This window comes from Pleuronectes platessa, chromosome 13 (assembly GCF_947347685.1).
Source record: "Pleuronectes platessa chromosome 13, fPlePla1.1, whole genome shotgun sequence".
Classification (NCBI taxonomy): domain Eukaryota; kingdom Metazoa; phylum Chordata; class Actinopteri; order Pleuronectiformes; family Pleuronectidae; genus Pleuronectes; species Pleuronectes platessa.
In genome coordinates, this window is record NC_070638.1 from 1,734,564 (window position 1) to 1,805,829 (window position 71,266).

A 71,266-nucleotide genomic window follows, 5' to 3' on the forward strand; every position below is an offset into this window, starting at 1 on the left:
GCCAGGGGACTAGCTCCATGTAGCTAGCGACTAGCAGGCTAGCTAACATCCAAAGCGTAACCAGACGAAGGGGGGGGGGTGTCCGTCCCTGTGTCACTTACACCTGACAGTCGGCGACGTGTATGTATATTTAATTAAAACATAAAACCAAAAACACGTACTAGGCGTTAATGAGCGACTGGCACGCAGGCTGTCGCGGTGCGCTCATTCGTGAGCGATGCTAGCGGGACTGCTACGTCGCTAACCTCCGCTGGCGGACCGGAGAACTTCGCCAACTTGACAACAAACACAAACAAGAACCACAACCGCGACGACGACTCGTTAGTACCGGGGGCACGCGCGGGGCTCTGCCCGCCGCCACGAGGGACCGACAGCCCCTCGGCTAACTGGCTACCTGCTCGTTTGTTTTGGAGGGCGCCATGTTCACGGTCCTCCATCACGGGATAAGCTAGGGCTATGCTAGGCTAACGGTGCTAGCTGCCGTAGTTGCTGGGCTAGCTAGCCCCGCCGGAGCTCGTGAGCAGTACAATAGAAAAACGGAGAGAAGTCGAACCCACCTCGGCCACGGGGTCACCGACACGCGGCTCTGCAGGGAACCCGCGAAGGACGAGAGGCGAGGCCGCTTACATCGGTGTTCCTCGGGCTCGTTGAGGCTGCGGAAGGCGGAGTGTGTGTCTGTGTGTGTCGTGTGGCAGCCGGCCACAGGGCAGCAGCGGCTGGGAGGTAAACACACCCGACTGGGCCGAGCCACAGGGAGAGCTCCAGCGGGGGAGTCCGACACGCAGCAGCCGACAGCCCGGCACGCAGCAACCGTGGCCACGCCGCCGATCCTACACGTCACAGGCCGACTCGCTGGTTGTGTGGGAAGTGGCACTGTGCATGGGCGGATGAACCACCAAGGAGGGCCCCGGGGCAGGACCTCCACCGAACATCCTTCTGACAATATTGCTGCTTTCGGACATTCACTGAGCTCCGGGGACTCTCCGCAGGTTCTCCGGAGGGAGACGTGTGGATGTGGGGTTCGGAGCCTCCAGTTTCTCCGCCCGGCCCCCCCTTGTAGAAATGCCACGTTCCGTTACACCGCGGTGCTTTCCGACCCCCGAGCAGCAGGTTGCAGCTGGAGCGCCCCCTAGTGTTGACATTTCAATTCAGGAGGTCAGGGAAACCTCGCCACCCCTGATTTGGAAATCCAGGAGGACCACTGTGCAGAGATGGGCACAAATACATACAAATGTATTTTGATACAAAATACCCCTCAAATAAATGAATTAAAATAAAATACTGTTGCCACAAAATGTAACAAAATACAATACATGTGTTTTCTATTTAAAATATAGGAAATGCTTTTTCTTGATTTTCCGTTTTCTCACAATTTGGTAAAGCAGAGCTTTCGGGTTTGGGCTAAATAATGTACACAAAGCTCTGGTGAACCCCACAAAAAGGAAGAACAGTCACAGAATGTCAGTGTAACTAAGCAAAGGTAATAAAAGACAACAACTTTATTGATTATGTATATATATATATATATTTTTTTTTTATTAATGGGACTTAACAGCCCATGAAATGGTTTAATCCAACGTGGCAAAACTCAGCAGAAAGTCCAGAGAGGTCGATAGAAGAACCCAGCGGGGGGGGGGGGGGGGGATTCACAGCGAGCAACTGGGCGGGTGAATGACGCTCAACAGGCAACAGATGCAACAATGAAAACAAATATCTCCGGATATCGTTCGTCTGTTTTGTAGTGTCGATTAGTTTTGTATTGATAAGTCAGTTTTTTGTACACAGAATATTTGTATTGTGAACGGTCGTGTCCCAAATATAATGTTTCATAAGTTTTGCTGCCAATAATTTTTTTTATTTAATTAATTTATTTGATCAAAAGATGAAGACATTTTTTCCCATTGTTCTTGTTTTCAACAATTTGTCAATATTGATTATTGAGTGTAAGCATTTTAAATTGATTAATCAATTCAGATATTTCTTTGGACTATTTGTATTTGTTGAAGAGTCAAGCGTCAGATGCATTAACGTTTAGGAGCAGTCGAAATCCATGTGGAATTTGAGTTTATTACCACTGATGCACACAGTTAACAAGTGAATACAATCAGAATTTACATGATACAAATAAAATATATATTTAACATCATTTCACATCAGAAAATCAGAACATGAAGTTACAAAAGAGTAAATGTAAAACGTCCTCTGATACCACCATCTCAAAAGTGAGGGGCCTTCTTCTGTTTCCCAAAAACTGTAAACTAAACAGTCCTGAGCATTATGGAACCCTGTCTTGTTCTGTGGAGATGAGTGATTAATTGATTGATTGATTGATTGATGATTGAACTGATGAAATCAATCACTGAATAAGTTGCAGCCCTAAAAACAAAGTCCCCCAACTATACACTTACTGCTTTTTCAACACAGAAACCAAATAAGCACATTAAGAAACCTTCAACTGAAAACACAAATAAAGACTGAAAGCCAATTTGAAGAAGCAAACAATGAAAACAGATCCACATGTCGGGGATTTTCTTTTTTAAAAGTGCAGTTAGATATTTCACCTTTTGGGTTTTTTACATCGTTCTGAAAAACCCAAGAAGAGCTGAAGTTTTGAATTTCATGCCACATGTTGAAAAGGATTCATTTGGATAACCTCTGCAGCGCGGCTGAAGGTAAAGAGACATGTTAGAATGTTTTATAGAGCCAGGCTGTGACAGAGTCCAACCGACACATGAAAGTTGTGTGCACAACACAAACCACAGGGTGTGGTCCACAAAACAAAGGCGCCCTCTTGTGGTGGTGCATCAGTTTTCAGATTGCACTTGTTCTGCAAAGAGAAATGTGAAAGCTTCACCCAAGCTTCTGCAAACAAATTCATGTCAGTTTAATTATAGATTTCTGTTTTTACAAAGTGAGAACTAAATATGTGTGATAAAGGAAGGTCAGTGTTTGATTGACAGCTGATCTCTGTGCGGAGCAGAAACGTCACAACGATGAACTTTGATCAACAAACATGGAGACAAAAGAAGTTAAAGATTTACACACAGAATCTAAATCACTGCTTTTAATGACTCGAGTCTATTTGAGTTTACAGAACTCAGCTGTGGATCCAGTATAAACATAAACTCCAGCATAGAGAGGCTGAGTGAATGTGGTCTGGACTCTGTGGAGGAGAGTCATGGTGTCAGAGACGCTGTAGAAGGACAGAACACCTGCACTGTGATCCAGGTACACTCCTACTCTGGAGGACAGAGGACCTGACACTCGAGTCTCGATGCTGTTGTAATAAAAGATATAACTGTCATCATCACAATATAATGACCAAGATTTATCATTGAATCCAAATTCACATTCACGTGAGCCTCCTGTTCTGCTGATATTCTTGTATGCGACTGCTACTTCAACTGTTGCTCCCACCTCCACCTCCACCTCCCAGTAACAACGTCCAGTCAGACTCTCTCTACTCAGGACCTGATAATAATAAGTGAATCTGTCTGGGTGATCAGAATAAGACTGATCTTTTCTCACACAAGTTACTTTTCTGTTTCCCTCAGATAATAACAGATTTTTGTTTGCTGTGTTTGGATCTAGTGTGATTTCCTGTGAATATCTTAAGAAGTCAGCTCTGGTCTCTGTCTCTGGTTGAGGCAGTAAAACATCCACTTGAGACACAATCTGTAAAATCTCTGTCTCTGTCTCACTCAGAATGTCCTGTAGTCGACCTCTGACCTGGGACACAGCTGCTGTCACGTCCTCAAAGTTCCTCAGAGGACGGATCCTGATGCTGGATGAGTGTGTAGATCCACTGAGTGGTGACAATGAGGGGTAGTTGTGTAGAAACTGGTTGTGATCCTCTGTGTCTGAGAGCTGCTTCAGTTCATGGTCTTTCCTCTTCAGCTCAGTGATCTCCTGCTCCAGTCTCTCCTGAAGCTCTCTGACTCGACTCACTTCAGTTTCCTGCTGGGATCTGATCTGCTGCTCCACATCAGAGCTTCTTTTCTCCAGCAGACGGATCATCTCAGTGAAGATCTCCTCACTGTCCTCCACTGCTTTATCAGCAGAGCCATTGACGGCCTCCTCCTCCTGTTGAAGCAGTTTCACGTCTTTCTCTGTGTCCTGGACTCTCTGCTGGATTGTTTGTCTCCTCAGCCCGAGCTCTCTCTGCCTCTCAGTCCTTTCTGCTGCAGCTGACACTGTGTCGTGGTCTTTATGTTCCTCCACAGAGCAGAGATAACAGATACACTGCTGATCAGTGCGGCAGAACATCTTCATCACCTCGTCGTGACGAGAGCAGATGTTCTCCTGGAGCTTCTCCGAGGGCTCCACCAGCTTGTGCTTCTTCAATGGAGCTGACTGAAGATGAGGCTGGAGGTGTTTTTCACAATAAGAGACCAAACAAACCAAACAGGACTTGAGAGCTTTCAGTTTTCTCCCAGTGCAGACATCACAGGCCACATCTTCAGGTCCAGCATAGCAGTGATCAGCAGGAGCAGCTTGGAGTCCAGTCTTCTTCAGCTCCTCCACTAAAGCAGCTAACATGGTGTTTTTCTCCAGGACAGGCCTCGGTGTGAAGGTCTGTCTACACTGAGGACAGCTGTAGCTTCCTCTCTCCTCCCCATTGTCCCAGTGGTTGTTAATACAGCTCTTACAGTAGCTGTGTCCACAGCCAGTAGCCACCGGATCCTTCAGTAGTTCCAGACAGATCGAACAGCAGAACGTTTCCTGCTCCAGCTGAAATTCTCTCTGAGCCATCTCACCGTCCTGGATCTCAGTTTCCCTTTAACTGACAAAAGTTGTATCAAGATCCGAACTCTGTTGTTCTCGTTGCCTCTCAGCTCCTGAACTTCATCTCACTTCACTCTCACTTCACTTATAACAGCAGCTCGGTGAAGGGGGCAGAGCAAGTTAATGTTTAGTCGTAATAAAAGCCAATTACAAGCTTTGCTTCCTCCCAGGATGTTCAGGGTGTGTTTTATTAACACTGATAACATGACAAAGTCCGGGTCATTCGACAGTTCTCCCAGATAAGACAGAACTTAATGACTTTCACAGGTCAAAGTTCTCCAAATGTAATTCCACGTGAAGCCACAGATCTCTGCTCCTTCTGCTCTCGTTCACTTCCTGCAGTGACGTATCTTCCACAGTGTTTCTTGTCTTTGACATCAATCATCATGACGGTGATGATCATAGTTTTACATTTTATTTGTGCAGCGCTCAAAAGTGCTCAAATTTGGAATACCACAAGCTCCAACACAAAACTTTGTTGAAATGTGTTCAAGCATATGTTTAATGAAGAAAGAACATTTGAACATTATCTGAGAATAAGAAGTGGAGGGAACTCCCAGCAATATTTATTTTTTAAGGAAACTGAAACTTATAATAAACTAGTCATCAAATAAACAAAATAGCTCCCTGAAGTTTCATACATTAAATAAAACCAGTACAACTTTGTCCTGAAACTTGAGTTTGACCAGTACTCCCAGTTCAGCAGCACCATATTGTGCAGAAAGCAGAGTTGCACAGCCAGTTTATTGAGGACAAACATTTTTGCAACACTTCCTGTTACCTACCTGTTTCAAAATAAAAACACTCCGGTGTTTCTGGTGAATGAAAATTCCAAGACACAGGAGACACAGGTTGCTTTTAAATATAGTTTGTATTTTTACTCAACACAAAACAGTATTTCAACTAGTCAACAAAAATAAATACTCAGTTATTGTATATTTTCCACTTCAGTTATATAATTTCATTCATTAACATGATTTCAGTTCATGCAGTAAAAATACAAACTATATTTAAAAGCAACCTGTGTCTTGGAATTTACACATTGGGCTCCAACCGTACCTATATTTTGGGCACTGGTTACAATTTGGCAATCTAGCCAGGAGCCTGAAGGTGTGAATGCCGACATTAGGATTCATAAATTAATTAATATTATATCACAATGGATTTTGTTAAACAGTCAGGGGTTGATATTTCCTGTACTGTTATTGGTGTCACTCATACTGAAACAGATGAGGAAATTCTTGATTGTTTAGAGATATGGGTTTATTAAGAACGTTGTTACTGTTGATGATTCCACTAGTAAGTATTATAAAAACCTGATCGTTGAATTTTCACACTGCTCAGCGTTAGACGGGTGAGAACCACTGCTGCCATACAATTATCCCTCACCCACTGTGCCAGATGTCACCTACCATGTGAAAGCTACAGAGCCTCAACAGAATACCTAACTGCAATGAAGAAAATAGCCAATCACAGTGGAAAACCTTTTGCAGAAATCTTGAAAGAAATGATGAGTCAAATAAGTGAAGAAGTGGAGGAGCAAGGAAGTGATGATGGAGACATTAAGCCAGTACTTGACTTGGCAGCTCCCTTGCCTGACTAGCAGGAGCCGCTGTCTCCCTCAAACCCTGTATTTACCCGAAGGCCAGTTTCCCTTTCCCGACATGATTTAAATCCACCAGAAATATAGAGAGTGGTGGTGGAACACATTGTGAGAAAGGATGATATCAGCTCCTACTCTCTGGTTCCTTTCAGACTGCGTGCGTTCTCAGGGAAGTGTCCTAAGCCCAGTAGTGAAGCAGATTTTGAAACATGGTGATCGCACATTGAATTTCTCCTGGCGGATCCGAGTCTTTCTGCCTTAAACGTGACCAGGCGAATCCTTGAAAGTTTGCTGTCCCCTGCAGCCGATGTGGTTAAAGGGTTTGGTCCTGAAGCCTTACCTGCCAGGTACTTGCAGGTTCTGGACTCGGCCTTTGCTACTGTGCAGGATGGGGAGGAGCTCTTTGCTCAGTTCCTAAACACTCTTCAGGACTCTGGGGAAAGACCCTCTTCATACCTCCATCGACTGCAGCTCAACTTGACTTCTGTAGTAAAAAGGGGAGGCATCCTTTCCAGTGAAATAGAAAAGCACTTACTAAAAGAATTCAGTCGGGATAATTCGGTGATAACTAATTTACAACTGGAGCAGAAGAAAGACAATCCCCCGTCTTTCTCTGAACTCTTGTTCTTGTTGCGTACAGAGGAGGACCGAATGAAGAAGCAAATCAGCTCATCCAAGCAGCGAGTGCAAGTGCAGTCACAAACCGCTTGCACTAGTGGTGCAAATCAGAGAATGACTTAAGTGGAATCGATGATCTTAGAAAGCAAATGAATAAGCTACAGAGGCAACTAACATCTTTGCTTTCTCAGAAAACCCAGCTCAGCCCGAAGCATTATCCACGACAAGTTGAGGCCGCAAAGTCTCAACCTGTGAGTACAACCTGGATCCCACAATCAACGGACCGAGACCATGGTACTGTTTCAAGTGTGGTGAGGATGGCCTATTTGTTACATCATGCAGTAATGCAGCCAACCCGACTCTAGTGATGGAGAAACGGAAGCAGTTACAACAAAAGCAACAGATGTGGGACTCAAAGGACCTTGCAAGTAAGCAATCAACCAATATCAGTCTCTGCAATGGGACAACCGGGGGCTGCAGTAGATCAGTGTCCCACAAAATGGCCTCACCCTTTGCCAGCACCACAGCCAAGTTCCTGCTGGTTACCAAAAGGACTCATCGGTACCAAAAGCACAGCCTATGTGACTATAAAAGGAACAAGATTAAATTTCCTACTGGATACAGGTTCCCAGGTAACTACAGTTCCCCATTCATTCTACTGCAGTTTCCTATCTAACCAAGAAATTAAACCCATAACTGACATTCTTGAAGTGGAGGGAGCTAATGGTCAAGCTGTACCATACATGGGCTATATTGAGCTTGATGTACAATTTCCCTCTGAATTCCCTGGTAAAGAAATTAACATAAATACTCATGCTTTCCTGATGTCAAAACGTCTTTATCACTTTTGCTTATTGGCACCAACACACTTGACCTACTGTAATATAAATACCTAGAAGATAAGCTGCCAATTAATTATCCACTTCCTTCTAGATACAGAGCAGTACTCAAGATCCTTGAACTCAGACATAAACAGGCTAGCAATGGCCATGACGGCATTGTCCGAATGCATGAAGTAAACCCACAAACGATTCCAGCAGGAAAAACTGTGGTCTTGGAAGGAATTGCCATTAAATCACTCTTTACAGTCAGAGAAATCGGTCATCATCGAGCAACCCTCCACTTTTCCATTACCCGGCGGATTAACTGTTAAAGCATGTCTCATTAACCCAATATACAGCCATGCTAGTTACCTGTTATTATAAATAATAAATCAACGCATAAATATTGTCGTTCCCGCTAAATCTGCTGTTGCAGAGTTGAATTTAATTCAAAATATCATCTCAAAGGAACAAAGTGTTACTCCTTTAGTTCCAGCCTATGCATCAGACTTTGAAACCACAAAGACTAAGTTTAATTTTGGTGACTCACCACTCTCATCTGAATGGAAAGATCGCTTTATAACAAACCAACCAGTATTTCAGAAGTCTTCGCAAAAGATGATCTTGATTTCGGCAGACAAAGTAACGCACCAGATCAAACTTTCTGATGAATCTCCATTCAAGCCCAGACCCATCCACCCACAAGTCATCGATGCTGTTCGTAATCATCTGCAGGAACTCCTTCATTCCGGAGTAATCCGTGAATCGGAGTCCCCTTTTTCCTCACCTATAGTGCTGGCAAGGAAAGTGCTGATGCGGATGGGCTATCTCGCAGGCCTCACGGTGGTCTCTGGGATGATTTAAAGTCTCAGGAGAGGGAGAGAATATGGAAATGTACCCAACATCATTTGTCTCATCCTCATTTGGTCTCCATTGATCAACACACCACAAAAGCCATCTGTCAAAGACATCACTTCTACAGTTCCACCCATCCAGACTCCCAGAGCCATACTCTTGCCCTTGTTCAGTCACTTTCCATGTCTAGCGACGCAGTGCCAGATCATTTTGTGAACGAAAGTCTAGCTGGAAACTCAATCATCCCTTGGCTTACAGAAGTTGAGGTGGCTGAGAAACAACGAGCAGGCCAAACCCTAAGACATGTCATAACTCAACTAGAGGATGGAGAGACACCATCACCTACCTTGAGGGATGAACTTCCAGAATTGCCCCTTCTTATCCGAGAGTTGAATAGACTAGAGCTTTGTGTATTACGCCAAGAATTTCGACACACAATCCTTACCAGTTTACATGATGACATGGGTCAAATAGGACTCGAGAGAACACTTGATCTGGTTCGATCCAGATTTTATTGGCCAAGGATGTCTGCAGATGTGTAAAAAAGAAAGTGTTGCCTGAAAAAGCTGCACACTTGGTGAATATAAAAACAACACAACCTCTAGAACTTGTCTGCATGGATTTCTTGTCTTTAGAACCGGCCAGAAGCAGCGTCAAGGACATCCTTGTAATCACAGACCGTTTCACGAAATATGCTTTGGCTATTCCCACAAAGGAAAACATACAAACCTTTGGCTAAGGCTAATAATTCATTTAATAAAATTATTTAATTACAAAGAACAAAACATTCAAATTGAAGTACAAAAAATATATCTAGGGCTATTTAAAGGACAAGCCTTACAGATAAGTGAAAGTAAACCCCAAAAAATGATGTTTGCCGTTAGCATGGTTAGCATGAAGCTAACGGACGCCGACCAAGGCACCACACCCGTTAAACTAGCACCACGCTATGCTAATCATATACAACACAGTGCAACTCACCGCTGATCACCAGTTTACCGGAGTTGGATAGCTGACGCTGCTTCACACGGCTCCAACGGGAAAGCGAAAGGGACCCTACCGACCCGGTTGTTTACAGCGGCGCAACCGGAAGTAGTTTCACTTCCGGTGGGAGAAATAATAATAATGAGTTACATCATGTTTGACAGATGAGACTGAAAGTGAAGTATCTTTCGTTACCATTGTCGTGATTAACAACCTGGTTGATGAGTCCCTGGCGCCACTGCTACAGGACACTGGTCATCTATTTATTAAAAGTTTATTAATAAGATAAGATGATAAAATGAACAGTTCTCAAGACATATGAAACACAGAGAGACTTCTGGAATTAATATGCAACAAGTGCTGGAGGCTCACGTCTGGATCTTGATCTGTTTCACCATCGGACTTTGTGGTTTGTGTGAGTTCAGTTTCTGTGGTAAATACTCCAGCACTCACTGGGCTTATTAGCAGGATATGAAAATGCCACTGCTGATATCCTGGTGATTCATTTGCATGTAATCAAAGCCTCTGTTGTTCACTTTACATTTCCTGGAGATTTTTCTTTTTGTAAACCCCCAACCTAACACCGTGTGTCTGAGAAACTGTCTCCACTTCGGCCTCAAATTAAAATTCCGTCTCAGCCTCCAATATTTCACCATTTACATGAATAAAAAGTGAAGCTGGTTCCTCTGGTGCACGTTCAGGAGGAAGACTCTGGTTCATGTGTTATCTGTGTTATCACATCTCAAAGTGAATGGTTGCACTGGGAACTGTCACATTCAGCTCACAACAGCACTGGTTGAAAGACTCACATTCTGCAAAGTTTCCAGAAAAGTTGATGAATCTTTTCAATGGAATAAAAACCAACTTACAAAGGGCTTCAAAAAATTAAAAACACAAGTAAAAATACATAAAAACACACGTATGAAAGAGTCAAGTAGAAGACAGGTGAAATCAACCAGTTCTCTGAAGCTCAACAATTAGAGAGTTTATTGATTATTCAAATGATACAAATATACTTTTTTCATTATAGATGATACATGTTTTTTAAATGATCTTTTATTTAAGATGTTAAAACAACACAAATCCATAACTCATCTTCTTGAATGTGAAGATTTACAATGTTCTTATTTTCAAACAATTTGTAAATATTGATTATTGATCATGAGCATTTTAAATTGATTAATCAATTCAGATATTTCTTTGGACTATTTGTTAAACTGAACAGTCGAGCGTCACATGCATTAACGTTTAGGAGCAGTCGAAATCCATATTGAACATGAGTTTATTACCACTGATGCACACAGTTAACAAGTGAATACAATCACAATTTACATGATACAAATAGAAATATATATTAAACATAATTTCACATCAATAAATCAGAACATGAAGTTACACAAGAGAAAAATGTCAAACATCCTCTGGTACCACCGTCTCAAAGGTGAGGGGCCTTCTTCTGTTTCACAAAAACTGTAAACTAAACAGTCATGAGCATTATGGAACCCTGTCTTGTACTGTGGAGCTGATTGATTGATTTATTGATTGATTGATTTATTGATTGATTGAACCGATGAAATCATTCACTGAATAAGTTGCAGCCCTAAAAACAAAGTCCCCCGACTATACACTTACTGCTTTTTCAAGAAAGAGACCAATTAAGCACATTAACAATTCTTCAACTGAAAACAGAAACAGAAGAAAAAAAAGATGGAAAACTGAAACAATGCAGTAATTTTAACACACAAGATATATCCTACAACACACACTATAGATGTTTTCACATGGGCAAGTGGACGGGACATGCACCCACACATCATTCTGAAAAACCCAAGAAGAGCTGAAGTTTTGAATTTCATGCCACGTGTTGAAAAGGATTCATTTGGATAACCTCTGCAGCGCGGCTGAAGGTAAAGAGACATGTTAGAATGTTTCATAGAGCCAGGCTGTGACAGAGTCCAGCCTGACACATGAAAGTTGTGTGCACAACATAAACCACAGGGTGTGGTCCACAAAACAAAGGCGCCCTCTTGTGGTGGTGCATCAGTTTTCAGATTGCACTTGTTCTGCAAGGAGAAATGTGAAAGCTTCACCCAAGCTTCTGCAGCTTAAAGCAACGAGCAGTGAGATGCAACATGGGAGCAGCTCAACAAACTGAAACATCAACACAACGACCAATGAGAGGACGTCATAGTGCCGCCTTTCAGGAATGATTGACAGCTGATCTCTGTGCGGAGCAGAAACGTCACCACGACGAACTTTGATCAAAAAAACATGGAGACAAAAGAAGTTAAAGATTTAAACACAGAATCTAAATCACTGCTTTTAATGACTCGAGTCTATTTGAGTTTACAGAACTCAGCTGTGGATTCAGGCCAAACCCTAACTCCAGCACAGAGAGGCTGAGTGAATGTGGTCTGGACTCTGTGGAGGAGAGTCATGGTGCCAGAGACTCTGTAGAAGGACAGAACACCTGCACTGTGATCCAGGTACACTCCTACTCTGGAGGACACAGGACCTGACACTGGAGTCATGATCCTGTTGTGACAAAAGTTATAACTGTTTACATAACAATATAATGACCAAGATGTATCATTGTATCCAAATACACATTCATGTGAGTCTACTGCTCTGCTGATATTCTTGCTTGTGACTGCTACACTAACTTCTCCTCTCACCTCCACCTCCCAGTAACAACGTCCAGTCAGACTCTCTCTACTCAGGACCTGATGATAATTACTAGTGAATCTGTCTGGGTGACTAGAATAAGACCTTTGTCCTTTACTCATCCATGTTACCTTTCTGTTTCCCTCAGATAATAACAGATTTTTGTTTGCTGTGTTTGGATTCAGTGTGATTTCCTGTGAATATTTTAAGAAGTCAGCTCTGGTCTCTGGCTCTGGTTGTGGCAGTAAAACATCCACTTGAGACACAATCTGTAAAATCTCTGCCTCTGTCTCTCTCAGAATGTCCTGTAGTAGACCTCTGACCTGGGACACAGCTGCTGTCACGTCCTCAAAGTCCCTCAGAGGACGGATCCTGAAGCTGGATGAGTGTGTAGATCCACTGAGTGGTGACAGTGAGGGGTAGTTGTGTAGAAACTGGTTGTGATCCTCTGTGTCTGAGAGCAGCTTCAGTTCCTGGTCTTTCCTCTTCAGCTCAGTGATCTCCTGCTCCAGTCTCTCCTGAAGCTCTCTGACTCGACTCACTTCAGTTTCCTGCTGGGATCTGATCTGCTGCTTCACATCAGAGCTTCTTTTCTTCAGCAGACGGATCATCTCAGTGAAGATCTCCTCACTGTCCTTCACTGCTTTATCAGCAGAGCAATGGAGGGCCTTCTCCTCCTGTTGAAGCAGCTTCAGGTCTTTCTCTGTGTCCTGGACTCTCTGCTGGATTGTTTGTCTCCTCAGCCCGAGCTCTCTCTGCCTCTCAGTCCTTTCTGCTGCAGCTGACACTGTGTCGTGGTCTTTATGTTCCTCCACAGAGCAGAGATAACAGATACACTGCTGATCAGTGCGGCAGAACATCTTCATCACCTCGTAGTGACGAGAGCAGATGTTCTCCTGGAGCTTCTCTGAGGGCTCCGCCAGCTTGTGCTTCTTAAATGGAGGTGACTGGAAATGAGGCTGGAGGTGTTTTTCACAATAAGAGGCCAAACAAACCAAACAGGACTTAAGAGCTTTCCGTTTTCTCCCAGTGCAGACATCACAGGCCACATCTTCATGTCCAGCATAGCAGTGATCAGCAGGAGCAGCTTGGAGTCCAGTCTTCTTCAGCTCCTCCACTAAATCAGCTAACATGGTGTTTTTCCCCAGGACAGGCCTCGGTGTGAAGGTCTCTCTACACTGAGGACAGCTGTAGCTTCCTCTCTCCTCCCCATTGTCCCAGTGGGAGTTAATACAGCTCTTACAGTAGCTGTGTCCACAGACAGTAGTCACCGGATCCTTCAGTAGATCCAGACAGATTGAACAGCAGAATCTTTCTCTGTCCAGTTGATTTTCTTGCTGCGCCATTTCAGCTGCTTCCAGAGACTGAAGAACAGATTCACTTCCTCTGAACAGAAACAGATCTCTGCTCCTCCCCCTCTCGTTCACTCCCTGCAGTGACTCAGCTCCCACAGTTCACAGCTTGTTGTTCACTGGTTCTTACACTGACACACTGTGAAGGGAGGAGACACAGACATATCCTGACTGGGAGGAGCTGGTTGTGAGTTTTTATCTTTGTATCACATCTCAAAGTGAATAGTTTCACTGGGAACTGTCACATTCAGCTCACAGCAGCACAGGTTGTAAGATTCACATTCTGCAAAGTTTCCAGAAAATTTAACGAATCTTTTCAAATGAATAAAAACCAACTTACAAAGTGCTTCACAAATGAAAAACACAAGTAAAAATACATCACAGAACTGACCAAAGTTGTATCAAGATCCGAACCCTGTTGTTCTCGTTGCCTCTCAGCTCCTGAACTTCACTCTCACTTCACTTATAACAGCAGCTCTGTGAAGGGGGCGGAGCAAGTTAATGTTTAGTCGAAGTAAAACTCGTTGTCTTTGCAATGAGGAGCCAATTACAAGCTTTGCTTCCTCCCAGGATGTTCAGGGTGTGTTTTATTAACAATGATAACTTGACAAAGTCCAGGTCATTCCACAGTTCACTCAGATAAGACAGAACTTAATGACTTTCACAGGTCAAAGTTCTCCAAATGTAATTCCACGTGACACCACAGATCTCTGCTCCTTCTGCTCTCGTTCACTTCCTGCAGTGACGTATCTTCCACAGTGTTTCTTGTCTTTGACATCAATCATCATGACGGTGATTATCATAGTTTTACATTTTATTTGTGCAGCGCTCAAAAGTGCTAAAATTTGGAATATCACAATCTCCAACACAAAACTTAGTTGAAATGTCTTCAAGCATATGTTTAATGAATAAGGAACGTTTGAACATTATCTGAGAATAAGAAGTGGAGGGAACTCCCAGCAGTATTTATTTTTAAGGAAACTGAAACTTATAATAAACTAGTCAGCAAATAAACAAAATAGCTCCCTGAAGTTTAATACATTAAATAAAACCAGTACAACTTTGTCCTGAAACTTGAGTTTGACCAGTACTCCCAGTTCAGCAGCACCACATTGTGCAGAAAGCAGAGCTACACAGCCAGTTTATTGAGGACAAACATTTTTGCGACACTTCCTGTTACCTACCTGTTTCAAAATAAAAACACTCCAGTGATTCTGTTGACTGAATCCATTCATTTGTTTTTAAAAGGTTTTTATTTTGAAATATCTGCAGCACCGGCTTCATACAGTAAAGTGCTGGTATTTATTTGAGTTAAACAATATTGAGGTGTATTGGAAGTGATTTAAACTTGTTTGTCTGCACTGTTATCAACACACATTTACATGACTCGCAGCAAATGAGAGCAGCGAGAATCAGCTTTAGAAGTTGTCACAGGCTGTGCTACCACCAGGGGGCGAAAGAGCTCCACTTCAACATGTCAGTGTGGGGGGGCAGACTACGTGTTGGCTAATGTGACAGGTTATTGTGTTGTATCGTTGTCTGTTCAATGTGTGCAGTCGCTAATGAATCTGAAACATTTAGTTTTTCAGTGACTGAGATGAAACCAGAAAGAAATGAAGAGGAAATCCAGCAGCTGCTGAATCTCAGTGGAAATGGAAACCTGCAGAGTCGAGGCTCGAATATGAGACTGTAAATAAAGATGGACGACATGACAGCTCCACAACAGTGAAGCAGAATCCTCTTGACTTCTAGGTTGTTGTGTTCACACTGATGTGTGTTCAAGTGTGTTGATAAGTTTGGTTTTAATTAGTTATTTGATGATATAGAAACTTTGTGAAAAGTCATGATTGACAGATGAGACTGAAAGTGAAGAATCTGTTGTTACCATTGTCGTGATTGACAACCTTGATGTGAGTCCCTGGCACCACTGCTACAGGACACTGGTCATCTATTTATTTAAAGTTTATTAATAAGATAAGATGATAAGATGAACAGTTCTCAAGACATATGAGACACAGAGAGACTTCTGGAATTAATATGCAACAAGTGCTGGAGGCTCACGTCTGGATCTGGATCTGTTTTACCGTCGGACTTTGTGGTTTGTGTGAGTTCAGTTTCTGTGGTAAATACTCCAGCACTCACTGGGCTTATTAGCAGGATATGAAAATGCCACTGCTGATATCCTGGTGATTCATTTGCATGTAAACAAAGCCTCTGTTGTTCACTTTACATTTCCTGGAGATTTTTCTTTTTGTAAACCCCCAACCTAACACCGTGTGTCTGAGAAACTGTCTCCACTTCGGCCTCAAATTAAAATTCCGTCTCAGCCTCCAATATTTCACCATTTACATGAATAAAAAGTGAAGCTGGTTCCTCTGGTGCACGTTCAGGAGGAAGACTCTGGTTCATGTGTTATCTGTGTTATCACATCTCAAAGTGAATGGTTGCACTGGGAACTGTCACATTCAGCTCACAACAGCACTGGTTGTAAGACTCACATTCTTCAAAGTTTCCAGAAAAGTTGATGAATCTTTTCAATGGAATAAAAACCAACTTACAAAGGGCTTCAAAAAATTAAGTAGTAAAAATACATAAAAACACACGTATGAAAGAGTCAAGTAGAAAAATAAGACAGGTGAAATCAACCAGTTCTCTGAAGCTCAACAATTAGAGAGTTTATTGATTATTCAAATGATACAAATATACTTTTTTTATTATAGATGATACATGTTTTTTATATGATCTTTTATTTAAGATGTTAAAACAACACAAATCCATAACTCATCTTCTTGAATGTGAAGATTTACAATGTTCTTATTTTCAAACAATTTGTAAATATTGATTATTGATCATGAGCATTTTAAATTGATTAATCAATTCAGATATTTCTTTGGACTATTTGTTAAACTGAACAGTCGAGCGTCAGATGCATTAACGTTTAGGAGCAGTCGAAATCCATATTGAACATGAGTTTATTACCACTGATGCACACAGTTAACAAGTGAATACAATCACAATTTACATGATACAAATAGAAATATATATTAAACATAATTTCACATCAATAAATCAGAACATGAAGTTACACAAGAGAAAAATGTCAAACATCCTCTGGTACCACCGTCTCAAAGGTGAGGGGCCTTCTTCTGTTTCACAAAAACTGTAAACTAAACAGTCATGAGCATTATGGAACCCTGTCTTGTACTATGGAGCTGATTGATTGATTTATTGATTGATTGATTTATTGATTGATTGAACCGATGAAATCATTCACTGAATAAGTTGCAGCCCTAAAAACAAAGTCCCCCGACTATACACTTACTGCTTTTTCAAGAAAGAGACCAATTAAGCACATTAACAATTCTTCAACTGAAAACAGAAACAGAAGAAAAAAAAGATGGAAAACTGAAACAATGCAGTAATTTTAACACACAAGATATATCCTACAACACACACTATAGATGTTTTCACATGGGCAAGTGGACGGGACATGCACCCACACATCATTCTGAAAAACCCAAGAAGAGCTGAAGTTTTGAATTTCATGCCACGTGTTGAAAAGGATTCATTTGGATAACCTCTGCAGCGCGGCTGAAGGTAAAGAGACATGTTAGAATGTTTCATAGAGCCAGGCTGTGACAGAGTCCAGCCTGACACATGAAAGTTGTGTGCACAACACAAACCACAGGGTGTGGTCCACAAAACAAAGGCGCCCTCTTGTGGTGGTGCATCAGTTTTCAGATTGCACTTGTTCTGCAAGGAGAAATGTGAAAGCTTCACCCAAGCTTCTGCAGCTTAAAGCAACGAGCAGTGAGATGCAACATGGGTCCAGCTCAACAAACTGAAACATCAACACAACGACCAATGAGAGGACGTCATAGTGCCGCCTGTCAGGAATGATTGACAGCTGATCTCTGTGCGGAGCAGAAACGTCACCACGACGAACTTTGATCAACATGGAGACAAAAGAAGTTAAAGATTTACACACAAAATCTAAATCACTGCTTTATAATAACTCCAGTCTTTTTGAGTTTACAGAACTTAGCTGTGGATTCAGGCCAAACCCTAACTCCAGCATAGAGAGGCTGAGTGAATGTGGTCTGGACTCTGTGGAGGAGAGTCATGGTGTCAGAGACGCTGTAGAAGGACAGAACACCTGCACTGTGATCCAGGTACACTCCTACTCTGGAGGACACAGGACCTGACACTGGAGTCATGATGTTGTTGTAAAAATAGATATTACTGTTTCTACAACAATATAATGACCAAGATTTATCATTGCATTCAAATTCACATTCAAGTGAGTCTCCTGCTCTGCTGATGTTCTTGTATGCGACTGCTACACCAACTGCTGCTCCCACCTCCACCTCCCAGTAACAACGTCCAGTCAGACTCTCTCTACTCAGGACCTGGTAATAATCAGTGAATCTGTCTGGGTGATCAGAATAAGACTGATCTTCGAACATATTTGTTACTTTTCTTTTTCCCTCAGATAATAACAGATATTTGTTTGCTGTGTTTGGATCCAGTGTGATTTCCTGTGAATATCTTAAGAAGTCAGCTCTGGTCTCTGGCTCTGGTTGTGGCAGTAAAACATCCACTTGAGACTCAATCTGTAAAATCTGTGTCTCTGTCTCACTCAGAATGTCCTGTAGTCGACCTCTGACCTGGGACACAGCTGCTGTCACGTCCTCAAAGTTCCTCAGAGGACGGATCCTGATGCTGGATGATTGTGTAGATCCACTGAGTGGTGACAGTGAGAGGTAGTTGTGTAGAAACTGGTTTTGATCCTCTGTGTCTGAGAGCAGCTTCAGTTCCTGGTCTTTCCTCTTCAGCTCAGTGATCTCCTGCTCCAGTCTCTCCTGAAGCTCTCTGACTCGACTCACTTCAGTTTCCTGCTGGGATCTGATCTGCTGCTTCACATCAGAGCTTCTTCTCTCCAGCAGACGGATCATCTCAGTGAAGATCTCCTCACTGTCCTCCACTGCTTTATCAGCAGAGCCATTGAGGGCCTCCTCCTCCTGTTGAAGCAGCTTCACGTCTTTCTCTGTGTCCTGGACTCTCTGCTGGATGGTTTGTCTCCTCAGCCCGAGCTCTCTCTGCCTCTCAGTCCTTTCTGCTGCAGCTGACACTGTGTCGTGGTCTTTATGTTCCTCCACAGAGCAGAGATAACAGATACACTGCTGATCAGTGCGGCAGAACATCTTCATCACCTCGTCGTGACGAGAGCAGATGTTCTCCTGGAGCTTCTCCGAGCTCTTACAGTAGCTGTGTCCACAGCCAGTAGTCACCGGATCCTTCAGTAGATCCAGACAGATCGGACATGAGAACGTTTCCTGCTCCAGCTGAAATTCTCTCTGCGCCATTTCAGCTGCTGCCAGAGACTGAAGAACAGGTTTACTTCCTCTGAACAGAAACAGATCTCTGCTCCTCCCCCTCTCGTTCACTCCCTGCAGTGACTCAGCTCCCACAGTTCACAGCTTGTTTTTCACTGGTTACTCTGACACATCTGTGAAGGGAGGAGACGCAGACATAACCTGACTGGGAGGAGCTGGTTGTGAGTTTTTATCTGTGTTATCACATCCCAAAGTGAATTGTTTCATTTGGAACTGTCACATTCAGCTCACAGGTTGTAAGATTCACATTCTGCAAAGTTTCCAGAAAAGTTAACAAATCTTTTCATTGAATAAAAACCAACTAATCTTAGAAAAAGTGGTAGCCAATCAGCTGTGTGAGTTTCTCCAGGAAAATAATATATATGAAAACTTTAAGTCGAGGTTTAGAGCCAATCATAGTACAGAGACAGCCTTGGCAAGAGTCACTAATGACCTTTTAATAGCCTCAGATCAGGGACTTGTGTCTGTCCTCGTTCTGTTAGATCTCAGTGCAGCATTTGACACAATTGACCATCAAATTTTATTACAAAGACTCAAACAGTTAATTAACATTAATGGAACCGCCCTTAACTGGTTTAAATCGTACTTTTCTGATCGCTCCCAATTCGTGCAAATTAATGATGAGTCATCTGTGCGCACCAAAGTTAACCATGGTGTTCCACAGGGCTCTGTGCTCGGCCCAACTTTATTCTCATTATATATGCTTCCACTTGGAAACATTATCAGGACACACTCGGTAAATTTCCACTGCTATGTGGATGACACCCAGTTATACTTATCAATAAAACCTGAACAAAGAAATCAATTAACTAAACTTCGAGACATAAAAACCTGGATGACCCGCAATTTTCTCTTATTAAACTCGGACAAAACAGAGGTTATAATACTTGGCCCCAAACACCTTAGAGATACATTATCTAATGATATAGCTGCGCTAGACGACATTGCCCTTGCTTCCAATGAAACAGTCAGGAACTTGGGAGTGATCTTTGATCCTGATTTATCCTTTAATTCTCACTTAAAACAACTTTCTAGAACCGCCTTTTTCCACTTGCGTAATATCTCAAAAATCAGACATGTCCTTTCGCAAAAAGATGCAGAAAAACTAGTCCACGCCTTTGTTACATCGAGACTGGACTATTGTAATTCATTATTATCAGGCTCCAGCAGGAAGTCGTTAAAGACTCTACAGCTTGTCCAAAATGCTGCAGCACGTGTCCTGACGAGAACAAAGAGAATAGAGCACATTTCTCCAGTATTAGCATCGCTATACTGGCTTCCAGTTAAATCTAGAATAGAATTTTAAAATTCTCCTCCTCACCTTCAAGGCCCTTAATAATATAGAGCCTTTTTACCTTAAAGAGCTGTTAGTACCTTATAAACCCACTAGAGCACTCCGCTCCCAGAATTCAAGCCTACTTGTCGTCCCTAAAGTCTCTAAAAGTAGAGTAGGAGCCAGAGCTTTTAGCCATCAAGCTCCTCTGCTGTGGAATAAACTACCACTTTCAGTTCGGGAGGCAGACACCATCTGTTCGTTTAAGAGTAGGTTCAAAACCTTCCTTTTTGATAAAGCTTATAGTTAGAGCTAATTAGTGCGGCAGAACGTTACTTGTTCTATTTTATGACACATGACACACACGGAGCTTCTTTTTCCAGCTTCTCCTTCCTCTTCTCCATCCCTATCCCCCTTCCCCGGAAACCCTTTGCTTTATCACCCGCAGATCCAGGGCCTCTGTGGCCGCACCATGGATTGCGGTTTGTTGATGGCGCACCGGGGGTCGTGGTGGTTGACCCAGTGTGGCGGATTCTGTGTCGTGTGGGCTGATCGTGGTGGTGGTGGTGGACCCTGTGTCGCGTTGGCATCGGGCACGGGCATTGGACCAGGACCGCGGCGGCGGCTCGTGGTGGGTGGCGGTGGACGGTGACTGAGGACTGGAGTGGCGTCTGGTCTGGATGGTGGATCGTGGTCCTGCTGGTTGCTGACCATGGACTGTGATTGCAGCGGGACTGCTTGGCATGTCATGTTGGGGTTGTCCTTCAGGATGCTTACCCTCATTAAATGGTGCTAGAGACTTTAATCTTTAATCTTGAAGACTTTAATCTTGATGATGTTTTCCTGCACGTGGCATCTGTTGCACTTCTGTCCGTCCTGGGAGAGGGATCCCTCACATGTGGCTTTCTCTGAGGTTTCTATGTATTTTTTACCCGTTAAAAGGGTTTTTAGTAGTTTTTCCTTACTCTTGCTGAGGGTTAAGGACAGAGGATGTCACACTCTGTTAAAGCCCTATGAGACGAATTGTAATTTGTGAATATGGGCTATACAAATAAAATTTGATCGATTGATTGACTGGGAACTGTCACATGCAGCTCACAGCAGCACAGGTTGTAATATTCACATTCTGCAAAGTTTCCAGAAAAGTTATCAAATCTTTTCATTGAATAAAAACCAATTCACAAAGGGCTTCACAAATGAAAAACAAAAGTAAAAATACATTAAAACACACGTATGAAAGAGTCAAAATATAAAAACACTACAGGTGACAGAAATGTAATCATGTTTTTATGAAACCAAAGGCTCCCCTTTCGGCCTACATTAGTGGTCAAAATCTGAAACCACATTGCCGCATGTTTTGGAGCAAGCCTCCCGAACTCAGTCTCTCAGGGTGCAACATGTTTTCTTTGTTCTTGGGAAAGCCTAGGAACTCAGTCTCCCAGGGGGCAACAGGTTTCATTGTAGTCCCAGGATGCCCAGAGGTGTGACAAAAACCCACCAGGGTCAACTCCAATTGGTCACTCAGGCCCATGACCTGTGAGGTCACCGGGCCAATATAAGGGGACTTCTGCCCCTTCTCGTCCTCTTTCCACAACTCTCCAAGGCAGCAGTCGGCCAGCCCTCTTCTCCTGCATTCGCCGAAGGGGGGTGGGCTGCTCCAGCTCACATCTTCTCTTCCCACCCAACAACCGGAGGTCAGAGGTGCAGCATCAACTCATCTCTTCAAGGAAACCTTCACGCATCTCAAGCTTTTCCAAACTCCTAGCAGCGACTTGATGTCCTGCAGGTAAGAAATTGAACATGGAACGGAGCTCCACCGCTCACAGAACCACTAAGCTAGAGGCCATACGACCAACCGGAGACGTCACCGAATTGTTAACTGGACTGCAACTTCTTTTCCCCTTTCCCTCGGATTGGTAACATAATATGGGCTTAATAATTATACCAGACTAAGCAAGACTGTTTATTCGATTCTGTGTGTTTATAAGTTTGATATATGCTGTGGTATTGTGATTATAAGTTATTTGAAAGTAATTGTTAGTTAGTCTCTGACTTACTATTCACACAGACACACGCATATCTCTACACCTTTTTTTTTTTAAGTTTGTTTGTCCTTGTTTAGACTTGCTTTTCAGAGGCACTATGTAGATAAATTTATAACCTATGGATACAAGTAAGGATCGACTGCAACAGGGAAGTCAGGACTTTGTTTACACGAGGGATCAGCGGCTCGCACTGCGGTCAGGAAATCATGCTGGCGCAGTTCACCCCATACTCAGGGGTAGAACTGGTGAGGCGCTACCGTGGAAAAAGAGCTGGCCCGTTGGTGAAGGCGAGGCGGCTGCAGAAGCGGTGGACTGCTTCTTCACATCCCAGACCCCAGGTATGCCATGCACTCGACCCGCTGCAGTTTGCCTACCAGGAAAAGGTGGGCGTGGAAGATGCCATCATCCACAGGAGGGCGGCACCATGGCCGCTCAAGGGCAGAGAACAAGGGTTCCGGTGGACGGCCCAGAGGCCGGTCAGGAGCCAAGCAGGGGAGCTCCTCAGGAAGGCGGCCAGAAGACCTGTCAGGGGCAGAGGGCGAGAGCTCCGACCTCAGCCCCGGACGTGGGGCAGGAACTGGAGCTGGCACCGGGAGGACCTCCGACGCCGGAACAAATGTGGCGTCTGCTGGGACCTTCCGGCGAGGGACAGGGACTGGAGTGGGGACAGGAGCAGGGACTGGAGCTGGCACCGCGAAGACCTCAGACGCCGGAACAAATGTGGCATCTGCTGTGACCCTCCGGCGCAGGACAGGGACTTGAGCGGGGACTGGAGCAGAATGACTCACCTAAGGGCGATCTTTTAGCCATAATTCAATCACCGAGATCATCTCAAGGGTCTCTGCCAAATAAAAAACTTGATCATGAAAAAAACTGATCTCTGCTGAGTCCATATTTTGGTCTGATCGTTATGTCACGGTTTGAGATAGGAGATGGACCAAGATGCAGAGTTTTAAAACAAAAGGTGATTTTAATTAAACTAGTTCTTTCAACAAAACAAACATGAACACTAAAGGGGAAAAACAAATGCACAACGAAGCTAACACAGCGTTTCAAAAGTGAAGAGGCTCAGGGGATCAGGACAATGCAGCACAGCACAGCACCATGGACGACAGCGGGTAGCAGAACAAACGATCCGACAGAGGACAAAGGGAAACACAGAGGCTTAAATACACAGAGGCAAGGCAGGGGCAATTAAAGACAGGTGAAACAAATGAGGATTGGGGACGACAATCAACGACAGGAAGTAAAGACAGAAACAACACACAAGGAACAGAGACTACAAAATAAAACAGGAAACAGAAAACACAAAGAGACTGAAATCAACAAACTAAAATGACAGCACATGACAAGAACCTGTAAACCCAGTCAATGTGTGGAGAGCTGGAAGAGATGGCGGCGCTCGGCTTGGCTTGATTTTACATTTACTGTTAAACGGTTCATGTTCAACTGAAATAGTGTTTTATAAGATGGTGGGCATGAAAAATGAATGAGGACCAAGTTCCAGCTGATAGTATCAACTTCTCTGTCTGAAGGTGAGTTAACCTGTTCGAGGGCATTACCCCAAGGGAGCCGTCCAGGTGCGCTGTTTTACCGATCAGCGTCAAACATTGTTATTTACAGAACTGCATCGTACAGCTAGGTACTAATGCAACATATCGTTAGAAAGCTAAGATTCTTCTGATTCCAGTGATGTAAACCATTTCAAGATCCGATCACCACAGCCGGTACAATCAACGTCCCAGTCAGACCGGAAGTGGGGGAAAAAAATTCCGTTTGCATGTAAAAAAAGATCTAAAAATGGGGGATAGCCATATCCTATTGGTTCAAGTGAGCTGTCAATCTAAACTTGACCCAATCGGAGCTGACATGGATTGGCATGGTAAGATATGTGTGTGTCTGTGTTGGTGCCAAGTTAGAGAAAGTGTGTAGAGTGAAATGCAAAGAAAGACTGTGAAGAGCAGAACAAACTAACATTAACTTTCCAATAACTTATGACCAAAATATCACAACAACACAAATCAAACTTATAAACATCAAACGGAATCGAATAAACAGTCTTTGCTTAGCCTAGTATAATTACTAAGCCCAGTTGTGTTACCCGTCCATTGAAAGGGAAAGAGGTTGCCGTGCAGTTCTTGTGCTGAGAGAGAGGTGGGTTGCGTTGAGTTGAGGAATCGAAAAGAGGAGTTGGACAAGTCAGACTTCTATCATCGGCGGGATCGTAGAAAGAGAAGATGTGAGCTGGAGAAGCCTGGAAAAAAAGAGAGGGGGAGACCTGGCCTTATATTGGCCCGGTGACCTCACAGGTCATGGGGCCCAGAGGGACCAATAGGAGTTGACACTTTTGTCTCTGGTCGGTTTTCTGTTTGATGCTCAGGCATCCTAGGAGACTGAGTTCTGGAGGCTCTGGTTTTCTCCAGAACAAAGGACATGTGGCTTTAGGCTTTTGACTGCATATGTGGGCCGAACTTTGGTTCTCAAAATACCAGGTCCCAGCAGGGGGGGGGGGGGGGGGGGCTGATGGATCTTTAGAAAACGAGCCCCGCCTTCGAATGACCAGCACTCTGACATACTGTGCAAGTTTCTGGGCCAAGGATGAAGACATAATGAGGAAGACTCTGAGAAGCAGCCCATCCAGGACGCCACAAGAACAAGTTCACACACTGGGATTAAAGGAGGGCGGCTCCCTGCCTCCAGCGACTGCTTGTGAACGTGAACCTGGAAACCTAAACTCATTTTCAAATCTCTGCTGAAACTAAACCTCTAAATCACCACATCGTCTTCCATTAAGAGACGTCCCCCGTCCTCTCCTGTCCCTCGGCTGTCTCACACACACAGTTTAGTTTTAAATTACTTTCAACTCAACATCTGTGTTTTTGACAGATTACTAAGAAATCAACCAGTTCTCTGAAGCTCAACAATTAGAGGGTTTATTGTTTATTCAATTGATACAAATTTACTTTTTTTATTATAAATGATCACAAATTAAAATTTTATCTTTACTTAATAAAAAGATGTAAAAAAATAATAAAAAAAGTAAACTCAGCTTCTTAAATCTGATGATTTCCAATGTTATTATTTTCAAATATTTGTCAATATTGATTATTGATTGTGAGCATTTTAAATTGATTAATCAATTCAGGTATTTCTTTGGACTATTTGTTAAAACTGAACAGTCGAGCGTCAGATGCATTAACGTTTAGGAACAGTCAAAATCCATATTGAATATGAGTTTATTACCACTGATGCACACAGTTAACAAGTGAATACAATCATAATTGACATGATGCAAGTAGATTATATAAAACATAATTTCACATCAGAAAATTAGAACATTAAATTACACAAGAAAATGTCAAACGTCCTCTGGTACCACCGTCTCAAAGGTGAGGGGCCTTCTTTTTCCAAAAATATCTAAACTAAACAGTCATGAGCATTATGAAACCCTGTCTTGTACTATGGAGCTGATTGATTGATTGATTGATTGATTGATTGATGAAATCAATCACTGAATAAGTTGCAGCCCTAAAAACAAAGTCCCCCGACTATACACTTACTGCTTTTTCAACACAGAAACCAAATAAGCACATTAACAAACCTTTAAGTGAAAACACAAATAAAGACTTGAAGCCAATTTAAAGAAGCAAACAATGAAAACAAATGCTCATGTCGGGGATTTTCTTTTTTAAATGTGCAGTTACATATTTCACCTTTTGGGTTTTTCACATCATTCTGAAAAACCCAAGAAGAGCTTCATTTGGATAACCTCTGCAGCGTGGCTGAAGGTAAAGAGACATGTTAGAATGTTTCATAAGGCCAGGCTGTGACAGAGTCCGGCCTGACACATGAAAGTTGTGTGCACAACACAAACCACAGGGTGTGGTCCACAAAACAAAGGCGCCCTCTTGTGGTGGTGCATCAGTTTTCAGATTGCACTTGTTCTGCAAGGAGAAATGTGAAAGCTTCACCCAAGCTTCTGCAGCTAAAAGCAACGAGCAGTGAGATGCAACATGGGTCCAGCTCAACAAACTGAAACATCAACACAACGACCAATGAGAGGACGTCAATAGTGCCGCCTGTCAGGAATGATTGACAGCTGATCTCTGAGCGGAGCAGAAACGTCACCACGACGCACTTTGATCAACAAACATGGAGACAAAAGAAGTTAAAGATTTACACACAGAATCTAAATCACTGCTTTATAATAACTCCAGTCTTTTTGAGTTTACAGAACTCAGCTGTGGATTCAGGCCAAACCCTAACTCCAGCATAGAGAGGCTGAGTGAATGTGGTCTGGACTCTGTGGAGGAGAGTCATGGTGTCAGAGACGCTGTAGAAGGACAGAACACCTGCACTGTGATCCAGGTACACTCCTACTCTGGAGGACACAGGACCTGACACTGGAGTGTAGATGTTGTTGTAAAAATAGATATTACTGTTTCTACAACAATATAATGACCAAGATTTATCATTGCATCCAAATTCACATTCAAGTGAGTCTCCTGCTCTGCTGATGTTCTTGTATGCGACTGCTACACCAACTGCTGCTCCCACCTCCACCTCCCAGTAACAACGTCCAGTCAGACTCTCTCTACTCAGGACCTGATAATAATAATCAGTGAATCTGTCTGGGTGATCAGAATAAGACTGATCTTCAAACATATTTGTTACTTTTCTTTTTCCCTCAGATAATAACAGATTTTTGTTTGCTGTGTTTGGATCCAGTGTGATTTCCTGTGAATATCTTAAGAAGTCAGCTCTGGTCTCTGGCTCTGGTTGTGGCAGTAAAACATCCACTTGAGACACAATCTGTAAAATCTGTGTCTCTGTCTCACTCAGAATGTCCTGTAGTCGACCTCTGACCTGGGACACAGCTGCTGTCACGTCCTCAAAGTCCCTCAGAGGACGGATCCTGATGCTGGATGAGTGTGTAGATCCACTGAGTGGTGACAGTGAGGGGTAGTTGTGTAGAAACTGGTTGTGGTTCTCTGTGTCTGAGAGCTGCTTCAGTTCCTGGTCTTTCCTCTTCAGCTCAGTGATCTCCTGCTCCAGTCTCTCCTGAAGCTCTCTGACTCGACTCACTTCAGTTTCCTGCTGGGATCTGATCTGCTGCTTCACATCAGAGCTTCCTTTCTCCAGCAGACGGATCATCTCAGTGAAGATCTCCTCACTGTCCTCCACTGCTTTATCAGCAGAGCCATTGAGGGCCTCCTCCTCCTGTTGAAGCAGCTTCAGGTCTTTCTCTGTGTCCTGGACTCTCTGCTGGATGGTTTGTCTCCTCAGCCCGAGCTCTCTCTGCCTCTCAGTCCTTTCTGCTGCAGCTGACACTGTGTCGTGGTCTTTATGTTCATCCACAGAGCAGAGATAACAGATACACTGCTGATCAGTGCGGCAGAACATCTTCATCACCTCGTCGTGACGAGAGCAGATGTTCTCCTGGAGCTTCTCCGAGGGCTCCACCAGCTTGTGCTTCTTCAATGGAGCTGCCTGAAGATGAGGCTGGAGGTGTTTTTCACAATAAGAGGCCAAACAATTCAAACAGGACTTGAGAGCTTTCAGTTTCCCCCCAGTGCAGAAATCACAGGCCACATCTTCAGGTCCAGCATAGCAGTGATCAGCAGGAGCAGCTTGGAGTCCAGTCTTCTTCAGCTCCTCCACTAAAGCAGCTAACATGGTGTTTTTCCCCAGGACAGGCCTCGGTGTGAAGGTCTCTCTACACTGAGGACAGCTGTAGCTTCCTCTCTCCTCCCCTTTGTCCCAGTGGTTGTTAATACAGCTCTTACAGTAGCTGTGTCCACAGCCAGTAGTCACCGGATCCTTCAGTAGATCCAGACAGATCGAACATGAGAACGTTTCCTGCTCCAGCTGAAATTCTCTCTGCGCCATTTCAGCTGCTGCCAGAGACTGAAGAACAGATTCACTTCCTCTGAACAGAAACAGATCTCTGCTCCTCCCCCTCTCGTTCACTCCCTGCAGTGACTCAGCTCCCACAGTTCACAGCTTGTTTTTCACTGGTTACTCTGACACATCTGTGAAGGGAGGAGACACAGACATAACCTGACTGGGAGGAGCTGGTTGTGAGTTTTTATCTGTGTTATCACATCCCAAAGTGAATTTTTCATTTGGAACTGTCACATTCAGCTCACAGGTTGTAATATTCACATTCTGCAAAGTTTCCAGAAAAGTTAACAAATCTTTTCATTGAATAAAAACCAACTAATCTTAGAAAAAGTGGTAGCCAATCAGCTGTGTGAGTTTCTCCAGGAAAATAATATATATGAAAACTTTAAGTCGGGGTTTAGAGCCAATCATAGTACAGAGACAGCCTTGGCAAGAGTCACTAATGACCTTTTAATAGCCTCAGATCAGGGACTTGTGTCTGTCCTCGTTCCGTTAGATCTCAGTGCAGCATTTGATACAATTGACCATCAATTTTTATTACAAAGACTCAAACAGTTAATTAACATTAATGGAACCGCCCTTAACTGGTTTAAATCGTACTTTTCTGATCGCTCCCAATTCGTGCAAATTAATGATGAGTCATCTGTGCGCACCAAAGTTAACCATGGTGTTCCACAGGGCTCTGTGCTCGGCCCAACTTTATTCTCATTATATATGCTTCCACTTGGAAACATTATCAGGACACACTCGGTAAATTTCCACTGCTATGCGGATGACACCCAGTTATACTTATCAATAAAACCTGAACAAAGAAATCAATTAACTAAACTTCGAGACATAAAAACCTGGATGACCCGCAATTTTCTCTTATTAAACTCAGACAAAACAGAGGTTATAATACTTGGCCCCAAACACCTTAGAGATACATTATCTAATGATATAGCTGCGCTAGACAACATTGCCCTTGCTTCCAATGAAACAGTCAGGAACTTGGGAGTGATCTTCGATCCTGATTTATCCTTTAATTCTCACTTAAAACAACTTTCTAGAACCGCCTTTTTCCACTTGCGTAATATCTCAAAAATCAGACATGTCCTTTCGCAAAAAGATGCAGAAAAACTAGTCCACGCCTTTGTTACATCGAGACTGGACTATTGTAATTCATTATTATCAGGCTCCAGCAGGAAGTCGTTAAAGACTCTACAGCTTGTCCAAAATGCCGCAGCACGTGTCCTGACGAGAACAAAGAGAAGAGAGCACATTTCTCCAGTATTAGCATCGCTACACTGGCTTCCAGTTAAATCTAGAATAGAATTTAAAATTCTCCTCCTCACCTCAAGGCCCTTAATAATATAGCGCCTTTTTACCTTAAAGAGCTGTTAGTACCTTATAAACCCACTAGAGCACTCTGCTCCCAGAATTTAGGCCTACTTGTCGTCCCTAAATTCTCTAAAAGTAGAGTAGGAGCAAGAGCTTTTAGCCATCAAGCTCCTCTGCTGTGGAATAATCTACCACTTTCAGTTCGGGAGGCAGTCACCATCTGTTCGTTTAAAAGTAGACTCAAACCCTTCCTTTTTGATAAAGCTTATAGTTAGAGCTAATTAGTGCGGCAGAACGTAACTTGTTGTATTTTATGACACATGACACATGGAGCTTCTTTTTCCAGCTTCTCCTTCCTCTTCTCCATCCCTATCCCCCTTCCCCGGAATCCCTTTGCTTTATCACCCGCAGATCCAGGGCCTCTGTGGCCGCACCATGGATTGCGGTTTGTTGATGGCGCACCGGGGGTCGTGGTGGTTGACCCAGTGTGGCGGATTCTGTGTCGTGTGGGCTGATCGTGGTGCTGGTGGCGGACCCTGTGTCGCGTTGGCATCAGGTACGGGCATTGGACCAGGACCGCGGCGGCGGCTAGTGGTGGATGGCGGTGGATGGTGACTGAGGACTGGAGTGGCGTCTGGTCTGGATGGTGGATCGTAGTCCTGCGGGACTGCTTGGCATGTCATGTTCAGGTTGTCCTTCGGGATGCTTACCTCATCAAATGCTGCTAGAGACTTTAATCTTTAATCCTGAAGACTTTAATCTTGATGATGTTTTCCTGCAAGTGGCATCTATTGCACTTCTGTCCGTCCTGGGAGAGGCATCCCTCACATGTGGCTCTCTCTGAGGTTGTATGTATTTTTACCTGTTAAAAGGGTTTTTAGTAGTTTTTCCTTACTCTTGCTGAGGGTTAAGGACAGAGGATGTCACACCCTGTTAAAGCCCTATAAGACGAATTGTAATTTGTGAATATGGGCTATACAAATAAAATTTGATTGATTGATTGACTGGGAACTGTCACATGCAGCTCACAGCAGCACAGGTTGTAATATTCACATTCTCCAAAGTTTCCAGAAAAGTTAACAAATCTTTTCATTGAATAAAAACCAACTTACAAAGGGCTTCACAAATGAAAAACAAAAGTAAAAATACATTAAAACACACGTATGAAAGAGTCAAAATATAAAAACACTACAGGTGACAGAAATGTAATCATGTTTTTATGAAACCAAAGGCTCCCCTTTCGGCCTACATTAGTGGTCAAAATCTGAAACCACATTGCCGCATGTTTTGGAGCAAGCCTCCCGAACTCAGTCTCCCAGGGTGCAACATGTTTTCTTTGTTCTTGGGAAAGCCTAGGAACTCAGTCTCCCAGGGGGCAACAGGTTTCATTGTACTCCCAGGATGCCCAGAGGTGTGACAAAACCCACCAGGGTCAACTCCAATTGGTCACTCTGGCCCATGACCTGTGAGGTCACCGGGCCAATATAAGGGGACTTCTGCCCCTTCTTGTCCTCTTTCCACAACTCTCCAAGGACAGCAGTCGGCCAGCCCTCTTCTCCTGCATTCGCCGAAGGGGGGTGGGCTGCTCCAGCTCACATCTTCTCTTCCCACCCAACAACCGGAGGTCGGAGGTGCAGCATCAACTCATCTCTTCAAGGAAACCTTCACGCATCTCAAGCTTTTCCAAACTCCTAGCAGCGACTTGATGTCCTGCAGGTAAGAAATTGAACATGGAACGGAGCTCCACCGCTCACAGAACCACTAAGCTAGAGGCCATACGACCAACCGGAGACGTCACCGAATTGTTAACTGGACTGCAACTTCTTTTCCCCTTTCCCTCGGATTGGTAACATAATATGGGCTTAATAATTATACCAGACTAAGCAAGACTGTTTATTCGATTCTGTGTGTTTATAAGTTTGATATATGCTGTGGTATTGTGATTATAAGTTATTTGAAAGTAATTGTTAGTTAGTCTCTGACTTACTATTCACACAGACACACGCATATCTCTACAACTTTTTTTTTTTAAAGTTTGTTTGTCCTTGTTTAGACTTGCTTTTCAGAGGCACTATGTAGATATATTTATATCCTATGGATTCAAGTACGGATCGACTGCAACAGGGAAGTCAGGACTTTGTTTACACGAGGGATCAGCTGCTCGCACTGCGGTCAGGAAATCATGCTGGCGCAGTTCACCCCATACTCGGGTAGAACTGGTGAGGCGCTACCGTGGAAAAAAGAGCTGGCCCGTTGGTGAAGGTGAGGCGGCTGCAGAAGCGGTGGACTGCTTCTTCACATCCCAGACCCCAGGTATGCCATGCACTCGACCCGCTGCAGTTTGCCTACCAGGAAAAGGTGGGCATGGAAGATGCCATCATCCACAGGAGGGCGGCACCATGGACGCTCAAGGGCAGAGTTCTGAGGCTCAGGAGGGCGGCCCCGTGGCAGCTCAAGGGCAGAGAACAAGGGTTCCGGTGGACGGCCCAGAGGCCGGTCAGGAGCCAAGCAGGGGAGCTCCTCAGACGGGCGGCCAGAAGACCTGTCAGGGGCAGAGGGCGAGAGCTCCGACCTCAGCCCCGGACGTGGGGCAGGAACTGGAGCTGGCAACGGGAGGACCTCCGACGCCGGAACCAGAGTGGCGTCTGCCGGGACCTTCCGGCGAGGGACAGGGACTGGAGTGGGGACGGGAGCAGGGACTGGAGCTGGCACCGCGAAGACCTCAGACGCCGGAACAAATGTGGCGTCTGCCGGGACCCTCCGGCGCAGGACAGGGACTTGAGCGGGGACTGGAGCAGAATGACTCACCTAAGGGCGATCTTTTAGCCATAATTCAATCACCGAGATCATCTCAAGGGTCTCTGCCAAATAAAAAACTTGATCATGAAAAAAACTGATCTCTGCTGAGTCCATATTTTGGTCGGATCGTTATGTCACGGTTTGAGATAGGAGATGGACCAAGATGCAGAGTTTTCAAACAAAAGGTGATTTTAATTAAACTAGTTCTTTTAACAAAACAAACATGAACACTAAAGGGGAAAAACTAGGGATGCACCGATATGGAAATTCTTGGCCGATACCGATACCGATATTTAAAATAACAATCTGGCCGATAGCCGATACCGATATTTGTTTATTTTCTTTTTGTTGTTATTCATTCACTCGTTTGTGCCAGAAAAATAATTAAATCATTATTTAAAAAGCACTATTTAAAAAATGTTCAGCCCTTCATCACTTATCTTTTAATGACACAAATTGAATCAGATTTGTGAAACAATCTTTGATTTAACTAAACTTTATTTAACAGAGACATATAATGACCATTTTTCCGCAAGTTGAAATGGTTCCTTGGGGTCTTAATGAAATGTCTGTAACATATTTTGGTCAAAATACCACAAGGATTATTTAAAGTAGCACCTTTTTACCCTGTCTAAAACAGCCCTGTTAAAGTATCATTATAGAGAACGCTCTTCTCATTGTTTTACGGTAGCAGTATTGCCCGTTTATTAGAGGTGTTACGACTTCTGTGTGTATGACATATGTTGTCAGTTCACTTGCTCCCTGTGCATGAGACGGATGAATAGAGCCGATACACATGAGAATAAAGTACTTAAACAGACGCTACGCTCATACTTGTTACGCCAAGTTACACTGCGTGAGTCCAGATAACTTAACAAGCCCTCCTCAGTTTTACCTGTTTTTAGTGTCGGGCAGAAATCACATCGCGTCAACACCCACCCTGGCCCTTTGCGATGCTTGTTTTAATTAAATAGTCGGATTCCCCTGGTCCGCACCAGTTCTCAGTCAGCTGCTAGGCGCCAGCCGGAGGGTTCCCCCAGCGGTCGCCGTAGCTGAGGTGATCCGCGAGAAGGGCCCGACACGCGTCCAGAGTGGCCGCCGCTGACCGCGTACCCGGTCCCCTCCAACGGCCCGCCTTCCGCGCCGGCGATGGACACCGCCCCGCGGTACAAGAGACAGAAAGCCCCCCCACCAGCGACGCCTAGGCGCCACCGGATTAGGACCTCCCGGTGCCGCACACTGAGCCTCTGGCAGGAGGGCGACGGAGCGACTGCTCCCCCAGCTGCGGCACGTGCCCAGCGGTTTTACAACAAAAATGAACATCGGCCAATGATATCGGTGAAAGTCAAGTTTATAACCGATAAGCCGATATCAGTAAACGAGGCGAATATCGGCCGCTACCGATGTTCGGCCGATAAATCGGTGCATCCCTAGGAAAAACAAATGCACAACGAAGCTAACACAGGGTTTCAAAAGTGAAGAGGCTCAGGGGATCAGGACAATGCAGGACAGGAAAGAACAGTAACACAGGACAGGACAGCACCATGGACGACAGCAGGTAGAAGAACAAACGATCCGACAGAGGACAAAGGGAAACACAGAGGCTTAAATACACAGAGGGAAGGCAGGGGCAATTAAACACAGGTGAAACAAATGAGGATTGGGGACGACAATCAACGACAGGAAGTAAAGACAGAAACAACACACAAGGAACAGAGACTACAAAATAAAACAGGAAACAGAAAACACAAAGAGACTGATATCAACAAACTAAAATGACAGCACATGACAAGAACCTGTAAACCCAGTCAATGTGTGGAGAGCTGGAAGAGATGGCGGCGCTCGGTTTGGCTTGATTCTACATTTACTGTTAAACGGTTCATGTTCAACTGAATAGTGTTTTATAAGATGGTGGGCATGAAAAATGAATGTGGACCAAGTTCCAGCTGATAGTATCAACTTCTCTGTCTGAAGGTGAGTTAACCTGTTCGAGGGCAGTACCCCGAGGGAGGTGTCCAGGTGCGCTGTTTTACCGATCAGCGTCAAACATTTTTATTTACAGAACTGCGTCGTACAGCTAGGTACTAATGCAACATATCGTTAGAAAGCTAAGATTCTTCTGATTCCACTGATGTAAACCATTTCAAGATCCGATCACCACAGCCGGTACAATCAACGTACCAGTCAGACCGGAAGTGGGGGAAAAAAATCCGTTTGCATGTAAAAAAAGATCTAAAAATGGGGGATAGCCATATCCTATTGGTTCAAGTGAGCTGTCAATCTAAACTTGACCCAATCGGAGCTGACATGGATTGGCATGGTAAGATATGTGTGTGTCTGTGTTGGTGCCAAGTTAGAGAAAGAGTGTAGAGTGAAATGCAAAGAAAGACTGTGAAGAGCAGAACAAACTAACATTAACTTTCCAATAACTTATAACCAAAATATCACAACACAAATCCAACTTATAAACATCAAACGGAATCGAATAAACAGTCTTTGCTTAGCCTAGTATAATTACTAAGCCCAGTTGTGTTACCCGTCCATTGAAAGGGAAAGAGGTTGCCGTGCAGTTCTTGTGCTGAGAGAGAGGTGGGTTGCGTTGAGTTGAGGAATCGAAAAGAGGAGTTGGACAAGTCAGACTTCTATCATCGGCGGGATCGTAGAAAGAGAAGATGTGGGCTGGAGAAGCCTGGAAAAAAAGAGAGGGGGAGACCTGGCCTTATATTGGCCCGGTGACCTCACAGGTCATGGGGCCCAGAGGGACCAATAGGAGTTGACACTTTTTTCTCTGGTCGATTTTCACACCTCTTTGTGATGTTGAGGCATCCTGGGAGACTGAGTTCTGGAGGCTCTGGTTTTCTCCAGAACTAAGGACATGCAGCTTTAGGCTTTTGACTGCACATGTAGGCCGAACTTTGGTTCTCCAAATACCAGGTCCCAGCACAGGTGACCCCTCTTACCTCAACTTGACTGGTGCAAAGTCGGTCCCACAGTCGGATGAAAGAGAGCCTCCAGTCTTTAGAGGAGGTTGGTCCCACTAGAACACAGTCTGGGGTGGGTGGGGGGGAAGAACTGATTGATCTTCAGAAAACGAGCCACGCATTCGAATGACCAGCACTCTGACATACTGTGCAAGTTTCTGGGCCAAGGATGAAGACGTAATGAGGAAGACTCCGAGAAGCAGCCCATCCAGGACACCACAAGAACAAGTTCACACACTGGAATTAAAGGAGGGTGGCTCCCTGCCTTCAGCGACTGCTTGTGAACGTGAACCTGGAAAGCTGGACTCATTTTCAAATCTATGCTGAAACTAAACCTCTAAATAACCACATCGTCTTCCATTAGGAGACGTCCTCCGTCCTCTCCTGTCCCTCGGCTGTCTCACACACACAGTTTGGTTTAAAATTACTGTCAACTCAACATCTTTGTGTTTTTGGCAGTTTCTCAGATTACTAAGATATCAACAAGTTCTCTGAAGCTCAACAATTTGAGGGTTTATTGTTTATTCAATTGATACAAATTTCCTTTTATAATTATAAATGATTAAAAATTATAATTTGATCTTTTATTTTATCAAAACGTGACAAACAAAAAATACTGAACTCAGCTTCTTGAATGTGAAGATTTACAATATTCTTATTTTCAATAATTTAGCAATATTGATTATTGATTCTGAGCATTTTAAATTGATTAATCAATTCAGACATTTCTTTGGACTGAAGAGTCGAGCGTCAGATGCATTAATGTTTAGGAGCAGTCGAAATCCATATTGAATTTGAGTTTATTAACACTGATGCACACAGTTAGCAAGGGAATCACAATTTACGTTATACAAAAATAACTATAAAAACATAATTTCACATCAGAAAATCATAATATGAAGTAACACAAAAGAAAAGGTCAAACATCCTTTGGTACCACCGTCTCAAATGTGAGGGGCCTTCTTCTTTTTCCAAAAAACTGTAAACGAAACAGTCATGAGCATTATGGAACCCTGTCTTGTTCTGTGGAGCTGAGTGATTGATTGATTGATTGATTGATTTATTGATTGCACATTAACAATTCTTCAACTGAAAATACAAATAAAGACTTAAAGCCACTTTAAAGAAGCAAACAAAAGTGCAGTTTCATATTTCACCTGTTCAGCTCAGGAGGTGGAGAAGAAAACAAAGATGGAAAACTAGAACAATGCAGTAATTTTACCACAGCATAAAAAAAATATCACACATAACACACTGTAGATGTTGTCACATGGGCAAGTGGACGGGACATGCATCCACACATCATTCTGAAAAACACAAGAAGAGCTGAAGTTTTGAATTTCATGCCACGTGTTGAAAAGGATTCATTTGGATAACCTCTGCAGCGCGGCTAAAGGTAAAGAGACATGTTAGAATGTTTCATAGAGCCAGGCTGTGACAGAGTCCGGCCTGACACATGAAAGTTGTGTGCACAACACAAACCACAGGGTGTGGTCCACAAAACAAAGGCGCCCTCTTGTGGTGGTGCATCAGTTTTCAGATTGCACTTGTTCTGCAAGGAGAAATGTGAAAGCTTCACCCAAGCTTCTGCAGCTTAAAGCAACGAGCAGTGAGATGCAACATGGGTCCAGCTCAACAAACTGAAACATCAACACAACGACCAATGACAGGACAGCATAGTGCCGCCCGTCAGGAATGATTGACAGCTGATCTCTGTGAGGAGCAGAAACGTCACCACGACGAACTTTGATCAACAAACATGGAGACAAAAGAAGTTCAAGATTTAAACACAGAATCTAAATCACTGCTTGTAATGACTCGAGTCTATTTGAGTTTACAGAACTCAGCTGCGGATCCAAGATACATCACAACTCCAGCATAGAGAGGCTGAGTGAATGTGGTCTGGACTCTGTGGAGGAGAGTCATGGTGTCAGAGACGCTGTAGAAGGACAGAACACCTGCACTGTGATCCAGGTACACTCCTACTCTGGAGGACACAGGACCTGACACTGGAGTTTCGATGCTGTTGTAAGAAAAGCTATAACTGTTTCCATCACAATATAATGACCAAGATTTATCATTGAATCCAAATAAACATTCATATAAGTCTCCTGCTCTGCTGATATTCTTGTATGTGACTGATACATCAACTTGTCCTCTCATCCCCATCTCCACCTCCCAGTAACAACGTCCAGTCAGACTCTCTCTACTCAGGACCTGATGCCATTAAGTGAATCTGTCTGGGTGATCAGAATAAGACTGATCTTCACTCATATATGTTACTTTTCTGTTTCCCTCAGATAATAAAAGATGTTTGTATACTGTGTTTGGATCCAGTGTGATTTCCTGTGAATATCTTAAGAAGTCAGCTCTGGTCTCTGGCTCTGGTTGTGGCAGTAAAACATCCACTTGAGACACAATCGTTAAAATCTCTGTCTCTGTCTCACTCAGAATGTCCTGTAGTAGACCTCTGACCTGTGACACAGCTGCTGTCACGTCCTCAAAGTTCCTCAGAGGACGGATCCTGAAGCTGGATGAGTGTGTAGATCTACTGAGTGGTGACAGTGAGGGGTAGTTGTGTAGAAACTGGTAGCGATCCTCTGTGTCTGAGAGCTGCTTCAGTTCCTGGTCTTTCCTCTTCAACTCAGTGATCTCCTGCTCCAGTCTCTCCTGAAGCTCTCTGACTCGACTCACTTCAGTTTCCTGCTGGGATCTGATCTGCTGCTTCACATCAGAGCTTCTTTTCTCCAGCAGACGGATCATCTCAGTGAAGATCTCCTCACTGTCCTCCACTGCTTTATCAGCAGAGCCATTGAGGGCCTCCTCCTCCTGTTGAAGCAGCTTCACGTCTTTCTCTGTGTCCTGGACTCTCTGCTGGATTGTTTGTCTCCTCAGCCCGAGCTCTCTCTGCCTCTCAGTCCTTTCTGCTGCAGCTGACACTGTGTCGTGGTCTTTATGTTCCTCCACAGAGCAGAGATAACAGATACACTGCTGATCAGTGCGGCAGAACATCTTCATCACCTCGTCGTGACGAGAGCAGATGTTCTCCTGGAGCTTCTCCGAGGGCTCCACCAGCTTGTTTTTCTTAAATGGAGCTGACTGAAAATGAGGCTGGAGGTGTTTTTCACAACAAGAGGCCAAACAATCCAAACAGGACTTGAGAGCTTTCAGTTTTCTCCCAGTGCAGACATCACAGGCCACTTCTTCAGGTCCAGCATAGCAGTGATCAGCAGGAGCAGCTTGGAGTCCAGTCTTCTTCAGCTCCTCCACTAAAAAAGCTAACATGGTGTTTTTCACCAGGACAGGCCTCGGTGTGAAGGTCTGTCTACACTGAGGACAGCTGTAGCTTCCTCTCTCCTCCCCATTGTCCCAGTGGTTGTTAATACAGCTCTTACAGTAGCTGTGTCCACAGCCAGTAGTCTTCAGTGGATCCAGACAGATCGGACAGCAGAATGTTTCTCTGTCCAGTTTATTTTCTTGCTGCGCCATTTCAGCTGCTGCCAGAGACTGAAGAACAGGTTCACTTCCTCTGAACAGAAACAGATCTCTGCTCCTCCCTCTCTCGTTCACTCCCTGCAGTGACTCATCTCCCACAGTTCACAGCTTGTTGTTCACTGGTTCTCTTACTCTGACACACCTGTGAAGGGAGGAGACACAGACATAACCTGACTGGGAGGAGCTGGTTGTGAGTTTTTATCTTTGTATCACATCTCAAAGTGAATAGTTGCACTGGGAACTGTCACATTCAGCTCACAACAGCACAGGTTGTATGATTCACATTCTTCAAAGTTTCCAGAAAAGTTAACAAATCTTTTCAATGGAAGAAAAACTACATTAACACACACGTATGAAAGAGTCAAAGTATAAAAACACTACACTTGTTTCTAAATCTCTGTCCCCCTCAGTGTGAAGCTGAGCTGTTACAACAGCACATGCAGCCAGAGATGATACAGACTCACAGCAAAGTTAATGGAGTTCTGAATATGAACAATGACAAAGGAACCATGTCAACAACTGTTCAGCTTCTATCAAAGACAAAGATAAACTGCTCAAACTGTTTCTATATAATACAAGTGACACCAAAGCTCTTTCTGTTCTGAACCAGTTGGATGAAGTTTGTCTGTGACGGAGCAAAGAGTCGATCCCAGTCGACATGAACCTGATCCTGAATGTTTTTATCGTTTACTGTTTTAACTCTGCAGAAACTATAAAACCTCAAAGTTTGTTTTGTGGTGTCGTACATTCGTTAGAGTAAAACATGTGGATATATGCTTACAAACACAAAGACATTCTCAGAGAGTCCACCAGATGTGTGTCTTATTTACTTTACCCTTTGGGGGACGACCTTTGACCTAGGGAACCATCTCTTACCAGTTAACAGATGGGCTCAGAAGGAATGTTCTTGACCAGTGTGCCTTCATGTTCGGACACAAAGATGTGCCCTTATTCAGTCAGAAATCCCATGTGGGATCCATTATACCTGAAGTCATGGGTGGAACCAAACTCCCTATATATGTGTGCTTTCATCCCCTGCAAGTCAGATTTCACTATTGGCTTGTGTGTCTCTGAGTCTCTAGAGCTCGTCCTGACCTGTGGTTTCTTGTAATAAACTTTGTTACACTGAAACTACTGGGTCCTCGGAATCCTTCCTTCATCATCAACAACTTCTACAACATCATTGACCTCTCGGCTGCATCAAATATACGCTAGAATTTGGCGTCACGTCGGTAACGAGCTGTGTCCTACTGCACTTACAACGGCTTTACGAACGGTGAGGATTTCTCATTTTACTTGAACGCTGGTAGTTCATCGTGGTTGTTGTTTGTGTCTGTGTATGCACACCGTTAAAGAACCTGTTTTTATGGGCATGTTGTGTTGTTTGATGTGATGTGAAGCTCCGTGCTAAATTTTATTTTATTTGCGAAGTGGCCATCGCAATTAAAAAGGGGGGAGTAATATAGAACAGATACAAGTGTGAAAAAAGGCAGAAAAGTACTTAAGGTACAGGACATAGTTTAGAATAGCGTAATTGTAATGATAAGGTGCTTGCACAATGACATTGTGCAAGATTATAAAAGACGGTACCTCAACTTTTTAACGGTAAGACATGTGTGTATTAATCACTGCTTTTCAATTGGCTAAGGCATAGCCAGAAATTGAGTTAAAGAGAAAATTTGGGATAAACCTGGATCCAGGGAATTTGAATTAATAAATAAGTGTAAAGTGATAAGAGAAAGAGTAATAAGAGAAAAATAAGAGTAAGGAAATGATCATAGGAAGAGCCGCAAATTTGAATAGTGGAAGCCCTCAGTGAAGGAGCGTTAGTATGGGCCGTAAAAACCTCACCACAGGTCAGTTTAATAACTGGAGATTGTAAAATAAAAATCCAATTGACTGTTCCCACTCTGACATTTGTTGACGAACAGTGTCTGATGCAGCCTCTCATTGGATGATTTACATCTCATAAAGGTAGCACAAATTTTAAAAGAAGTAGAGAGAAATAGCGGCAAAAAGCATGCTTGGGTGTGAATGAGCTTTTGAGCTGTTGGATGAAAATGAGTGTGCGTGTATGTACAGGGCGTCGTGGGGCTGTGTGTAACAGGAACAGCCCCCCCCCTTCTCAATTAGTGGTTTGTGTGTGTGTGTGTGAGACAAAAATGCAGAAGGGATATGCTGTGTGATTGTTAACTTGTTTTTGAGAGTTTAGGATGAGTGCTGTTTTGTGTTTGTGAGTTGAATTTGCAGTGTTTTTTGGATGTGTGTGCCAGAAGTGAATCAGCACAACTGAATAAACATATGAAAGGACTGCTAAAATATGAGCCTTGTAATATCACAATGAGCCTCTATTTAAGGGGACTTGAAACTATGAGCTGTTCTTATAAAACAGACGTAATGAAATAATGAATCTTCTTAGGAGGACTTAATTAATATAACCACACCTTTGATTCCTTCCAACTGATGCACATTTTTTCCATGTGCTGGTGTGTGTGTGATGACTGTGGACATCGCTGTGTTTCAGCTTTGTAAGAAATGCAGCAGGTGCTGGTTTGTGTGATCTAAAGTTAATAACAAAAAAGGTTTTATGATTGATTAAATATATATATGTTGTGGTTGCGAACGGGAAATTTGATAACTTATAAGGACAGATATTTTGTTCTCTGTATTAGAGAAAGCAAATAGCCCCTTTCAGGGAACTATTGCATTAGTCTGTCTTCCCTTGTATTCACAGCCCCCACCTTTCTGGTGTTTGTGTGTGTGTGTCTGTGTGTCTCTCGTGCATGAACATGACTCTGCGTGTAGAAACGTGAGGGGGATTTTCATTGTAATAACAGCCTTCTGTGAGACACAGGGACAGAGTCAAAATGTGTTTTAAAACCAATTCTTTAATGGGGTTTTAGACAAAGCTAAAAAGGACAATTTGTTTCTTTGTTTGTTTGTGGGAAAGCGAAATTGTGCCAACAATATTAGGAAATAAAGTTGTTTGTTTGATTCACCTAGATTGGATACGTCTGTAGTTCTAAACAAAATATTTCACTGTTTGAACTCTCTTGCTTCATTTGGTTTTCATTAAATTCGACAATACTTAGTTAAGGGTTCACTTTGGGAACAAATTGGGTTTAATTTGACATTTTTGGCTTTAAATGCTGGATAATGATAATTTTGATAGAAGGAGAGATAGTCAGAATTTTATTTTAAGGTGATAACGTGAAAAGATTGTTTGCATTTACTAGAGAGTGCAAATACTCTTTTATCAAGTGTGTCAACATCTACACTATGGGCTGATATAAAATAAGAATAACAAATCTTTTTTTCCTCACTGGGTGTTAGAAATGTGCGATGCACAGAGGGAGAATCATTAATATATATTTGTTTACGAAAGGACTGCTGAGTTTTGAGTACAGCCGTGAATAAATAATTAACTATTGAGAACTTTAAAGATATTATTAGACTGAAATAAACTAAGGTATACATTGATGATGCATTGTAAGAAATTATGATGGGTGTTTAAAGAAGAGAAAAGTCTGTTGACCTAAATGCTGGCAAATAAAGGGTGCAAATGTGTGCAAATCATACTGAATCGCTTGTGTTGTTGTTAAAAGGATGTAAAGATACTAAATCATTGTCTTTTTCTTTCCCTTACGATGGGTGAGAATTGAGGTGGAAAGCCGAAAAGACAGCGGGCCGTTACAGGTCACGGCCTGAGGCTTGCTGACCACTGCGTGTGCTGCTTCTATCTCCACTTTGATCAAGGCGGGTAGAGTCTATACACAAACTCTTTAACAAAAACCTGCATCTTACATATTTGTATTTGTTCTCATTTATAGTTATTATTGCTGATAACCATTTCAACCTGCTTTCATTTATAAGCTATTATAGGAGATTGATAGAGTACATTCATCTGCTTACATGCACATGAAAAGCTACATGCTGTAGTCAGTCAAATATGAGGATTGACAACAGACTGACCAGTTAATGCATTTAATTAATTAATGGAATAGGATTATTGGTTTAAACTCTGCTGAGAGTTGCAAATGTGAGTTTCACTGTTTGTGTTTGGTTTATTCTGATCTGAGCTGTGTTGGTGATACACTATTGTTACTTTTTGATGATCTGAGATAAAATAGGTGGTTGTCTTGTTGCAATTAGGAGCACATTTGGTGACAGTCAGTCACTTGTGGGAGCGCAGGATCTTTTTGTCAAACATTACAAGCAGATTTTGAGTTGTGATATTACATTGATGAGCTTTTTGATTCCTTTGGAGTTGGGAAGTCAACTTCATTTCTATTGGCTGCAGTAAATTAGTGGTTTTACTACATGATTTATGAATTGATTAATTTGTTGAGCTGTTGATTGCTTGATTGATTTGTTGATTAATCAATTCCTAAAAGGGGGGAGGAGTAATCTAAAAAGCTTTAAGTAGCTTTAAATCTTAGCAATTACTTTTTAAATTTACAATAAGGGAGCAAAAGGTAGCTGCTACTATGGGGAAAAAGGACACTAAAAGTCCAAAAGTAATTACTCCTGTTGATGTAGTACAGAAGAATAATCCTTTAGTTAAAGGCATTGCAAAAATATCGGAAAAATGGCATGAACGCTGGGCTAATATTGAACGACCATGGCCGGTAGAGGGAACTATGAACCCAGATGTAATCAGAATAATGCGAGTACTTGTATCCACATACAAGGCAGCGCAAAAGATTGGCAAAAAGGGACGCAGAGAAAAGAAACAAGTGGAGCTTGGCATACTCCAGTTGTTTGAAATTGAGGGACAGAAACTGATCAAAGCTGCAAACGATAAGAGAGATAGGGACGTAGAAAAAGAGGGACAAACAGAAAGACAAATAACGCTGAAGAACCAGGTAGAGGAGTTGCAGACACAGAGGGAAGGGCTGCAGAAAAAACGCTTCCAATTATTGTGCATGGAAGATACTTTGCGCTCAAGAAAACAGTTGACACACAAGAAGATGCTTCCTGTTGTCGTCCGAGGGCAGAATTTGGAGTATAGGCCTTGGCAGACTACAGATATGTCAAACATAATAGAGAAGTTACCGATTCTTCAAGATGGAGCACATTCTTGGATTTCAAAGTTGGAAGAGATTATGGTGGTAGAGCAACTTGCCATGGGAGATATTAAGAGACTCTTGGCTAATCTCCTTGGAGTTCATGCTATGGGAGATATTCTACAGAAAGCAGGACTTAATCAATATGTGGGAACTGCTGTGAATGATTCAGATTTGTTTTGTGCAAATAGAGGTCGAGTGTGTAGAGCACTGAAAGAGACGTTTCCGACAAATGTACATCCTGACAACATTCTTATTGAACCACTGGGACAGGAAGAAAACCCGAGGGCATATGTGTCAAGAGCTCATCAAGTGTGGAGAAATGTCACAGGAAATGACCCTGATTTGAATCAAATGGAACAGTCAATTTTGAGAGCCAAAATACAGAAGGGGCTGCCCCTAACAGTGGAAAGAAAACTGGCAGAGGTGGTTGGTCTGGGAAGCATGGAAAAAGGTGTTTATACAGATCATATAGCCCATCAAGTGGTGCTGTACAGGAAAAAGGAACATGACCAGAAGGAACATGACAAGGATGTTCTTAGAAAACTCAATCAAATACAACTGGTGGATAATAAGAAAATTAATAAGCAAGCTCTGGTTATACAGAATCAGGCTGCACTAGATCAATCACTACTACAATCACAGCTGAACCAGGTTCAGCTCCAATCGTTCCAGCCATCATCAGTGGTTCCAGTCATCTCCTACCAAGAATCAGCATTTGATCAAGCACAGAACTGGAGAGGAAGGTTTAATCCTAATTTCCAACAGCATTCAGAAGAATGTTATGATTGTGGACAGTTTGCATGTGAGTGTAACAGCTGGATAGAATATGGAGAAGGAGAATACTGAAGAAAGTAGGGGGCTACATGACCCAGCCGGAAAACACTGGATGATCTGCAAATGCTTGGTTGCAAGAGAAATTAGGAGCAATAGGAGCAGTTTCTTATTATATTAGTGATGTGTTTCCAGGGGGGAAATGGAAAGGGACTTATAATTTCACATTTACTTATAGAGTGTTAATCTGTATTTGATGTTTTAATTTGTATCTGTTTTGTTGTGCAAAGATACTGGTTTTCTTTTCTTTCATTCTAGAACATATTGGGGGAAGATCACTGAGAGGGTGATTGATGTTCAGGGACTCAGACACTTCAAAGATGGAAAATACGGATTGACTGAAGGACTCTGGACAAAGATAAAAATATCCAGATTCAACATGTCATCGATACTACAACTGAGAGTCAATACTGCTGAGAAACGTGCAGTGTTCTTTATTTTTATGTTTTCTCCGTAGATGTAGAAGTGATATTAAAAATGAATTATATTCTTTGAAATGTTAATTACTTGGAAAATGACATTTTCTGTTATTAGGTAAATATACTGGGATCTCAGATGTTTTCCTTTTCGTGATCTTTAAGGATAGTGGTGTTAGGCAGGGAAAGGTCCATTGAAAGCTCCAATGGGGCAACCAGGCTGACTTTGGACATTATTTTGTTTTTATTTGCTGAGATTCCATATGAATTTGCTTAAAGTCTTTTTCTTACGTAATTTGCTAAATTCCTCATTTCAGTAGCATGGAGTATGACGTATGGCCGCCTGGGCAGAGGGGTCGTGAGAGAATTTTCCTGTCTAGTTTGTTTGATGGATATTATAGGAAAGATAGCTGCCTGACAGGTTTTTCACTCTTACTCTTAAATACTCCATAACTGTTGCTATGTTGTTAAAATTATGCTGTAGATGGTTTGTTGTTTTTGTAATGATCATGTACCTGTATGTTTTATTCTTTTGATTGTTTCGAGACTTTATTTAGTCTCGAAGGGGGGTTTATGTCGTATATTCGTTAGAGTAAAACATGTGGATATATGCTTACAAACACAAAGACATTCTCAGAGAGTCCACCAGATGTGTGTCTTATTTACTTTACCCTTTGGGGGACGACCTTTGACCTAGGGAACCATCTCTTACCAGTTAACAGATGGGCTCAGAAGGAATGTTCTTGACCAGTGTGCCTTCATGTTCGGACACAAAGATGTGCCCTTATTCAGTCAGAAATCCCATGTGGGATGCATTATACCTGAAGTCATGGGTGGAACCAAACTCCCTATATATGTGTGCTTTCATCCCCTGCAAGTCAGATTTCACTATTGGCTTGTGTGTCTCCGAGTCTCTAGAGCTCGTCCTGACCTGTGGTTTCTTGTAATAAACTTTGTTACACTGAAACTACTGGGTCCTCGGAATCCTTCCTTCATCATCAACAACTTCTACAACATCATTGACCTCTCGGCTGCATCAAATATACGATAGTGGGTTAAACCACGGACAAATTTTGTGTCAAGAAGTTTTGATCAAGTCTGGATTTAAACTGTACGACCCAGGACCGTCTGTGCGTGAGGTGACGACGTGAAACACTGAAGCAACACAACAAACTCGTTGTGAGGTTTTATCCTCATTACAATGAACAGCACGATAAACGTAACGACCTCAAGTCCACAACATCACAGTATCTCCAATATGTGGCTTGTGTGTCAGGACTCAACTCAACGTCTTCACCCTGAAACTTCACCAAACCATTTCATTCCTCAGTGACAATGACCAATGACAGATGAGTTTCACTCTGTTATCTTGAGCTCCGGTCTGTGTCTCAGCCTTGTTGGTTAATACCATCTTTGAAATGTACATGTGATGGGAAGAGAATGAGGAAACATTTGGACTAAATAGAACTGGGTGTGGACGAAGACAAAGGCTTATCAAGTTTATCCAGATTCCAGTAAGAGGAGCAGCACTTTACAAACCAATAATTGGTAAAACAACTCTGGGTTTGTTGATGACTTTGTTCCTCAATTTCAGTTACATTTGAAAACAAAGACAAACTGTGTCATATTAGAGAAGAGCCTCCTACAGATTCCTGATTTTAGTTTTTCCTTGAAAATAGTTTTGAAATGTTTAAACGTTTAGAAGTGAGACAAAAAAAAATGACTTATCAATACAAAACTAATCGACTCTACAAAACAGAGAGGGTTAACAGGGAGCGACTGGGCGGGTCCATGACGCTCAACACGCAACAGATGCAATGATGAAAACAAAAAGAAAACAAATATCTCCGGATGAAAGAGTGAAGCCACACATGTAGAAGACAAGTGCATTTCCTCTGTGCCGCTTATTACGGCCTTGTCGTCTGTTTTGTAGAGTCGATTAGTTTTGTATTGATAAGTCATTTTTTTGGTCTTGTCCCAAATATAATGTTTCATAACATTTGCTGCCAGTGGTCGGGACATTTCTTTAAAGTTGTCACAATCGTATCTTCATGATCTAAATGAGATGTGTCATATTGAACGTGATGTATGTAACAGGAGGAGAGAGGTGTGCATGTGTACTATTCCAGCTGATAGTATCAACTTCTCTGTCTGAAGGTGAGTTAACCTGTTCGAGGGCATTACCCCAAGGGAGCTGTCCAGGTGCGCTGTTTTACCGATCAGCGTCAAACATTGTTATTTACAGAACTGCGTCGTACAGCTAGGTACTAATGCAACATATCGTTAGAAAGCTAATATTCTTCTGATTCCACTGATGTAAACCATTTCAAGATCCGATCACCACAGCCGGTACAATCAACGTCACAGTCAGACTGGAAGTGGGGAAAAAAGTCCGTTTGCATGTAAAAAAAGATCTCAAAATGGGGGATAGCCATATCCTATTGGTTCAAGTGAGCTGTCAATCTAAACTTGACCCAATCGGAGCTGGCATGGGCTGGCATGGGCTGTCCACAGCCTGCAATAGCCAACGAGGCACCTTGTTGTTGGAAAGAGCCTGCCCCTCTTCTGACGTGTAAAGGCTGAGCCAATTGCTACCGATTGCTACCGATACATGTTGCTATTTAATCCAGTTGTGTTACCCGTCCATGGAAAGGGAAAAAGGTCGCTGTGCAGTTCCTAGTTCTGTGAAGTTGTGTTGCTGGTTTTGTGGCTCCTGCCTTTGTGGTTCTGCTGTTCGATACAGTGGTTGCTGTCCTTCGGCAGGCCCTCGCGTCGCTGGTTGAAGGTTGGTAGAGTTTGGATTGGAGGAGGTTTCCCTCACTCAGTGAGTGGGAAGCTGCAACTCTTGTGCTGACAGAGGTCGGTTGCGTTGAGTTGAGGAATCGAAAAGAGGAGTTGGACAAGTCAGACTTCTCTCCTCGGCGGGATCGTAGAAAGAGAAGATGTGAGCTGGAGAAGCCTGAGGAAAAAAGGAGGGGGGAGACCTGGCCTTATACTGGCCCTGTGACCTCACTGGTCATGGGGCCCAGAGGGACCAATAGTGGTTGACACTTGTGTCTCTGGTCGGTTTTCACACCTCTGTGTGATGTTGAGGCATCCTGGGAGACTGAGTTCTGGAGGCTCTGGTTTTCTCCAGAGCAAAGGACATGTGGCTTTAGGCTTTTGACTGCACATGTAGGCCGAACTTTGGTTCTCAAAATACCAGGTCCCAACACAGGTGACCCCTCTTACCTCAACTTGACTGGTGCAAAGTCGGTCCCAGAGTCGGATGTTGGAGAGCCTCCAGTCTTCAGAGGAGGTTGGTCCCACTAGAACGCAGTCTGTGGGGGGGGGGGGGGGAAGAATTGATGGAACTTCAGAAAATGAGCGACGCCTTCAAATGAACAGCACTCTGACATACTGTGCAAGTTTCTGGATCAAGGATGAAGACATAATGAGGATAACTCGGAAAAATTTATGATGGAACTAAACCTCTAAATCACCATATCGTCTTCCATCCTCTCCCGTCCCTCGGCTGTCTCACACACACAGTTTAGTTTTAAATTACTGTCAATTAAACATTTTTGTGGTTTTGACAGCTTCTCAGATTACTGGATCAATAGATTCAAATTTACTCTTTTTATTTTAAATGATTAAAAATTATAATTTGATCATAATATATAATTTAATATGTAAAATCAAAACATTTAACTCAGCTTCTTGAATGTGAAGATTTCCACTGCACTTATTTTCAAAATTTTGTCAATATTGATTGTGAGCATTTTAAATTGATTAATCAATTCAGATATTTCTTTGGACTATTTGTTAAACTGAACAGTCAAGGGTCAGATGCATTAACGTTTAGGAACAGTCAAAATCCATATTGAATTTTTGTTTATTACCACTGATGCACACAGTTAACAAGTTAATACAATCATAATTGACATGATGCAAGTAGATAATATAAAACATAATTTCACAACAGAAAATCAGAACATTAAATTACACGAGAAAATGTCAAACGTCCTCTGGTACCACCGTCTCAAAGGTGAGGGGCCTTCTTCTTTTTCCAAAAATATCTAAACTAAACAGTCATGAGCATTATGGAACCCTGTCTTGTACTATGGAGCTGATTGATTGATTGATTGATTGATTGATGATTGAACTGATGAAATCAATCACTGAATAAGTTGCAGCCCTAAAAACACAGTCCCCCGACTATACACTTACTGCTTTTTCAACACAGAAACCAAATAAGCACATTAACAATTCTTCAACTGAAAACACAAATAAAGACTTAAAGCCAATTTAAAGAAGCAAACAATGAAAAAAAATGCTCATGTCGGGGATTTTCTTTTTTAAAAGTGCAGTTACATATTTCAACTTTTGGGTTTTTCACATCATTCTGAAAAACCCAAGAAGAGCTGAAGTTTTGAATTTCATGCCACGTGTTGAAAAGGATTCATTTGGATAACCTCTGCAGCGCGGCTGAAGGTAAAGAGACATGTTAGAATGTTTCATAGAGCCAGGCTGTGACAGAGTCCAGCCTGACACATGAAAGTTGTGTGCACAACACAAACCACAGGGTGTGGTCCACAAAACAAAGGCGCCCTCTTGTGGTGGTGCATGTGTTTTCAGATTGCACTTGTTCTGCAAGGAGAAATGTGAAAGCTTCACCCAAGCTTCTGCAGCTTAGAGCAACGAGCAGTGAGATGCAACATGGGTCCAGATCAACAAACTGAAACATCAACACAACGACCAATGAGAGGACGTCATAGTGCCGCCCATCAGGAATGATTGACAGCTGATCTCTGTGTGGAGCAGACACGTCACCACGATGAACTTTGATCAACAAACATGGAGACAAAAGAAGTTAAAGATTTACACACAGAATCTAAATCACTGCTTTTAATGACTCAAGTCTATTTGAGTTTACAGAACTCAGCTGTGCATCCAGAATGATAATAAACCCTAACTCCAGCATAGAGAGGCTGAGTGAATGTGGTCTGGACTCTGTGGAGGAGAGTCATGGTGTCAGAGACGCTGTAGAAGGACAGAACACCTGCACTGTGATCCAGGTACACTCCTACTCTGGAGGACACAGGACCTGACACTGGAGTCTTATTGCTGTTGTAATAGATATATCGGTTTCTACCACAATATAACATCCAAGATTTATCATTGTATCCAAATTCACATTCATCCGAGTCTCCTGCTCTGCTGATATTCTTGTATGTGACTGCTACATCAACTTCTCCTATCATCCCACGCTTCACCTCCACCTCCCAGTAACAACGTCCAGTCAGACTCTCTCTACTCAGGACCTGAGGCCAAACAGTAAATCTGTCTGGGTGATCAGAATAAGACTGATCTTTTCTCACACAAGTTACTTTTCTGTTTCCCTCCGATAATAACAGATTTTTGTTTGCTGTGTTTGGATCCAGTGTGATTTCCTGTGAATATCTTAAGAAGTCAGCTCTGGTCTCTGGTTCTGGTTGTGGCAGTAAAACATCCACTTGAGACACAATCTGTAAAATCTCTGTCTCTGTCTCTCTCAGAATGTCCTGTAGTCGACCTCTGACCTGGGACACAGCTGCTGTCACGTCCTCAAAGTTCCTCAGAGGACGGATCCTGAAGCTGGATGAGTGTGTAGATCCACTGAGTGGTGACAGTGAGAGGTAGTTGTGTAGAAACTGGTTGTGATCCTCTGTGTCTGAGAGCTGCTTCAGTTCCTGGTCTTTCCTCTTCAGCTCAGTGATCTCCTGCTCCAGCCTCTCCTGAAGCTCTCTGACTCGACTCACTTCAGTTTCCTGCTGGGATCTGATCTGCTGCTGCACATCAGAGCTTCTTTTCTCCAGCAGACGGATCATCTCAGTGAAGATCTCCTCACTGTCCTCCACTTCTTTATCAGCAGAGCCATTGAGGGCCTTCTCCTCATGTTGAAGCAGCTTCATGTCTTTCTCTCTGTACTTGACTCTCTGCTGGATTGTTTGTCTCCTCAGCCCGAGCTCTCTCTGCCTCTCAGTCCTTTCTGCTGCAGCTGACACTGTGTCGTGGTCTTTATGTTCCTCCACAGAGCAGAGATAACAGATACACTGCTGATCAGTGCGGCAGAACATCTTCATCACCTCGTCGTGACGAGAGCAGATGTTCTCCTGGAGCTTCTCCGAGGGCTCCACCAGCTTGTGCTTCTTAAATGGAGCTGACTGAAGATGAGGCTGGAGGTGTTTTTCACAATAAGAGGCCAAACAATTCAAACAGGACTTGAGAGCTTTCAGTTTTCTCCCAGTGCAGAAATCACAGGCCACATCTCCAGGTCCAGCATAGCAGTGATCAGCAGGAGCAGCTTGGAGTCCAGTCTTCTTCAGCTCCTCCACTAAAGCAGCTAACATGGTGTTCTTCACCAGGACAGGCCTCGGTGTGAAGGTCTGTCTACACTGAGGACAGCTGTAGCTTCCTCTCTCCTCCCCATTGTCCCAGTGGTTGTTAATACAGCTCTTACAGTAGCTGTGTCCACAGCCAGTAGTCACCGGATCCTTCAGTGGATCCAGACAGATTGGACAGCAGAACGTTTCCTGCTCCAGTTGAAATTCTCTCTGAGCCATCTCACCGTCCTGGATCTCAGTTTCCCTTTAACTGACAAAAGTTGTATCAAGATCCGAACCCTGTTGTTCTCGTTGCCTCTCAGCTCCTGAACTTCATCTCACTTCACTCTCACTTCACTTATAACAGCAGCTCGGTGAAGGGGCCGGAGCAAGTTAATGTTTAGTCGTAATATAACTCGTTATCTTTGCAATGAGGAGCCAATTACAAGCTTTGCTTCCTCCCAGGATGTTCAGGGTGTGTTTTATTAACACTGATAACTTGACAAAGTCCAGGTCATTCGACAGTTCACTCAGATAAGACAGAACTTAATGACTTTCACAGGTCAAAGTTCTCCAAAGTGTAATTCCACGTGAAGCCACAGATCTCTGCTCCTTCTGCTCTCGTTCACTTCCTGCAGTGACGTATCTTCCACAGTGTTTCTTGTCTTTGACATCAATCATCATGACGGTGATGATCATAGTTTTACATTTTATTTGTGCAGCGCTCAAAAGTGCTCAAATTTGGAATACCACAAGCTCCAACACAAAACTTTGTTGAAATGTGTTCAAGCATATGTTTAATGAAGAAAGAACATTTGAACATTATCTGAGAATAAGAAGTGGAGGGAACTCCCAGCAATATTTATTTTTTAAGGAAACTGAAACTTATAATAAACTAGTCATCAAATAAACAAAATAGCTCCCTGAAGTTTCATACATTAAATAAAACCAGTACAACTTTGTCCTGAAACTTGAGTTTGACCAGTACTCCCAGTTCAGCAGCACCACATTGTGCAGAAAGCAGAGTTGCACAGCCAGTTTATTGAGGACAAACATTTTTGCAACACTTCCTGTTACCTACCTGTTTCAAAATAAAAACACTCCGGTGTTTCTGGTGACTGAAAATTCCAAGACACAGGAGACACAGGTTGCTTTTAAATATAGTTTGTATTTTTACTCAACACAAAACAGTATTTCAACTAGTCAACAAAAATAAATACTCAGTTATTGTATATTTTCCACTTCAGTTATATAATTTCATTCATTAACATGATTTCAGTTCATGCAGTAAAAATACAAACTATATTTAAAAGCAACCTGTGTCTTGGAATTTACACATTGGGCTCCAACCATACCTATATTTTGGGCACTGGTTACAATTTGGCAATCTAGCCAGGAGCCTGAAGGTGTGAATGCCGACATTAGGATTCATAAATTAATTAATATTATATCACAATGGATTTTGTTAAACAGTCAGGGGTTGATATTTCCTGTACTGTTATTGGTGTCACTCATACTGAAACAGATGAGGAAATTCTTGATTGTTTAGAGATATGGGTTTATTAAGAACGTTGTTACTGTTGATGATTCCACTAGTAAGTATTATAAAAACCTGATCGTTGAATTTTCACACCGCTCAGCGTTAGACGGGTGAGAACCACTGCTGCCATACAATTATCCCTCACCCACTGTGCCAGATGTCACCTACCATGTGAAAGCTACAGAGCTACAACAGAATACCTAACTGCAATGAAGAAAATAGCCAATCACAGTGGAAAACCTTTTGCAGAAATCTTGAAAGAAATGATGAGTCAAATAAGTGAAGAAGTGGAGGAGCAAGGAAGTGATGATGGAGACATTAATCAAGTACTTGACTTGGCAGCTCCCTTGCCTGACTAGCAGGAGCCGCTGTCTCCCTCAAACCCTGTATTTACCCGAAGGCCAGTTTCCCTTTCCAGACATGATTTAAATCCACCAGAAATATAGAGAGTGGTGGTGGAACACATTGTGAGAAAGGATGATATCAGCTCCTACTCTCTGGTTCCTTTCAGACTGCGTGCGTTCTCAGGGAAGTGTCCTAAGCCCAGTAGTGAAGCAGATTTTGAAACATGGTGATCGCACATTGAATTTCTCCTGGCGGATCCGAGTCTTTCTGCCTTAAACGTGACCAGGCGAATCCTTGAAAGTTTGCTGTCCCCTGCAGCCGATGTGGTTAAAGGGTTTGGTCCTGAAGCCTTACCTGCCAGGTACTTGCAGGTTCTGGACTCGGCCTTTGCTACTGTGCAGGATGGGGAGGAGCTCTTTGCTCAGTTCCTAAACACTCTTCAGGACTCTGGGGAAAGACCCTCTTCATACCTCCAGCGACTGCAGCTCAACTTGACTTCTGTAGTAAAAAGGGGAGGCATCCTTTCCAGTGAAATAGAAAAGCACTTACTAAAAGAATTCTGTCGGGATAATTCGGTGATAACTAATTTACAACTGGAGCAGAAGAAAGACAATCCCCCGTCTTTCTCTGAACTCTTGTTCTTGTTGCGTACAGAGGAGGACCGAATGAAGAAGCAAATCAGCTCATCCAAGCAGCGAGTGCAAGTGCAGTCACAAACCGCTTGCACTAGTGGTGCAAATCAGAGAATGACTTAAGTGGAATCGATGATCTTAGAAAGCAAATGAATAAGCTACAGAGGCAACTAACATCTTTGCTTTCTCAGAAAACCCAGCTCAGCCCGAAGCATTATCCACGACAAGTTGAGGCCGCAAAGTCTCAACCTGTGAGTACAACCTGGATCCCACAATCAACGGACCGAGACCATGGTACTGTTTCAAGTGTGGTGAGGATGGCCTATTTGTTACATTATGCAGTAATGCAGCCAACCCGACTCTAGTGATGGAGAAACGGAAGCAGTTACAACAAAAGCAACAGATGTGGGACTCAAAGGACCTTGCAAGTAAGCAATCAACCAATATCAGTCTCTGCAATGGGACAACCGGGGGCTGCAGTAGATCATTGTCCCACAAAATGGCCTCACCCTTTGCCAGCACCACAGCCAAGTTCCTGCTGGTTACCAAAAGGACTCATCGGTACCAAAAGCACAGCCTATGTGACTATAAAAGGAACAAGATTAAATTTCCTACTGGATACAGGTTCCCAGGTAACTACAGTTCCCCATTCATTCTACTGCAGTTTCCTATCTAACCAAGAAATTAAACCCATAACTGACATTCTTGAAGTGGAGGGAGCTAATGGTCAAGCTGTACCATACATGGGCTATATTGAGCTTGATGTACAATTTCCCTCTGAATTCCCTGGTAAAGAAATTAACATAAATACTCATGCTTTCCTGATGTCAAAACGTCTTTATCACTTTTGCTTATTGGCACCAACACACTTGACCTACTGTAATATAAATACCTAGAAGATAAGCTGCCAATTAATTATCCACTTCCTTCTAGATACAGAGCAGTACTCAAGATCCTTGAACTCAGACATAAACAGGCTAGCAATGGCCATGACGGCATTGTCCGAATGCATGAAGTAAACCCACAAACGATTCCAGCAGGAAAAACTGTGGTCTTGGAAGGAATTGCCATTAAATCACTCTTTACAGTCAGAGAAATCGGTCATCATCGAGCAACCCTCCACTTTTCCATTACCCGGCGGATTAACTGTTAAAGCATGTCTCATTAACCCAATATACAGCCATGCTAGTTACCTGTTATTATAAATAATAAATCAACGCATAAATATTGTCGTTCCCGCTAAATCTGCTGTTGCAGAGTTGAATTTAATTCAAAATATCATCTCAAAGGAACAAAGTGTTACTCCTTTAGTTCCAGCCTATGCATCAGACTTTGAAACCACAAAGACTAAGTTTAATTTTGGTGACTCACCACTCTCATCTGAATGGAAAGATCGCTTTATAACAAACCAACCAGTATTTCAGAAGTCTTCGCAAAAGATGATCTTGATTTCGGCAGACAAAGTAACGCACCAGATCAAACTTTCTGATGAATCTCCATTCAAGCCCAGACCCATCCATCCACAAGACATCGATGCTGTTCGTAATCATCTGCAGGAACTCCTTCATTCCGGAGTAATCCGTGAATCGGAGTCCCCTTTTTCCTCACCTATAGTGCTGGCAAGGAAAGTGCTGATGCGGATGGGCTATCTCGCAGGCCTCATGGTGGTCTCTGGGATGATTTAAAGTCTCAGGAGAGGGAGAGAATATGGAAATGTACCCAACATCATTTGTCTCATCCTCATTTGGTCTCCATTGATCAACACACCACAAAAGCCATCTGTCAAAGACATCACTTCTACAGTTCCACCCATCCAGACTCCCAGAGCCATACTCTTGCCCTTGTTCAGTCACTTTCCATGTCTAGCGACGCAGTGCCAGATCATTTTGTGAACGAAAGTCTAGCTGGAAACTCAATCATCCCTTGGCTTACAGAAGTTGAGGTGGCTGAGAAACAACGAGCAGGCCAAACCCTAAGACATGTCATAACTCAACTAGAGGATGGAGAGACACCATCACCTACCTTGAGGGATGAACTTCCAGATTTGCCCCTTCTTATCCGAGAGTTGAATAGACTAGAGCTTTGTGTATTACGCCAAGAATTTCGACACACAATCCTTACCAGTTTACATGATGACATGGGTCAAATAGGACTCAAGAGAACACTTGATCTGGTTCCATCCAGATTCTATTGGCCAAGGATGTCTGCAGATGTGTAAAAAAGAAAGTGTTGCCTGAAAAAGCTGCACACTTGGTGAATATAAAAACAACACAACCTCTAGAACTTGTCTGCATGGATTTCTTGTCTTTAGAACCGGCCAGAAGCAGCGTCAAGGACATCCTTGTAATCACAGACCGTTTCACGAAATATGCGTTGGCTATTCCCACAAAGGAAAACATACAAACCTTTGGCTAAGGCTAATAATTCATTTAATAAAATTATTTAATTACAAAGAACAAAACATTCAAATTGAAGTACAAAAAATATATCTAGGGCTTTTTAAAGGACAAGCCTTACAGATAAGTGAAAGTAAACCCCAAAAAATGATGTTTGCCGTTAGCATGGTTAGCATGAAGCTAACGGACGCCGACCAAGGCACCACACCCGTTAAACTAGCACCACGCTATGCTAATCATATACAACACAGTGCAACTGTAACCAGGTGTAAGAAACACTGTTAATTTAGTACCGTAAAAGAAGAGAGACTGTTTGCTCTGATTATCTTATTTGTTTTGAATGCACCGCTCAACTCGCATGGTCCCACGTGGGGTACCTAGTTCTCAGCAGCCAATCAGAAGCTACGCAGGCCACGCTCAGCCTGTCGGCTCGGAGAGGAAGTGCAGTCGCGTTGCTCTCCCGGTCTTTTCGGATCTCGGCCCGGGAAGCGAGGGCAGCTGTGTGTTAAGGAGAAGAGGAAAACTAGAGAAAAAAACCCAGAGTGAAACCTGTGAAAAAGGAAAAAAGAGTCGGAGCACTTACCCAGTGGAGGTCCGGAGCCAAGTGGCTGAACGAAGGAGAGTTACGTCGGTAAGACGTGTTAATTATCCGATGAAAAGATAGCTTGATGCTTACCGTCGGTGTCCATGCTAATGCTAGCTCTGTGCTTAGCAGGCTAACTGCTTGCCTGTCCTCCGGAGAGCTGCTACGAGGTTCGGCATCGGCATGCTCCACCTTGATACACAGAGCAACGGTGAGAAATTTGCTCTTTAGCTGCTCTGGTGCTATTTTCCTGTTGTTTTCCGTGTGCTGAAAGAAAGCAGTGGTGATATTTGGGAAAAAAGAGTAATTTGATATGTTGTGAATGTGATGAATATAAAACAATAGTTTATTTTGTATTGTGCAATTTATTGAAGACATGTATGTTATTCCAACTGAGTTTAAAGCAATTAGAGGGTAGTTGGCTCGCCATCTTTCACAGCAGGAAGTTGTCCTGAACCTCAGACTCTCAGTCCTCTAAAAAACCTGACCTGTAGACAGGGTCACACAATACATTCAACACTATCCATTCTCAGATGCATCATTAGGGATATCAGATGTCAAAAGATGCACACAATTACATCTTATTCTGACAAATCTTCATCTCTATTCAATTCTCAAATCTCTATCTTTGTTGTACAACGTTCAATCTTTAGTGTATCATTCATGAGAACTAAATATTAAAGTGCTCACACATTTACCTGTTCATGTGAACAGTTTAAATAATACTTATGTCAAGTAACCATTAACATACAAAACCATTAATTATAAACATCTGAACCATGTGCAAATAACATAACAGTACACATTTTGAGGTAGACTCAGAGGTATTAAAGAATTGTGCTTAGTTCACTCTTACACTATAGGCCTATTCATGTCCGAGATCTGCACCAAAAACTACCCTCTAATTGCTTTAAACTCAGTTGGAATAACATACCTCTCTTCAATAAATTGCACAATACAAAATAAACTATTGTTTTATATTCATCACATTCACAACATATCAAATTACTCTTTTTTCCCAAATATCACCACTGCTTTCTTTCAGCACACGGAAAACAACAGGAAAATAGCACCAGAGCAGCTAAAGAGCAAATTTCTCACCGTTGCTCTGTGTATCAAGGTGGAGCATGCCGATGCCGAACCTCGCAGCAGCTCTCCGGAGGACAGGCAAGCAGTTAGCCTGCTAAGCACAGAGCTAGCATTAGCATGGACACCGACGGTAAGCATCAAGCTATCTTTTCATCGGATAATTAACACGTCTTACCGACGTAACTCTCCTTCGTTCAGCCACTTGGCTCCGGACCTCCACTGGGTAAGTGCTCCGACTCTTTTTTCCTTTTTCACAGGTTTCACTCTGGGTTTTTTTCTCTAGTTTTCCTCTTCTCCTTAACACACAGCTGCCCTCGCTTCCCGGGCCGAGATCCGAAAAGACCGGGAGAGCAACGCGACTGCACTTCCTCTCCGAGCCGACAGGCTGAGCGTGGCCTGCGTAGCTTCTGATTGGCTGCTGAGAACTAGGTACCCCACGTGGGACCATGCGAGTTGAGCGGTGCATTCAAAACAAATAAGATAATCAGAGCAAACAGTCTCTCTTCTTTTACGGTACTAAATTAACAGTGTTTCTTACACCTGGTTACACCCTCCCCTCCTGAACTTATGCACGTCCCTGTGCATAGTATACAGTTAAAGGCAAATTATTCGAGGGGTCAGTGCAGGGGGTTGGACAGGTTCTTCTCTTATGACTTCTTCCCAAGCTGTGGACAGTCCTTGAAAGAATGATTTCACTGCTGTGATTAAAGGATTTCCTAGCTCTGTATAATCAAGCCGTCGTGGTGGTTGACGATTTCTTTCAGATCTCCTGACAGAATCATTTGTATCTGTGTTCTCCTCTGTATCCATTGGGATTGTTCCATCCTTTCCTTCCTCAAGTTCTGCTCCTTTAAAACCATCCTCAACTGGAAGTTGTTCTCCTTGGACATCTGGATTATCATCCTCAAACAAGTCATTTTGAATCAAGGCTGGTTCATTGGCTTGCTCGGTTGGTGTGACTCTATCGGCGGATAAGTACTCAGTATCACTCTGATGAGGGTTAAACTTGATGGACATCAAAGGACCATCTGAAGTACTATTGGACATATCAGGTAAATTGTCAAAATCGGGTTGGGTGTCAAGATCGGTTGGATTGTCAAATTCAGGTGGATTGTCATCATTTTGAGCATTTACAGGACTCTCGACAGGACGAACGCCTGGAGGTTCAGTATGCCGAGTGTCTTGGACATCGGTCATGGACAGATCCGGGTACACAGGAATCTCACTGACCATGGGGACAGGGGAACTTAACCAAACAGGAATGAGTGCATCATCCTCTTCATCTGAGGAATTCTCTTCCTCTACAGCAGGGTTTGCACGAGTTCCTGGCCTGCGTGGTACTGGCTTTTGCACAGGCTCACTATTTTCCTCCGCAGGTAGGTACCCGCACGGCAGCAACAGGTCCCTGTGTAGCGTCCTTAGGGGACCATCCGCGTTTTCAGGTTTAACAGTGTATACAGGGAGAGTGCCTGCTCTTCTCACAACCACATGGACAGTGGGTTCCCATTTGTCTGAGATCTTGTGTTTTCCCCGGATGCGGACATTCCTGACCAATACTCGATCTCCAGGTTCCAGGTCTGAGACGGTAACATGTTTATCAAACCTTGTTTTGTTCTTGAGAGCGATCTTTGCAGCCTTCTCCATGGCTATCTTGTAGCTCTCCTTGAGACGTGCCTTGAGGTTTTGCACATAATCAGAGTGAGATGAATGTTGACCCTCTGGTACTGGCAACTTGAAGGCAAGATCAACTGGCAGGCGAGGTTGGCGCCCAAACATCAGTTCGTACGGGGTGAAGCCAGTCACCTCGTTCCTGGTGCAATTGTAGGCATGGACCAGGGGTCTCACATGATCACGCCAACTGGACTTGTCTTGATTTTGGAGAGTGCCCAACATATCAAGCAGGGTACGATTAAATCGTTCCACGGGGTTGCCCCTAGGATGGTATGGGGTTGTCCTCACCTTGTGGATTCCAGCCACCTGACAGAGTTCCTTGATCGTGCGGGACTCGAAGTCTGGACCCTGGTCACTATGTAACTTCTCCGGGATACCATAGTGTACCATAAAGTTTTCCCACAGACACTTTGCTACTGTGCGGGCCTTTTGATTCGGTGTTGGGATGGCGACCGAAAATTTAGTGAAGTGATCTGTGATCACCAGTATATCCTTGGTTCCACTTTTGTCAGCCTCCAGGGACAGGTAGTCCATACAGAGGAGCTCAAGAGGTCGAGTGGTCCTAATGTTGACCAAGGGGGCTGCTCTTTCAGGTCGTGCCTTCCTCCGCACGCACCTGCCACATGTCCTCACTTTCCTTTCCACACTCATGACCATCTTTGGCCAATAGAATCTGGTCCTTACAAGGTCCAGTGTCCGGTCGACTCCCATGTGACCCATATGGTCGTGCAGACTGGTGAGGACTGTGTCGCGGAGCTCAGCTGGAAGAACAAGCTGGTAAGTTGTCTGTGGCCCCACTTGGCGTCGCCTGAACAGGATGTCGTTATGGAGCTCGAGACGATTGAGTTCTCGGAGGAGGAGTGGGAGATCAGGAAGTTGGGTGCGCAAGGTGGGAGGTGGTGTGTCCCCATGTTCGATCTGGGTGATTACATGCTTTATACATTGGTCAGCTCTCTGTTTAGCTGCTATCTCAGCTTCAGTGAGATGGGGGACGGTTGGAAGACCTCCAAACTGTTCTTCTTGTCCATAGCTGTCGGGAACAGCACTAGGGTACATGGCAAGAACCTCCACTAAAGCAACACGATCTGTATCTCCCTCTCTCTCATCATCAGGACTGACACTGTAGGTGAGCTGTCTCTCACAGATTGCTTTCACAACAGACTGATCGACTGCATTGATGTTGTTTGGATCAGAGAGGTGATCTTGTGTGAACTGCTGTATACGTTCTCTCTCTTTTTGTGATTTCAGATCGTCTGCTAGTATCCCATGTGGTCTGCGTGATAATCCATCCGCATCTCCGTTCTGCCTTCCTGGACGATAGAGGAGTTTGAAGGAGAATGTGGATAGTGCTGCTAGCCACCGATAGCTGGTCGCGTCAAGTTTGGCCGTTGTCAGGATGTAAGTTAGCGGATTACTATCCGTTACAACGGTGAACTGGTTGCCGTACAGATAGTCGCTGAACTTTTCGGTGACCGACCACTTGAGCGCCAGGAACTCTAGCTTGTGCGCTGGATAGCGGCTCTCGCTTCTTGACAGCCCCCTACTGGCGTAGCCTATGACTCTGAGTTGGCTCTCTTGCTCCTGATATAGCACAGCACCGAGCCCGGTGGTACTGGCGTCGGTGTGCAGTATATAGGGTTTCCGGGGGTCAGCGAAGGCTAGTACAGGGGCTGTAGTGAGGCTCTGGATGACTGCCTCAAAGGCTTGCTGGCAAGCTGGCGTCCAGCGCCCCCCGAAGGGCTCTTTTGGGTCATGGTAGTGGTTTGTTTTCTGTCTTATGTCTGTTAGTTTCGCTTTTGATTTCTTGTGGAGAGGTGGGTAGCCAGAGGTTAAACTGTGAAGGGGCTTTACGATGCTGGAGTAACCCTTAACGAACCTCCTGTAGTACCCAGCGAAACCGAGGAAGGATTTCAGCTCCCGTAGGGTCTGGGGGACAGGCCATGTCTTCAGGGCTGAAATCTTCTCAGGATCTGTCTGAATGCCACTTCTGGAGACTATGTGACCCAGATAACGGACTGATGTCTGGAAGAAGACACATTTTTCTGGGGATAACTTCAACCCAAACTCTTTGAGACGAGTTAGCACTCTCATGAGTCTTTCTTCGTGCTCCTCGAGGGTTCTGGAGAAAACTATGACGTCATCAAGGAAGACTACCGCATCTTTCAAATGCATATCCCCCATGCACCGTTCCATTAACCTTTGGAACGTGCTGGGGGCATTCGTCACTCCTTGAGGCATTCTGTTGAATTCCCAGAATCCGAGCGGACACACAAAGGCCGTCTTCGGTTTGTCTGCCTCTTCAACCTCGATCTGGTAGTACCCCGACTTAAGGTCGAGAACTGAGAACCATTGAGAACCATTGAGGGCCGAGAATGTGTCCTCCAGCTTTGGAAGGTTGTACGCGTCCTTTATAGTCTGGAGGTTTAGACGCCTATAATCGATGCACAACCGGACTTGGCCGTTCTTTTTCCGGACTACCACTATGGGCGATGCAAATGGTGACTCTGACTCCCTTATAACTCCCGCATCAAGAAGCTCTTTAATGTGCCTTCGGACAGCTTCAATGTCCTGTGGGTGGATTGGTCGGGCACGTAGTTTGAAGGGACTTTCATCTGAGAGTTTTATGTGGTGTCGCACCTGGTCCGTCCGGCCAAAATCCTGGTCATGATGTGCAAACACATCAGCCATGTTGTTGAGCTGCTGAGTGATGCGTCGCTTCCATTCGAGTGGGACTGGGGAATCAGCGAAATTGAAATTCAAAGTGGGTTCTTGAGATGACTGGGTCTCTGGAGGTCTCTGGAGAGATTCTGATTGCTTGGCTATGCTGTGCTCCTTTAATATGATGGTCTGATAAGCACTAACCTCTGCAATAGTGCACTTAGCAGGAATGACGATGTCATGGTCAAACTCGTTGCTTATGACGACTGGTAGCTTATGGGGCCGTAGCTGGGGGAAATCAACGAGACCAGATTTTACCAGCAGGCCACCTGGCAAGGGGGATGATGATGGATACTCAATGACGACGGATTTCTCATCCTGAAGACCAGTGACAAGGGCAACTCCCTCCACCACTACAGTTTCACCGGCTGGAATGACTTGAGGCGTCTTGCCTTGCATCTTTACTACCCCCTGGTGGTTGTTGCTTGCCTGCTTCCGTCTTAACTCAATGACCTTGAAAACTACTTTGTAGCCGTGTGGGAGGGGCTGGCGATTGGTTAAGTCAGTCTCTGAGTAAATGTCAAACAGTACATCTAGAGTGTTAGTACCTATGAGCATGAGGGACTGTGAAGTGTCAGGAACAACTAAGGCAAGTGTATTTACATCTATTGGGACTCCTACAAAGTCTTTTGGAAAGGTTATGGTCATTTCTATATAGCCAAAGTAAGGCACTAGCTGGCCATTTGCACCTTCCACTTCTAAGAGGTCATGAATCGGCTTAATCTTCTGCTCTGAAAGGTGCTGCTTGTAAAATGACTCAGGTACAGTGGTAACTTGTGAGCCTGAATCAAGAAGGCAGTTGACCTCTTCACCTCTCACAGTCACTTGGGCTGTGCTCTTGATGCCAACCAGCCGTTTGGGGAGTCTAAACGGTTGGTCCTGCGTTGGGTGATGTAAGCTGGAACATGTTTGAGCTTTAATGTTCTCTGTATGTGTAATGTCTTTGTTGATCTCAGTAGGGGTTTTGTCTTCCTTGTTTACGTCTGAGGGACGTTGTTGACTCTCCTCAGCCCCTGTTTGTCCCACAACAGGAACTGTTAGTCGTTTAAAGGTAAGTTTGAATCATTTTGAGCTTCCCACTGGCGCTGTTTTTTTTCCAACTGCCTATTCTTTTCTGCCACTAGGTCGGGATTTGCGGGGTCGGTGCAGCAGGGGGCAATGTGCCCATCTTCGCCGCAGTTAAAACAGTACCAGGGCTTGGGTTTGTATGTCTGTTTCTTTTTGATTTGTCTTTGCATGTCTGTATCATTTGGCTTTGACATCCTGCTCTGTTGCTTCCCTGCAGATCCCTTGCTGCTAGCTCCTTTGGTGTTTTTCTGTGACATGTATGTAGTTAGTTGGCTTTGCAGACTTGCCACTTGCTTTCTCAGATCCTCAATAGCACTGATACTGCTCTCATCTTTCTCCTCTGGTTCACAAACATATGCGCCATGGAACTGCACCTGAGCTCTTTGCTTTGTGATGCCAATATGTTTTTTCATACGACAGGATTTTGCTTGCTGTCGATCTTCTTCGGAGCGAATCATTAGCAAGAGGTCTGAGAATGAGGGTGGGCTGCTCTTCTTTTGCTCCAGTTGCAGGGCGCTGAGCAAGGTGTTATCCCAACACCCCCTGCAGAACTGCTTAGTAAGATGTTTGTCTACTTCTTCATGTGTAATTCCCCCCCTTTTTGTTGCTCTGTTCAAGGCTAACTGGAGCCGATGAAGGTAAGTGGATGATTTCTCACCTGGGTCTTGGAGGGTGTTCAGGAATTGAGCAAAGAGCTCCTCTCCATCTTCCACAGTACCGAAGGCTGAGTCTAGGAGCTGTAGGTAGGCTGCAGGCGGTGACTCAGGCCGTAAGCTTTTAACTACATCAGCTGCTGGTGGGAGCAAGCTTTCATGGATTTTTCTGGATATTTGCAGAGGAGACATGCTAGGATCATTCTGGAGCAACTCAATGTGTATGCGCCATGTGTCATAATCAGTTTCATGATTAGGTCTGGGAGTCTTGCCGGAGAAGGAGCGGAGTCTCACTTGGGATTGGATGTGTGGGACAACGTCTTGCCTCCGCACAATATGCTCGACCACGACCCTCTGGATGTCCGGTGGGTTCAAGTCACTTACTGATAGGGACGGTGCTCTCTTTCCATTGGTGAGGGGAACATGGTCAGTGGCACCGTTGCTGCTTGGTGTGGCATCTGGAAATGGGGTGTAAGACTGTTGCTCTTGATGAGTGGGTGGGGATACGACAGTGGTCTCAACATGTGTGGGGGAGGATTCTTCAGTTGTGGGCTGCATAGTTTCAACATCTTCCCCGATCTGAGACATCATTTCCTTCAACACCACGCAATAGTCTTTGCCACTCATCTTAGCTAGTTGCTTGAGCTCAGCTAAGTATGTCTTGGTAACATTACTTCCAACCTTGGTAGCGTACACGCTACTGAGTGTTTTTACTTCATAGACAACAGTGGGGTCATCTCGTGCTATGCACATGTACGGTAAGCGAGGTTCTAAACCTTCTAAGGCTGAACCGCTAGCATATTCAACGATCAGGTTTTGAAAGAACTCGGACTGTGAATCATCAACCAAAAGGATTCTCTCAATTTTACCATACTGTTTTAGAAAGTCAATCACTTGTTCATCTTGTTCAGCTACCTGAGTAATTCCACTGACAGTAACTGCATTTGGAATTTTGACACCAGACTTTTGTATGAAATCCATACTGGTCATTACTTCAATATTGATGCTCAAATCAAATGGCTCCTGGCTGGCTCGCCACTTCTGTAACCAATTTTAGGAGTGTAAAAGTGAATTACAGTATAATATAAGTTGGACTAACAATAAGACCAGGACCAGAATCAGAAGAGACCAAATTCGAGAGGAGCCACTATACTGAGCAACAACAATGAGGCAGACACAAGAGTAACAATTGAGTAGCCACTCTTATATTTTACAGTGAACAAAGTAATTTGTCTGGTTCATACAAAATGCAAAATATTATACCAAACAGTAAGAAAAATAAAAAAGTAGTGTGCACACTTAAAACAAAAATGTCTGTTGGGGCCCTTAAAATAAAAGGAGTTGTTGAAAGTTCACCTGATTCCAAGGTTCCTTGTAGTGTAATGTGAGTGTATTATTTGTGTGAACGAGTGTGTACGTGAATATCTCCTCGGTGCTAATCTTCAATCAGGGTAGTTGGCTCGCCATCTTTCACAGCAGGAAGTTGTCCTGAACCTCAGACTCTCAGTCCTCTAAAAAACCTGACCTGTAGACAGGGTCACACAATACATTCAACACTATCCATTCTCAGATGCATCATTAGGGATATCAGATGTCAAAAGATGCACACAATTACATCTTATTCTGACAAATCTTCATCTCTATTCAATTCTCAAATCTCTATCTTTGTTGTACAACGTTCAATCTTTAGTGTATCATTCATGAGAACTAAATATTAAAGTGCTCACACATTTACCTGTTCATGTGAACAGTTTAAATAATACTTATGTCAAGTAACCATTAACATACAAAACCATTAATTATAAACATCTGAACCATGTGCAAATAACATAACAGTACACATTTTGAGGTAGACTCAGAGGTATTAAAGAATTGTGCTTAGTTCACTCTTACACTATAGGCCTATTCATGTCCGAGATCTGCACCAAAAACTACCCTCTAATTGCTTTAAACTCAGTTGGAATAACATACATGTCTTCAATAAATTGCACAATACAAAATAAACTATTGTTTTATATTCATCACATTCACAACATATCAAATTACTCTTTTTTCCCAAATATCACCACTGCTTTCTTTCAGCACACGGAAAACAACAGGAAAATAGCACCAGAGCAGCTAAAGAGCAAATTTCTCACCGTTGCTCTGTGTATCAAGGTGGAGCATGCCGATGCCGAACCTCGTAGCAGCTCTCCGGAGGACAGGCAAGCAGTTAGCCTGCTAAGCACAGAGCTAGCATTAGCATGGACACCGACGGTAAGCATCAAGCTATCTTTTCATCGGATAATTAACACGTCTTACCGACGTAACTCTCCTTCGTTCAGCCACTTGGCTCCGGACCTCCACTGGGTAAGTGCTCCAACTCTTTTTTCCTTTTTCACAGGTTTCACTCTGGTTTTTTTTCTCTAGTTTTCCTCTTCTCCTTAACACACAGCTGCCCTCGCTTCCCGGGCCGAGATCCGAAAAGACCGGGAGAGCAACGCGACTGCACTTCCTCTCCGAGCCGACAGGCTGAGCGTGGCCTGCGTAGCTTCTGATTGGCTGCTGAGAACTAGGTACCCCACGTGGGACCATGCGAGTTGAGCGGTGCATTCAAAACAAATAAGATAATCAGAGCAAACAGTCTCTCTTCTTTTACGGTACTAAATTAACAGTGTTTCTTACACCTGGTTACACAACTCACCGCTGATCCCCAGTTTACCGGAGTTGGATAGCTGACGCTGCTTCACACGGCTCCAACGGGAAAGCGAAAGGGACCCTACCGACCCGGTTGTTTATAGCGGCGCAACCGGAAGTAGTTTCACTTCCGGTGGGAGAAATAATAATAATGAGTTACATCATGTTTGACAGATGAGACTGAAAGTGAAGTATCTTTCGTTACCATTGTCGTGATTAACAACCTGGTTGATGAGTCCCTGGCGCCACTGCTACAGGACACTGGTCATCTATTTATTAAAAGTTTATTAATAAGATAAGATGATAAGATGAACAGTTCTCAAGACATATGAGACACAGAGAGACTTCTGGAATTAATATGCAACAAGTGCTGGAGGCTCACGTCTGGATCTGGATCTGTTTTACCGTCGGACTTTGTGGTTTGTGTGAGTTCAGTTTCTGTGGTAAATACTCCAGCACTCACTGGGCTTATTAGCAGGATATGAAAATGCCACTGCTGATATCCTGGTGATTCATTTGCATGTAAATTAAGCATCTGTTGTTCACATTACATTTCCTTGAGATTTTTCTTTCTGTAAACCCCCAACCTAACACCGTGTGTCTGAGAAACTGTCCAGATGAGCCTTTTCAATGGAATAAAAACCAACTTACAAAGGGCTTCACAAATTAAAAACACAAGTAAAAATACATAAAAACACACGTATGAAAGAGTCAAGTAGAAAAATAAGACAGGTGAAATCAACCAGTTCTCTGAAGCTCAACAATTAGAGAGTTTATTGATTATTCAAATGATACAAATATACTTTTTTTATTATAGATGATACATGTTTTTTAAATGATCTTTTATTTAAGATGTTAAAACAACACAAATCCATAACTCATCTTCTTGAATGTGAAGATTTACAATGTTCTTATTTTCAACAATTTGTAAATATTGATTATTGATTGTGAGCAATTTAAATTGATTAATGAATTCAGACATTTCTTTGGACTATTTGTTAAACTGAACAGTCGAGCGTCAGATGCATTAACGTTTAGGAGCAGTCGAAATCAATATTGAACATGAGTTTATTACCACTGATGCACACAGTTAACAAGTGAATACAATCACAATTTACATGATACAAATAGAATTATATATTAAACATAATTTCACATCAATAAATCAAAACATGAAGTTACACAAGAGAAAAATTTCAAACATCCTCTGGTACCACCGTCTCAAAGGTGACGGGCCTTCTTCTGTTTCACAAAAACTGTAAACTAAACAGTCATGAGCATTATGGAACCCTGTCTTGTTCTGTGGAGCTGATTGATTGATTGATTAAGTGATTGATTGATTTATTGATTGATTGATTGAACCGATGAAATCATTCACTGAATAAGTTGCAGCCCTAAAAACAAAGTCCCCCGACTATACACTTACTGCTTTTTCAAGAAAGAGACCAATTAAGCACATTAACAATTCTCCAACTGAAAACAGAAACAGAAGAAAAAAAAGATGGAAAACTGAAACAATGCAGTAATTTTAACACACAGCATGAAAAAGATATCCCACAAAACACACTATAGATGTTTTCACATGGGCAAGTGGACGGGACATGCATCCACACATCATTCTGAAAAACCCATGAAAAGCTTCTGCAAACAAATTCATGTCAGTTTAATTATAGATTTCTGTTTTTACAAAGTGAGAACTAAATATGTGTGATAAAGGAAGGTCAGTGTTTGATTGACAGCTGATCATGGAGCAGAGCAGAAACGTCACCACGACGAACTGTGATCAACAAACATGGAGACAAAAGAAGTTAAAGATTTAAACACAGAATCTAAATCACTGCTTTTAATGACTCGAGTCTATTTGAGTTTACAGAACTCAGCTGTGCATCCAGAATGATAATAAACCCTAACTCCAGCATAGAGAGGCTGAGTGAATATGGTCTGGACTCTGTGGAGGAGAGTCATGGTGTCAGAGACTCTGTAGAAGGACAGAACACCTGCTCTGTGATCCAGGTACACTCCTACTCTGGAGGACACAGGACCTGACACTCGAGTCTTGATGCTGTTGTTATAAAAGATATATCGGTTTCTACCACAATATAACATCCAAGATTTATTATTGAATCCAAATTCACATTCATCTGAGTGTCCTGCTCTGCTGATATTCTTGTATGTGACTGCTACACCAACTCTTCCTATCATCCCACGCTCCACCTCCACCTCCCAGTAACAACGTCCAGTCAGACTCTCTCTACTCAGGATCTGAGGCCAATAAGTGAATCTGTCTGGATGATTAGAATAAGACTGATCTTCTCTCATATATCTTACCTTTCTGTTTCCCTCAGATAAAAACAGATATTTGTTTGCTGTGTTTGGATCCAGTGTGATTTCCTGTGAATATCTTAAGAAGTCAGCTCTGGTCTCTGGTTCTGGTTGTGGCAGTAAAACATCCACTTGAGACACAATCTGTAAAATCTGTGTCTCTGTCTCACTCAGAATGTCCTGTAGTCGACCTCTGACCTGGGACACAGCTGGTGACACGTCCTCAAAATATCTCAGAGGACGGATCCTGAAGCTGGATGAGTGTGTAGATCCACTGAGTGGTGACAGTGAGGGGTAGTTGTGTAGAAACTGGCTGTGATCCTCTGTGTCTGAGAGCTGCTTCAGTTCCTGGTCTTTCCTCTTCAGCTCAGTGATCTCCTGCTCCAGTCTCTCCTGAAGCTCTCTGACTCGACTCACTTCAGTTTCCTGCTGGGATCTGATCTGCTGCTTCACATCAGAGCTTCTTTTCTTCAGCAGGTGGATCAGCTCAGTGAAGATCTCCTCACTGTCCTCCACTGCTTTATCAGCAGAGCCATTGATGGCCTTCTCCTCCTGTTGAAGCAGCTTCACGTCTTTCTCTGTGTCCTGGACTCTCTGCTGGATTGTTTGTCTCCTCAGCCCGAGCTCTCTCTGCCTCTCAGTCCTTTCTGCTGCAGCTAACACTGTGTCGTGGTCTTTATGTTCCTCCACAGAGCAGAGATAACAGATACACTGCTGATCAGTGCGGCAGAACATCTTCATCACCTCGTCGTGACGAGAGCAGATGTTCTCCTGGAGCTTCTCCGAGGGCTCCACTAGCTTGTGCTTCTTCAATGGAGCTGACTGAAGATGAGGCTGGAGGTGTTTTTCACAATAAGAGGCCAAACAAATCAAACAGGACTTGAGAGCTTTCAGTTTTCTCCCAGTGCAGACATCACAGGCCACATCTCCAGGTCCAGCATAGTAGTGATCAGCAGGAGCAGCTTGGAGTCCAGTCTTCTTCAGCTCCTCCACTAAATCAGCTAACATGGTGTTTTTCACCAGGACAGGCCTCGGTGTGAAGGTCTGTCCACACTGAGGACAGCTGTAGCTTCCTCTCTCCTCCCCATTGTCCCAGTGGGTGTTAATACAGCTCTTACAGTAGCTGTGTCCACAGCCAGTAGTCACCGGATCCTTCAGTAGATCCAAACAGATCGAACAGCAGAACGTTTCCTGCTCCAGCTGAAATTCTCTCTGAGCCATTTCCTTCCTCAGTGACAATGACCAATGACCAATGAGTTCACTGTGTTAGCTTGAGCTCCGGTCTGTGTCTCTGCAGTGAATGAGGTCGGTCAGCTCTGACATTTCAGCCTTGTTGGTTCCACCCATCTTTGAAATGTACATGTGATGGGAAGAGAATGAGGAAATATTTGAACAGATTAGAACTGGGTGTGTACGAAGACAAAGGCTTATCAAGTTTTTATCAGATTCCAGTAAGAGGAGCAGCACTAAGGTATGAAGTATGAAGAATGTGGATGGTTATCAAGCTTTTTCACAGTCCGGTATGTTTTATTTGCTAAAACATTGAGTAAGTAAAATGGTCCTCAGTAGATCCCCTCCTCATCTGGAACTATGCATTCCCTGGGGAAATTGTTGAAGATATAGAACCGCGAACAAATCAACGAGTCAAACAAACCAACTAATCAACCAACTAACCAATAAACCAACAAACAAATCAAGTGACTGACCGACAGGGCTGAAAACAAAACATCCTTAAACTATGATATAGAAGGTTAAAACTAAACTTTAATTCATCTATTAGAACTGCAGTATCTTGTTTTCCTCTTAACACAATAATTCAGTGAAGCCTGCCTGAGATTAACGATGTAAAAACTGAAGGTAGCAGACAAGTTTAGTTTTCACTGTAACACATTACAACACATCAACACCAACACTTTGAATAAAGAGCATTAGGAGACGTAATGCTACTTTAAACAGCTGCTCTTAAAATGCAGATATGACTTTAAATACTCAGGTTTCAGTTGATCACAGTAAATCTG

General features: G+C 43.3%; 6 protein-coding genes and 2 pseudogenes across 13 annotated transcripts in view; all 8 read right to left on the bottom strand.

Annotated features, from left to right (window-relative positions):
- zmynd11 (zinc finger, MYND-type containing 11) overlaps positions 1-1,107 on the bottom strand; it is a 17,184-nt gene extending 16,077 nt beyond the window's left edge. For 6 of the 8 annotated variants that reach the window (XM_053438285.1, XM_053438280.1, XM_053438281.1 and 3 more), the window contains exon 1: positions 395-443. In XM_053438285.1, coding sequence (XP_053294260.1) covers positions 395-437 — 43 coding nt within the window. In that variant the 5' untranslated portion in view covers positions 438-443. Of the gene's footprint in view, positions 1-394; positions 444-557; positions 714-733 lie in introns of those variants that run through there. The other 2 variants (XM_053438284.1, XM_053438283.1) reach the window with 2 other exon arrangements.
- A 940-nt stretch (positions 1,108-2,047) lies between these two features.
- LOC128454759 (tripartite motif-containing protein 16-like) lies at positions 2,048-4,887 on the bottom strand. Its single transcript, XM_053438287.1, has one exon. The coding sequence runs from the start codon at positions 4,750-4,752 to the stop codon at positions 3,079-3,081; it is 1,674 nt and encodes a 557-aa protein (XP_053294262.1). The 5' UTR covers positions 4,753-4,887; the 3' UTR covers positions 2,048-3,078.
- Positions 4,888-10,625: 5,738 nt separating this feature from the next.
- Positions 10,626-14,234, bottom strand: LOC128454760 (tripartite motif-containing protein 16-like). The gene is made up of 2 exons (XM_053438288.1): positions 14,074-14,234; positions 10,626-13,821 (listed from the first exon to the last, which is right to left on the bottom strand). The coding sequence occupies exon 2, from the start codon at positions 13,674-13,676 to the stop codon at positions 12,003-12,005; it is 1,674 nt and encodes a 557-aa protein (XP_053294263.1). The 5' UTR covers positions 13,677-13,821; positions 14,074-14,234; the 3' UTR covers positions 10,626-12,002.
- Positions 14,235-16,344: 2,110 nt separating this feature from the next.
- On the bottom strand, positions 16,345-19,157 carry LOC128454762 (tripartite motif-containing protein 16-like). Its single transcript, XM_053438289.1, has one exon. The coding sequence runs from the start codon at positions 19,046-19,048 to the stop codon at positions 17,681-17,683; it is 1,368 nt and encodes a 455-aa protein (XP_053294264.1). The 5' UTR covers positions 19,049-19,157; the 3' UTR covers positions 16,345-17,680.
- Positions 19,158-25,614: 6,457 nt separating this feature from the next.
- LOC128454758 (tripartite motif-containing protein 16-like) lies at positions 25,615-51,945 on the bottom strand. Its single transcript, XM_053438286.1, has 2 exons — positions 50,467-51,945; positions 25,615-26,959 (listed from the first exon to the last, which is right to left on the bottom strand). The coding sequence occupies exons 1-2, from the start codon at positions 51,793-51,795 to the stop codon at positions 26,591-26,593; spliced, it is 1,698 nt and encodes a 565-aa protein (XP_053294261.1). The 5' UTR covers positions 51,796-51,945; the 3' UTR covers positions 25,615-26,590.
- LOC128454763 (E3 ubiquitin/ISG15 ligase TRIM25-like) lies at positions 27,567-28,402 on the bottom strand (annotated as a pseudogene).
- On the bottom strand, positions 36,183-38,973 carry LOC128454761 (tripartite motif-containing protein 16-like; annotated as a pseudogene).
- A 15,727-nt stretch (positions 51,946-67,672) lies between the features above and the next one.
- LOC128455089 (tripartite motif-containing protein 16) lies at positions 67,673-70,620 on the bottom strand. The gene has a single exon (XM_053438726.1). It carries the CDS (start codon positions 70,467-70,469, stop codon positions 68,784-68,786), a length of 1,686 nt encoding a protein of 561 aa, XP_053294701.1. The 5' UTR covers positions 70,470-70,620; the 3' UTR covers positions 67,673-68,783.
- Positions 70,621-71,266: the final 646 nt, after the last annotated feature.

Excerpts from the sequence above, each read along its gene's own strand:
- LOC128454759 (XM_053438287.1), bottom strand. The coding sequence starts at position 4,752 with ATGGCTCAGAGAGAATTTCAGCTGGAGCAGGAAACGTTCTGCTGTTCG.
- LOC128454758 (XM_053438286.1), bottom strand. The coding sequence starts at position 51,795 with ATGGCTCAGAGAGAATTTCAACTGGAGCAGGAAACGTTCTGCTGTCCA. Across the intron at positions 26,960-50,466 it reads GTTGTTACTGGGAGGTGGAG|GTGGAGGTGGGAGCAGCAGT; the intron begins GTGAAGCGTGGG and ends TGTTACTGGGAG.
- LOC128454762 (XM_053438289.1), bottom strand. The coding sequence starts at position 19,048 with ATGGCGCAGAGAGAATTTCAGCTGGAGCAGGAAACGTTCTCATGTCCG.
- LOC128454760 (XM_053438288.1), bottom strand. The coding sequence starts at position 13,676 with ATGGCGCAGCAAGAAAATCAACTGGACAGAGAAAGATTCTGCTGTTCA.
- LOC128455089 (XM_053438726.1), bottom strand. The coding sequence starts at position 70,469 with ATGGCTCAGAGAGAATTTCAGCTGGAGCAGGAAACGTTCTGCTGTTCG.